Raw genomic sequence first — 72,089 nt, forward strand, 5'->3', positions numbered from 1 at the left:
CAGCCAAGTCCAAATCATGAGTCGGGTAGTTCTCCTCATGAGGCTTCAACTGCCTCGAAGCATAGGCAATCACCATGCCCAACTGCATCAACATACACCCAAGTCCCTTCTCGGAGGCGTCGGTGTAAAGCTCAATTTGCTCAGAAGGATCAACACAGGTGCGGTAGTCAATCTCTCCTTCAACTCCTGAAACCATTCCTCACACTCGTGAGTCCACACAAACGGAGTCTCCTTCCGAGTTAGGCGAGTCAATGGCAGAACCATGGTGGAGAATCCCTTAATGAACCTCTGGTAGTAACCTGCCAAACCCAAGAAACTCCTCACTTCAGTAACTGTCTTGGGCCTCTCCCAATCTAGCACGACCTCGATCTTGTTCGGATCCACTGCAACTCCTTCTACAGAAATGACATGCCCCAGAAACTTCACAGACTTGAGCCAAAACTCACATTTAGAAGGTTTAGCATAAAGCTTTTTCTCCTTCAGCACTTGCAAAACAATCCTCAGATGCTCCACATGCTCCTCCTCCGTCTTGGAGTAAATCAAAATATTGTCAATGAAGACGATCACAAACTAATCCAGGCACGACTGGAAAATCATGTTCATGTAATCCATGAACACCGCAGGTGCTTTGATGAGTCCAAACAAAATCACCAAATACTCAAAATGACCGTATCTCGAACGAAACGCGGTCTTAGGGACATCCTCCGGCTTTACCCGAATTTGATGGTATCCAGACCAGAGATCAATCTTCGAATACACGCATGCACCCCTGAGTTGATCCAACAGATCATCAATACGAGGAAGGGGATACTTGTTCTTGATCGTCACCTTGTTCAGCTGCCTGTAATCGGTGCACAATCGCATTGTCCCATCTTTCTTCTTCACAAAGATGACTGGTGCTCCCCATGGAGACACACTCGGTCGGATGAAATTCGCAGAAAGATCCTCAATGTGCTTCTTCAGCTTCGCTAACTCCGGTGGCGACTTCCGGTATGGAGCTAATGAAATAGGCCCCACACCAGGCAGCAAGTCAATGGTGAACTCTATCTCCCTTTGTGGCAGAAACTCAGGAATCTCCTCAGGAAACACCTCGAGGAACTCGCTCACCACAAGAATGCCAGTGATATACTCCTGTGTCCCACTCACCAAACCTCCCAACATGATATAACCGAAAGCCCCTGCTCTAAAGGCTCTCTTAGCCTGCAGCAATGAAATGTACGGTGAGGAACTCGATGCAGAATCACACGGAGATATCACAACTCTCTTGGCACAACAGTCAATCATCACACAATTTCTGGACAACCAATCTATGCCCAGAATAATCTCCGAGTTGGCTATCGGCAATCCTTTCAGATCTACCAAGAACTCACTGCCATCCCACTGAAACGCTACATCGCGGTGAACAGTGGTAGAATCACACTTTTCTCCGGTGGCGGTGGTCACCTGCAACAGTGGAGAAAGCACAGACATGGGCAAGTCAAGTCCCACAGCAATCGGAGTAGCAATAAAGGAATGCGTAGCCCCAGAGTCGAACAATACATCAACAGATGATGCACCAATGGTAACAGTACCTCTCACAAGATCCAGAGCTCTATCCGACCGCTGACGATCCAGAGTATAGACTCGCCCAGTAGCGGGTGGCACTGCAGGTGCCCCTGTAGGTGGAAGGGGAACCATCTGCAATGGAACTACCAAGAAGTGGAACTACCAGCTACTTTTGTCTCAGCCACCTTGGCCCTCTTGGCCTTACTCGAGTTACAGAAATCCTCGATGTCCCGACACTGCTGCATCAGTGTCCCGAAGTCTCTAGAAGCAGACCCTGCAAGGTAACCAGCAATATCTTCACTTAGTCCCCTGCGGAACTTAGTTGCCAAAAATATCGGAGTGGGTCTCTCCTTCCGGAAGTGTGCAAACTTCACCAGCTCATTGAACTTGGCCAGGTACTCGTCAACAAACAACGAGCCCTGAACCAACCTGACAAACTCTCATTTCTTCCGCTCCTGAGCATCATATGGGAAATATCTCCCAAGAAAGCAATCCTCAAAGAATGGCCATGTTATAACATGACCCTGCATCTCGAATGCATGAGAGGTGTTTATCCACCACTCATGGGCATCGCCCCCAACATGTAGGTAGCGAACATAAGCTTCTGCGGATCAGTACACTGCATGACCCGGAAGGTCTTATGCTTACGGAAAGCATTCAGCCGGCGATCAATCACATCTCTATCCTCCGCAAGCATCGAGAAGGCCTGCATCGCCCCAGTCAGGTGGCTGCTATCTCCCATATGGCTCTGACTGTCGTCCTGTAGACTGGTGGAGGTGGAGGCGGTGGTGGCGATGGGAACTAGCCAACAGCAGGATCAGCTCTCATCTCCTCCAACATGACCCTCATCATGGTTATGTTCGCCAAACGGTTCGCCTCAAGAGCATCCTCTGTGGCCTTCTAGCTTGCTTCCCTAACAGCGTCCATCATTGCCACGTTGGCCAACCTAGCGGCCTCCTGCATCTCAGCTAATGCAGTCAGGATTGGGTCGGGTTGACCCTCGGCAGTCTCGCGGGTCCTCTTGGAATTTACCATGACTCTGCACAAGTTACACAAATTATGAGTTGATCAGGCTCACGCAATGTGATCACATATGCATCATCATAATAAAATTCAACGGAGCAATCACGCAAGACAGACACACCCAAGCATCTTAATTATTACAATACATACAGGCTTTTCCCTAGAAAGTGCTCTGATACCATAAAATGTAACACCCCGTATATATCTGATTTGTTATCATGTCATCGTAGTAAGCCACGCTTAATTTAAAAATGCGGATTATCTTTTTATTTTAAATTATGACGTCATTATCAATTACCAGCTTGATTACTTAACTATTTTTCAAAACATCGCCTGTATGTAAATTGCAAATAGACAACTATCTACACTGAATAACCTCATAACATATATAGGTGAGTATCTAAGTCACGGATCTATAACACGTAGTCTGGACAATATCCTGATACGTTATTAATTACATCACCAAAACTGAAAGCGTAAAGTCAAGTCAATGTGGCATGGATAATCCCCATGCTCACCAAATAAACAGCATAGTCAACAGGGTCTCAACAAGGTAATCCATAAATGAAGCTAAATCATAAAGCAGTAAACAAGATCCAGCATCCAAGTATAACAGCAAAACAGCATAAGTAGATATCAAAAGTCAACTAAGCTCTGGCCTCCTGTCACTAGAGGTCTCAACCCCCGCATTAACTGAACCAGAAAATGGTACCCCAAACGTGGGGTGAGATCTCTAAAAAGAAATCTCAGTAAGACAAGGGGTCCTCAAGGATCTTCCACCCCAAGCTCACTTACATGTGCAATATAAGTTCAAAAGCCATTTAACAATATAAGTTCCAAAATAGTGCAATGCAACAGATAATCATGTCATGTGTGTTTATACTATTCTACTGATCAGAGAAGTGCAGGAATACGTCTATTACCCACACAGTATCAGCCCATGCTCTACCAGCTCATGTTGTATTCGCCCACAGGATCGCCACATGGCCTCCTGTGTAGGCGTCACACCACATACATATCATAAAGCATTTGCACTAAACAGCTCCATAGCATTTCAATAAAACAGTACATGAAAACACATCATGCGTATAAACCATCCCCCCATGGGACATGGTGGAACCAATAATGGCTAAACCGAGGACACGAAAGCTTACATTGCAGGCTAACAATCCAAGCCAAGAGTCCACACTAGCTCAAGGCCCAAACACAGTAGAATCACAATCTGTTATGGACCAATTATAACATCAATATTCATACTCTACAAGCATACAATAAAAGACAACGCCTTTCCTTTATGTTTTACGTCTTTAGGCTTCTCACAAAGCCATAAGCCCTTAATCACTTGATTCTGACTTACACTAATTATTACAGAAGTTCAACTCCATCAATCTAAGGTCCACTAACCCCCAATAGCCTTCTGTATGAATAGTGCAGCTACTGTTCTTCGAAAACCCAGAATATCCGGATATTTGTCGGGGGCATATTCGGATATCCCATATCCGGATATTTCGTGACAGAATGCAATTCTGTATTTCGCGAGATATCCATCCCAATGTTGGGTTTTTAATCCATTCCAACGTTAAAGCATGCATTTTTACTCTGTTTTAAGTCCACATACTAGTTGGTTACTTGTTTAACTCATTAAACATGGCAAGACTCCACTTTTACTCATTAAAATTCATGATCAAGGTTGGTGACACTTACCCATGCTCAAAACAGCAACCAAATGTGCTCTTGGAGCTCACAAGCCAGCCTCAAGGTTCTGACTTCAAGGGTGCACGAAAATACCACCCAAGCAAGGATCTTTCTTCACAAAGATTGCTCCTTGGAGCTCCAACAACCCAAGGGAAACACTCCCACACCAACCAACACAGAAACAACCCCTCTCCCTCACACACACAACCCTCACAACTTAGAAAAGGCACCCTTAGCACTCTCCAATGGTCACACTCAAGTGTTTACTTGATCAAGAAGAGAAATAATGATCAAAGGTGGTGTCTTTGGTGAGAAAATGGAGAAGGAAAGAGGTGGTAGGGTGGCTGATGAAGAGAACTCAGAAAACCTCACGTAGCAAGTCATAAAAATGACCTACGATCATGTGTCATGACCTTATATAGGCACTTAAGTTTTAATCGCACTGTATTAGCGCTAAATGCTACGCTTAGCATTTTAATCCCAAACTTAGAATTCTGAACCTACTCATTTTTCTAAGATTTTCCATATTTTTATTTTATTTTTCGCAGCACCTTTTCGGTACGCGCTTTTCCATAGCCAGTATCAGTTCTGGCACCAGTTCTCATTATTTTGACCTGAAACTTGTTTACTAGTCCTATTTAATATTCTAGGAATTATCATGCACTTATTATAATTTTCCGGGATACTTTTTCGGTACGCATTTATACCGAGTAGCAGAACCGGTATCTGCACTTTCGTCCGAAAAACGACTTTAAGCATTATTAACCACTTTCTATATTTATTTAAGCCTCATAATAATTATTAGGGTCAATTATGAAATTATTTTCTAATTTCACATAATTAATTAATTAACTTCTTTAATTATCGGTGCAGGTTCTTACAAGCCGGGACGAGCCGGGTTGGCCCGTTTTGCTAACCCTACATACTGGCAAGGAATCACTAGAAACAAAGTGCCTGTAGTCTTTGTAACACCCCGTAGTACTCCGGTTGTTAACATACATGATATTTGGCATACACAACGGAAGACTTTAATTTAGAAGAATAATAAAACATTTTACAAAAATACGAGTAAACCATTTCCAAAACCTTTTACGAAAACATTTCTAAAAACGTTCATGTGAGATACAGCGAAAGCGTAAATCTAAACATACATCTACTAATTAATTCCATGAGCCAGTAATAGTGGCCATTGACCATCAAGATATGACATCAAGTGTCATTCTTGATGGAGTCTCACGGACAGCATAACAGTTGTATTTCTTATAACTGGGAACATGGTCCCACGTATAAAGATAACCTAATTGATACAATAATTTAAACAAATAGCTTGCAAGTCCACTCGGACTGAAATATCCTCAATGGGTCAATACAAACGATAAGGCTCAATGCCCAAATTAACTGAATACATGCATCAAGTCTATATTAATTCAAAGTATAAAAGCATCAGTAATAATCCATGACTCTAAGGATACAATCATGAGTCTAAATAAATACATACAATAATCTCCATAAAATAAGTTAGCATGTTAACAAGTCTACATTCCAACATCAAGTCTAAAAATTAATATAAAATCATCAGCTGCATCATCAACTACTCCAATGCGGGGGCCTTGCCCCTAGAAGCATCACCACTGCTCTGGGTACCTGAAATGATGTCCCCAAACGGGGTGAGCTAACCACATCTCAGTAAGCTCAAGGATCATAGAGGATCCTCTAACCCCTAAGCCCACTTCCTGCATGATCAGTCAGATATAAAGCATATAATACATTATTAATACAAAATCACTTAATGATCCCCCATTACATTCTTACATGCCAATAATATGTCCATCACAAGTCTAAACCAATTATTACTTATTATTTATTTTTGTGCATTATTATAAGCCACCATATTCTTTAATTACTTACAAAACTTATAATCCTCTTCTAGGCTCTCTTAGGTAACTTAGATTATTTTCAACTCATCCAAGTCATATAATTAATTATTATAAGTTACTAAGGGTTCCCATAAGTCCACTTAGTTTAAATATCACTTTTACGGTTTTCCCATAATTGTACATGCTTCTGTTTTCCAGTCACTGAGCGCAACTCACTTGTTATAAAATTATCATCTTCTAGTATGTTAATCTAGACTCAATTAAATTTACAACAAGGTATCACATGCCTCATTTGTAGTTTCCTAGCTCCGGTTATCATCATTTGAAGTTGGACAAACAAAGCTGTTTGCCAACTCCGAACAGAGCCCTAAACATCCTTTACCATTTCTGCGATTCTGGAAAATCCACTAGACCAATTGCTCTCAAATTTTTATGCAGACAACTAGACACCTTTTGCTTTGATTAGAAATATTATGAGTGTAATTTGAGTAAGAATTGAGGGAGAAAAATTTGTGGAAGTTGCAGCCATGTACAGCGCCCCTGCACATGGCCTCCCTGTGCAGTCCTCACTCAAACGAACATACAGAATGGAATACATCTTCAATTGATACCAAATGTTGACACCACATAGCTAACATCTCAAGCTTCAATTTGATATAAGGTACATCCCTATATGACCTCTGTGGAGGGAGATATGCTCTCCCCAATTTCGCCTGAAAATGGGTTACTTAGCCTTAAATGTGTTTACTTAACAAACCTTAATTACTTTTGATTATAAATCCTAATTCACCTTAATTCTTGGATTCTTCTATTATTAAGTCACATTATGAAATCTCCTTAGTCCCATTATGTCATGATACTTAAATTTTACTAATTACTTAATTAGTGTACCTAAATCCTACTTTAGTCCCATTTTAGAGTTAAACCCTTAATTACTTTTGGTAATTAATCCTTACCCTTAATTAATCTCCTAATTCATCATCTCCTTAATTTTAACACAACTAAACCCTTAGGGCCTGTTTGGTGTGACGTATAAGGCATGATAGTATAAGCTTATACTATAAATATGACATTTTCAGTCGTTTTCCGTGACCATCATATAGTATAAGCTTATACAACATAATCCCTTAATACATCAAAGCGATGTATAACTTAATCCGGCCTAAGGGTGAGGCATAAGGCCTGATAAGAGATTGATGTATTAACATCGTTGACCAATGTAATTCTCAAAAATTAATATATTATTTTAATATTAATCTATTCAAATAAAAATTAATTTTTCAATATATTAATTTTTAAAATATTGAATATTTTTATTTTTATAAAAATTAAATTTATATTTTGGACACACTGATCAATAAATTTTTATAAAAATTAATATCATATAACATTTTTTAAAGAATTATATAAATTCTTTATTAAAGGATATTTTTATTAAAAATATTTATTTTTATCATATATAGTATTATACAGTGCATTACCAAATACTAGATGATATTATCTTATACAATATATTATTTTATACAATACCGTGCCAAACGCTGTATAATATTAAAATTCAATCAGGTCTTATACAATCAGACTTTATACTATCAGGTCTTATACTATCAGGCTTTATCCTATACTATGCACCAAACATGCCCTTATATACTTTATGGGGCAGATTTGATGAGCTATTTTAATTAAGGTTTTTAGCCATTATTAATCATGATTAGTGAGTTTTATTTAGAGTTAACCCACCTAGTTAATCTTTCTAATCATTTTTCCATACTTAACAACTTAATCACATTTTTTTGTCATCAAACCTTATTATTACATGACATGGCTGAAATCATCAAGGGTCCATATAGGGTTCATAGTCATTTTTTACATGAATATCACTCAAAGGTCCAAAGGTGGCACCTTTAGTCATCTAATCCATCATTCCATGTTCAAAACACATCCACCCTTAAGGATTATCATCAAACCATGGCATTAAAATTTTTTAAATAATATTTCTCTAATACATAACAAAACCGTGGCACACACACAAGAAAAAGATAGACTTTTTGGTTCATATTTCTCAAATGAAGGCTTCCATCTTCAAGCTTCCTCCTTTATCTCAAGGCTCCACCTTTTTCCACCAAGAACACATCTTTAGGCAAGCACACACCTTCATTAACATGCTCATGAGTTAGGCTCAAGAACACAAGAAGAAAAGATGAGATTTTTCATGAAACAATCAAGAACACTTACCCAAAAATCAAAAGAAACAAGCAAGCAAGTGTGGTTCTTCAAGAGAGCTCAAGAACACAACTCCATAGCCTTTGTTCTTCACAAAACCATGGCTGTTTGGGATGATAAGGGACACGAAATTTTTGATTCACACATGAAAATTGTATGGTTGTGAAGAGGAGAGTGAGAGGAACAACTTTGATGAAGGAGGTTTGGTGATTTGGTGAGGTTTTGGAGATTAAATCTTAGAGAGAAGTGAGAGCAAAGTTTGAAGTTTGAAATTTAGAGAGAGAAGGAGAAATGGGGGCTGCAAATCTGATCAGAAAAATGGGGGGAAGGTGCCCTAATCAAGGGTGCCATGTCACTATAGTGACACCTTGTCCTTTGGTGAGATCCGGTGTAATTTTTAACTGAATCGTTGTCAAATATTTACCCGGAAACTCCCAAGACTCTAACTTTAACTAATTAACATTAATTTTGTCTAATTATCATGTTCATAACTTAAAAATTCGATTAGTAGATCACAGATCCACTAACAGTTATTTAATTGCACTATATGCTTTACCAGTGTTCCTAACTGTACCTGGATTTCCTAATTTTATTAACTTTAACATTTTTTGTCTAATTATGACTTGTTAGGCATATATTGGTATTTATTTCTATTTTCTCATATTTTTCCAGATCCAGGATTCTATCGGCTGCTGCAGTACAAAATACCCGGCAGAAGTGACTTTTCAAAAATACCCCAATATGGGTATCAATCTTCATCAAATCATATCCTAACCTCATTCATGCTGTTTATATCATTGGATTAGCTCTCTAACTCATATTTGCAAGATTGGAGCTATTATACAGACTGTTACTGTGTCAGCAGTCCAAAACAACAATTGAAAACTCAACTGTTCAGAATACACCCAATATGGGTATCAAACTTCATCAAATCTTATGCTTACATCATTTATGATATTCATATCATTAGGATAGCTCTCGAACTTAAATTCACTGTACTGGAGCTATTCTACAGTCTATTACTGCGTCAGCAGTCAAAATTAACAGATAAAAATTCACCTGTGTAAAATACCCTCAATATGGGTATCAAAATTCTTAGAATTTCAATCTCATTTCATTTATGACCATAAGGTCCTCATCATAACTCTCATTACAAATTTAAAAGTCATATAATTAGGATTATTATAAACTTGAGATAGATTCATTCTTGGTTTTAATATTAAAAAAAAACACGATATACAATGCACTATTCATATTTTTAGCAGCATTTAACAATGACATGCATAGTGTTTAAATTATGTGTTTCAATATCACATATCAGTTATCAAATTATCTAACTAACCCTTCGTATGTACTCGAGTAAATGCTTTCAACAAAACTTTCAACAATTATACTTACTTGGACACTATTTAATTATTCATTAAGCCTATTATTAGTTCTGCACTTGTATAACTCATTTGATTCATTAAGCTTATCTTATTATATATAGTATACCCATAGCAATTTAATTTGTATGACTCAAACTTTGAGAGTGCATACATTGTCTTAAACACACTACATTTCAAATATTCGAATAGAAGTTCATTATTTTGGAGTTTGGAAGGTTTAAAAAGGTTTATAAACACCTTGAAGTGTGGAGGTTGTAAAAAGTTATCAAGGACTCGTAAAACTTGTAGGTTTTAGTGGTTTGATCAAACATCCACTAAAGTTTCATAAATAATGAAAAAACCTTAGGTAGTTTTGACTATACGTAATTAGACGGGGTGATGACCGAATCAGAATAAATAAAGTTTGAAATTTCTAATCCTTACTAATTATTTCTAACACTTTAATTACTACTTTGATATTTAATAATTGCCAATATAGATTGCATCATTATAATATATTATGTATGTATTATGGGTAATTGAATATATTATTGGTCATTTCTCATATTAAAATTTACATGAAATGATATTTTGGAATTAAGGAGACTTTAGCAAAATTTTTATAACACACAATGTATTCTCTCTCTAAAGTATAGAAGCCTCATTTCTAATAACATTAAAAATAATTTTTACAATGAAAATGAAAGATGAACAAAACAAAAAAATTAACAATGCAAATTAAATTTATTTTTTAAATAAAACAAAATGAAAAATAAATAAAAATTATAATATTTTACACCAAAAAAATTGCTAGAAATATTTTTTTTGTTATTTGTTGAAAATAAGTAACACTAAAAACATAGTTTTTAATTATCCCCAAATAAAAGTAGAAACAAATAAAAAAATTGACAAAATTAAGTTAGACAACTAAAAGACATGACATGATTAAGAGAGAAAACATACTAAATATATAATTTTGACTTCAAAGATTTAACTTAATATAAGTTAAGAAATGAATGTTTAGTTTATTATATATTTTATAAAATCGACAAAAAAAAAAGAAACAACATAAAGGTGAGTTAAGTGTGATAATGTAGTAAGCCAGCCCTAGTGTGCCCACTCCTCTTTTGAAAGTGGGTTAAAAATTTCAACGCATGTCATTTTATAGCAAATTGGAGGGTCAACTTGTCTATAATAAAAAAAAAGAGCCAAGCGATTAAGTGAGGATATTTTAGAAGAAAAGTGAAATATTTTACCTAAATTATCCAATTAAGCTTTAAAAAAACAAAGAAAAATGAAAGCCCAACCCGTCGAGTCAACTTGCCCCACGCTCCTAACCCATTTTAATCCATCTTTAAACAAGATAGGTTATGAAAGGCTGGCGGATTTGAAAATGTAACTCAACCAGCCAAATTAGGTGGGTTAGAAGGGCTGACTTGACTAATCCCCTTTGGCAATCTCTAAATTGAACAGTCATTATAACTTATAAGTATCAACAAAAAATTAATTATGGGAGGGTGATGGTACTGTTGAGTTGTGCATGGGTTGATGTTATGTTTATGGGATACTTGGTTGGCTGGCGAGATGCTTAGGTTGGTACTGATGCTTTGGAGTAGTTTGGAGTGACTGGGGGAGGTACCTGCAAGGTACTCTGCTGCTCAAGTCAGTAAGTGTTTAATGTATTCAAGTATTAATGGAAAGATGAACATACTGGGCTTAATTCCTCTACATTTATAATAGATAAGCTTTCTGCTTATGCCGTCTTAATATGGCATTGTTCATTTCCATTGGTGGAGAGTGCTAACCTTCAATAGATAATCTTTGGGTGAGATATCTATAGTCAAGGCAAGCCTTTGTAGATGTTGTGGTATAATGTAAGAACCTGCACTGTTAAATTAGGAATTTAAATAATTTAATTATGAAATTAAGAAATAATTCCATAATTAACTTTGGATAAATATAGAAAGATTGGAATAATTATCGAGAAGGTCAAATAACGCTTAAATCGCTTTTCTGATGAAAAGTGCGAATACTGGTTCTACTTCACAGTATAAATGTGTATCGGCGAAGTATTTCGAAAACTGTAATAAAAATACAAATATTTCTAGAAAAATATCTAGGTCAAGGATATCAAGTTTGGAGTAAAAATAATGAGCGAAGATATCCGAACTAATATCGGCTATGTATAAAACACATATCGGTAAAGTGTTGCAAAAATTATAAAAAAAATATGATAATTCCTAGAAAAATTTCTAAGTTCAGAATATTAAGTTTGGTAGAAAAATGATTAGTGGAGCTATTAGAACTAATACTGTTGATTAGTGGGCACACCGATATAAATAAAGTGGCACATTAACTTAGGCCAGAAATTTGCAATTCCTACGTAGCTCTTGGCTGCCACCTTCTACTCCATTGGAAAGATTGAGTTTTTCTTCACTTACACACCCAAGACTTCACCTTTCTTTTTGAATATCCTCTTTCATCATTGTGCATGCTTATTAGCAAGCATTGGAGGAGTGAGAAAAGTATTCTTGTGAGGTTATGGGTTCTTTTTTGGGGCATTAAAGGGCTGCCTCTATTGTTGTGGAAGTGGAAGCTTGTTTCACCTCCATTGAAGCTTCAAGAACTAACTTTTGTGAGGAAAGAACCTACCTTGGAGTAGAATTTTCGTGCACCACCAAGTCAGTGGCTTGGAGCACTTTCTAAGTCCTTAAAGCTTCCCCATTTTTCTAATTTCAAAGGTCCCTAGGTAACTACAAGTCATTTCCTTTGTAGTTTCTTGAAAATGAGTTAGTTTGTGAAGTAAAGTGCGGAAATATTAATGATGCATGTAAAATATGGTATAATGATGTTTAAGCATGTAAGTTGAATTGCTGTTTTGATAAAAATTGGACCTTGGACCCTTGGAAGCCATTGAACTCGTGGATTATGCAGAAAATTCTACAGTTTTAGTGTCTTGTCCGCGTGGTAATTGATTACCCTGTGCGTAGTAATCGATTACCATGTGGAGTAATTGATTACCCTGTTCATCGTAATCAGTTACAATGTGGAGTAATCGATTATCCCTTGTTTGGTAATCGATTACCCCCTGTCAGAATGACCAGAAACTAGTTCTGATGCGTGGGAAAGTACCAATTTGGGTATGACACCCTAGGTAGTCGGTGCTACTGATGGGAAACATTAATACCAATTATAGTGAGGATTAATATGCGGTAATTATGATTGAGAACGGATGTAAGTCACTAAACGAAAAAGAAAACGTTGCTCTATGGATAGGAAATTGGGATTTATGAATATTAATTATGTTTTCATACAAAACAAATTGCAATTATCGGGTTGTGTGACTGTTGGTGTGTCTGTGGATGCCGAGCCTTTGGATAGGGATTTTGGCACTATAAGTAAGCTTTTGTGTCCTCGATTTTACCCATTGATGGTTCCACCATACCTCATGGAGGGGTGATTTATATCCATGATGTGTTTTTCTAAAAATATGTGAAGATTATTGATATGTTGTTGAGTTGTTTTATGAGTGTGAATGCCATATGTTATGTATGTGGGGTGTTCAACCTAAACGGTAATTCCTGAGTATGTGGAAACATACAAGATGGTAACTCCATGAGTGAGGTACAAGATAGGAGCCTTGTACTGTGGGTTGTAGACGTACATAATTCCTACCTTTTATTCTCTGGCCAGTAGGATGTATACACACATGACATAGACATATGCTGCATTGCTTGGATATCGTCATTATACTGTTAATATCTTTTTAGAACTTATATTGCACATGTAAGTGAGCTTGGAGTGGAGAGATCCTTGAGGACCCCTTGTCTTACTGAGATTTCTTGTTAGTGATTTCACCGTGTGTGGGCACATTTTCAGGTACAGATACCTCTGAGGTTGAGACCTCTAGTGGCAGGAGGCCGGAATTGAGCTGATATTATGCATGCTTCTTTATTGCCATATTTTCATATGATTATGTCTGGTTATTATTATACGGCTATTGTACTTAAGACATGATCTTACTATGTTGTTATATTTGGTGAGCATGAGGGTTGTCCATGCCACATTGGTATAAGCTACGTTTATTTCAGACTTGAGTTGTACTATTGTATCAGGATTTGTCTGGACTGCGAATTGTAGTTCCATGACTTTATACTTATTTATCATATGAGGTTATTCAGCGTAGTTACTTATTGCAATATAAATACAAGCGGCTTTTTGAAAAAGAATATGTAAATCCACTTGGTTAATATGATAAGTTTCATAATTGGAAAATTTTAGCTTCCGCATTTATTTAGCTGCACTTATTACCATTATATGTTTAATACACCGGGTGCACACGGGGTGTTACACACACAGGTGCCTGTCCTCAAGCTATTGGTTCGTATGAGGGTCAGGGTGCCCTGAGCAGCTGATGTCATGTGGCCACAATGGACTGACCAGTTGGTCATGTGTGTCCAGTGATCTATGAAGCACTGACACTTCAAAGACCTTGACGTGTCGTGTCCGACACTTCCCGACACTCTCCGACACTCCAACACGCATTGTAGAAACTCAAAAAATGGTTCAAAGGTTGCATTGCGTTGCATTTTTAGTTCCAACTAATAGATTCGTTAGATTACGATTATAATTTTATTGAGTTTAATATAAATATTTGGGATATCTTATGTTTCTTTGCAAAATTGATGGGTATTATAAGTTTAACTTCATTTTTTGTTAAATTATTGAATATTAAATATAATATACACTACATAAATAAAAATTATTATTTAATATCACAACGTGTCCTAACGTGTCGAAATCTAACAGTTTTTAGAATTAACGTGTCGAAGTGTCGTATCGTGTCGTGTCACGTGTCGATATCGGTGCTACATAGCCAGTGATTGCAAGATTGTCATGATACACGAGATGACCATGTTTGCTTCCTTATTAAACAATAGTCTTTGGGTCAGTCTTTGGTTAGGCCTATAATCCGGCATGGATTAGGTCCAAATCAAAAGTATAAGGTGCAACTCGTTAGTTTGAAAATGGAGGGACCAACAACTCCTTGGTTTCAATGGATTTACAAATCGAGTGTTATTCTTACTTGGGACAAATTAAAGATAATAACGTGCCAACATTTTGGGGCAGAAAGATACATGGATTTGAGGGGCGTTCTATCCAAATTGTCTCAAACTGGGTCTCTTAATGACAATATCCACCAATTTGAAGCAATCATTAATCAATTCGGATGAGGTATTAGCCACCTTTTTCATTTCAGGATTACAAGTTGATCTTCAGCAAGCAATCAAATTCCATAACCCGAATTCTTTTCATCAAGCAATGCAATTAGCAATAACTTATGAGACACGTCATAAGGAACTACGTTCATTCTTTTCATCATAACCTTATAAGCGTATGCTACAGAAACCATAGAATTGTTACTGATTACCAGCAATTACCCAGCTCCACTATATTGTTTTTTGATATCTGTGAAAAGTTACAACAACCATCTTTTATACACTTTGCAATAGCTTCCATGTAGCTAGCTAACGTAACAAACTAGTATACTTCCTAACATACCATTTGTGTACCTTACACATCATTCCTATAATTACACTTTACAGTACCCTTCACTTCATTACCAAACATACTAATAACTACTAAACATAGTCTACTACCCAATGTTACGCTTAAGAGCTCAAGGAGAACAACAAGCTGGGTAGTATACTATGTTCAATATTTAGTAGTATGTTTGGTAGTAAAGGGTACTACAAAGTGTAATTGCAGGAATGATGTGTAATGTAAGAACCCGCACCGTTAATTAAGGAAGTTAATTAATTAATTATGAAAAATAAGGAAATAATTCCATAATTGACCCTAATAATTATTATAAGGCTTAAATAATATTGGTAAGTGATTAATAATGCTGAAAGTCGCTTTTCTGACGAAAAGCGCAGGTATCGGTTCTGCTACTCGGTATAAATGCGTACCGGTGAAGTATCCCGAAAAATTATGAAAAGTGTGTGTATGTCACTAGAATATTATGGAGGACTAGTATGACAAGCTTCAAGTCAAAATAATAAGAACTGGTGCCAGAACTGATACTGGCTATGGAAAAGCGCGTACCTGAAAGGTGCTGCGAAAAATAAAATAAAAATATGATAAATCTTAGAAAAATGAGTAGGATCAGAATCCTAAGATGTGATTAAATTTCTAAGCATAGCAATTAGCGCTAATAGAGTGCGATTAAGACTTGAGTGACCTATAAATAGCCATGGCGCATGATCCTAGGTTTATTTTGTGCCTCCTTCGTGAGTTTGCTGAAGGGTCAGCTGCTGCCACCTTCTCCCTTGGCCACCTTGCTTGAAAACTTCCCAAGTCCTCACCATTTCTTCATCTAAACACTTGGTTGGGTGTGGGTTAGCTTTGTGAAGGAGAGGAGTACCCCATGGCTGTTCTCCAGCCACTATTTTGGTGAGGGGAGGGCTGAGTTTACTTGTCTTGAGTTGTTGGAGCCATTCCTTGGTTGTAGAAGCTCCAAGTGATTATTTTTGTGAAGAAAAACCAAGTCTTGTGTGCCATTTTCGTGCACCTTGTGAAGTCAGACTTGAGGAGCTCTTGGTGAGCTCCAAGAGCATCCTTTGCTCTGTTTTGAGCCTTGGGTAAGTTGTGCAACCTTTGATCATGAGTTTCTTTGAGTAAAAGTGGAGTCTTTGCATGTTTAATAAGTTAAACAAGTAACCAACCTGTATATGAACTTAAAAGAGAGTAAAAATGCATGCTTGGACGTAGTAATGGGTTAAAAACCCAACCTTGGAAGTGATATCTCGCGAAATGCAGAAACTGCATTCTGTCGCGAAATATCCGGATATTGATATCCTGAAATGGATATCTGGATATTGATATCAGGATATTGGTATCCGGATATGGGGTCTGTGATATCCGGATATGCATATCCGGATATTGATATTCGGATATGCCCCCGACATATATCCGGATATTCTGGGTTTTCGAAGAACAGTAGTGGCACTGTTCATACAGAATGCTTTTTGGGTTTGTGGACCCATGTTTAGTCAATGAGGACTTCTGTATTAATTAACTTAAGTCAGAATCTAAGTGATTAAGGGTTTATGGCTTTGTAAGGAGCCTAAAGACACGAAACGTAAAGGAAAGGCGTTGTCTTTGTGTCATATGCTTGTTGAGTATGATTATTGATATGATTGTTGGTCCAAAAAAGATTGTGATTCTGCTGTGTTTGGGCTTTGTGCTTGTGTGGACTCTTGGCTTGGATAGCTAGCTTGCAAGGTAAGCTTTCGTGTCCTCGGTTTAGCCATTGTTTGTTCCACCATGTCCAATGGGGGGATGGTTATATGCATGATGTGTTTCCATGTATTGCTTTATTGAAATGCTATTGAGTTGTTAAGTGCAAATGCCTTATGATATGTATGTGGTGTTCGCCTAGACGGGCTGTGATCTTGTGGGCAGGTACAACATGGGCCTGTACTGATGTGGGTAATAGACGTATTCCTGCATTTCTCTGATCAGTAGAATAGTTATAACAGACATGTCATGATTATCTGCTACATTGCACTGGTTTTGGAACTAATATTGAATTACTGCTTTTAGAACTTATATTGCACATGTAAGTGAGTTTGGGGTGGAAGATCCTTAAGGACCCCTTGTCTTATTGAGATTTCTGTTTAGAGATCTCATCCCACGTTTGGGGCACATATTTCAGGTTCAGGTAATGCGGGGGTTGAGACCTCTAGCGGCAGGAGGCCGGAGCTTAGCTGATTTATATGTTGTTTTGCTGCTTATGTTGGATATTGGATTTTGCTAGTTGCTATTGTACTTTAGTTTCATGTTATGTTATTGAGTTGAGACTGTTGTTGGGCCTTGCAGCCTTATTTGGTGAGCATGGGGATTGTCCATGCCACATTTGTTTATGTATCATTGCTTAGATTTGAGTTGTATAAACTATCAGGGTTGTCCGGCTTACGTGTTGTAATACCGTGACTAGAGACTCAGTTAATGATCTTATTTATGATATGAGGTTATTCAGTATAAATATTTGTCTTTGCATTTACATACAGGCAATGTTTTGGAAATGAATTAAGTAATTCAACTTGGTAATGATAATGACGTCATAATTGAAAAGAAAAAGATATTCCGCATTTTTAATTAAGCGTGGCTTAATACGATGGCATGTTAACAAACCGGGTATACATGGGGTGTTACATGTAAGGTACACGAATGGTATGTTAGGAAGTATACTGGTTTGTTAGGTTAGATAGCTGACGTGGAAGCTATTTCAAAGTGTATGAAAGAGGGTTGTTGTAACTTTTCACAAATATCGAATAACAAACTCAAATTTCAATCTCTTTCTTATTTCTCAGAGCCACAAGGCTCTATCAATGAACTAGGGGATGGTCCTAAACCATACGACTTTTAGCCCGTGTGAGTCTTTATTATTGTGATACATTTGACCTTATAGCCTTTTGGGTCCTAACTCACATTTAGGGGTGTTCATCAACCAATCCAAACCGATTCGAATCGCGGTGACCGAACCGAAAAATTGATAACCGAATAAACTGAAAACCAAAAAACCGAAAACCGAAAAAAAATCGCAAATTTTAATTGGATTGGATTGGATTTCGGATTGGTTGAAGAAAATCGATCCAATCCAAACCGATCCAATATATTAATTTCCCTCTATCTACTTAAATTTTTCTCCAATCATAACCCAAAAATTTCTAAACCTAAGACCTATTAACCCATCAACTAAACTCAAGAAAAAACTTAGTCACATTTTATCAACAAAATTTCATCTATGAAGAGCTTCATATCTCATTGTAAAAAAAAACTATATTATCGTTTCCTAATGCTTTTGCATTTCAAAAATAAAAATAAAAATTACAAAGCCAATATATACAAAAGATGTTATTTGCACAATAATCATGAATCAAATTTTAGGATTTTCAAAAAAATCGAAAACGATCCAATCCAAACCGAAAAAAATTGGATCAGATCGGATTGGATTTGAAAAATAATCCAAACCGAATGGATGATTACATGATCAAACTGAAGGGATTGAATCAGATGATTTTTGCTTCCAAAATCGATCCAATCCAGACCGCGGACACCCCTACTCACATTGACTAGGGGCCTAATAGGGTGGGGGAGTCATTTTATAGCTGTAACATGGACAAACAAAATAAATAAGAGACAATAATACATCGATTATTGCGTACTTCTATGTATGTCTTTCTTTTTCTCTCTTTTTTGTTGCGTTTCTTTCCCCTTCTAACAATATCCCCCCTTCTCCTTTGTGCATTTCCTCTCTTATCACCTTCTTAATTTCTCCCACCACATCTTTTGGTAGTGGTTTAAAACTCGACCCGGTCATCGACTCGGTCGAGATATTGGATCATTGGGTCATTGGTTCAACTGGTGGGTCACTGATTTAATCGATTTAATAAATTATATATTAAATTATATAATAAATATATTATAAAATGCATTTTGACCAATAATTGAGGGTAGCCTAGCACTTTTGTAAAAAAAATTGCTTGACCAGGTTAATCCGATCCGAATTTTAAAACACTGTCTTTTAGTTTCTTTATGTGTACATATATTTTATTTTCAGGTGCGTATTTTCGTTCTCACCCTTTTGCTTGATTTGGGTATTTGGCAACTTTAAATTATTCAATTTCCCTAAAATTATCTTCTCATATATCCTATACTTAGTAATTAGAACAAAATATAGAATAAGAATCAGACTTCTAAATAAAACATAATTTTTGAAATAATTTTTTTATAAAATAATCGAAATATATGTGTGTATGGCAAGATTCTTTGACACTGGTGTCAAGCTTTAAAATTTGACACCAAATCATAATCGTTAATTTCTGTCAATTAATGGTTATCATTTATTAGGAATCAAACTTATTAATTAATTATTAATTCTCAATAAATAACAATCGTTGATATATAGGGATAGGATTCTTTGACACTGATGTCCAACTTTGAAATTTGACACTAAATTCTAACCATTGATTTCCGTCAATCAACGATTATTATTTGTTGAGAATTAATAATTAATTAATAAGTTTGATTCCTAATAAATGATAATTGTTGATTGACGAAAATTAATGGTTAAAATTTGATGTCAAATTTTAAAATTTGACACCGATGTCAAATGATCCTGCTCCTATATATATATATATATATATATATATATGTATGTGTGGAGCATGTTATATGTAAACAAATGATCATATTTATATACAACGCTCACATATCTAATAAATCAGAATCGTTATATACAAAATAACATTAAAATTAAAAATATACCTGTGTAAAATCATCCTATCATTACCTTAATTGCTAATTTCGATTATTTGTGAAAGTTCTCAATTATGATTTTGAGTAGTCCAATTTTACTGGTATCATTAAGATTTAACAGAGGACATGAAAGCCTGGACGAGATAGTTCCCAAAACCAGTCATAGAATAGGAGCAAATCCCACCCACTCCTTTACCTCCCATTTACATCACCACCAATCAAAATATGCCACGTACTCTACTTCGTACGCACGTTAGAGATCCTCCAGTCTTGCGTTGCATCGACCTAGACATGTGGACCCTAATGTCCTCTGCGTTATCGACCATTTGCTTCCACTGTAAAAAAGACAAAAACCAAATTCCTCATAACGTCTTCTCTTCCCACGCGAAACATTTTCCGTCCAAAGTAACGCCTCACACTCACGCCGTCAACCCCTCACCCTCCATATAAATACGGCAACCTCAGTCCTTGCCTTCCCTCTCCTCAAATCTTACGAATTTTCGGACACGCACCCGTTACATCGTACCCGATTTCCCCCCCGGTTTTTTCGTCAAAATATCGGCGCCGATTTATTGCCGGCATTCGCTCATTGTCCCCTTCTACCAGTGATTCGACTTCAAAGTTCAAAGCTGAGCTCAATCACGTTGACGAAGGTACTTGTGCGGTTTTCGATCGTGAATGCGATTTGTTTGGTCTGTGATAATACTGCTATGTTTGGAGATGGAAAAATGAAAAGCTAAAACAAAGATCGAAAAAAAAAAAAAAAATAGAGTGAAAATCCGTCGTTGTTTGATTTGTTTTCTGTTTGGGTCGTTTCACTCAGGAGGAGGAGTTCATATATAAGGTAAGTCTTTGAATCTTTGTCTTGTTTTGTTTTTTTATGTTTTATTCTGTTTTTTTTTTATATTATTCTTTTAGCTTTGTCCCAAGACAAATTGCTGTATTAGCTGTAATTTTTACCATTTTGGTTTGATTGGGATTAAAATACGATTCGGATCCCAAAACGTTCCGCATTTACTTTTATTTGATATTATAGCAAACGCATTTTACTTAACCCCACACGCATTTGAAAACGATGACCAGACATCAACGTGTGCTTGTGTTGTAGACTTGTACATGATGATGAGGTTAACACATCGCTGAGTTTTTTGTTTTGTTTTTTATTTTTTTATTTATTTTTTTATTTTTTGTGTGTTTGTGTTGGGTGTTGGGTGTTGGGCGTGATAGTGTTAAGTGGTGAGAGGGCTCAGAGAGACAAAAGAAGGAGAAGCAGTTGAGGTTTGCTTGGTAAGTCGTTTTCGAATAGTAATGTCTCTTTAATTCTACTTTACAGTAAAGCTAAATTATATATCAATCAATGCACAATTCCCTGTTTTTTCTTCTTCTTCCTTTCCTTGATTCTCTTTCATTCTTACATACCATGTCTCTTTGCCCCTCCTCGCACCCCTTTCACCTTCCGACAAATATTTATTCCTCATTCAAAATCAAACCCATATGGTCTTTTTATTTTTTATTATTTTTATTTTCTCTCAATCCCAAAAACACTTACCCCATAACTAAGCACAGTTTCTCTCTCCATGTCAGTGAGTCGCCTTTGGTTTTCGGGTGTATCTTGGAGAACGGGGATTGATGTGATTTGCCCAAAAGATAAAGAGAGAGAATTGGTGGAATATATCAGGATTTTTTAATTGGCTTTGTTTTTTGTATTTTTGGGGTTAATATAAAGAAAGGATGGTGTCTGAAACTTCGGCTTGGACACGCTTTGGTTCCTTTTATTTTTCGAATTTGTGTACGCTAAAGCAAAGCAAATAGTACTTGTTTCCTTACCCCATTTTGTTTCTTTCTCTGCTTTTAATTGCTGACCCATTTTTTTCTTCCTTCTTTTGAGATGCTTTCCATCTTGCTCTGATCCCGAGTCTCGTTCAAGATTGCTTTTCCTTTATCTCTTTTGGTCCTTAGGGCCAACCATTTTGTTTCCCCACGAAAGATATTATTATTAGACTAGCAAAACTAGAAATTCCATTTCTTTTGTTATTTTTTTTTTTAAAAATTTGCATTATGACTTGTTGGTGCATTTGGGTGTTATTTTAATTTGGTTCTTTCCTTGCAACCTAACTATTGGTATCTTGTTAGCTGTTGCATTGCTTGACACAAATAGTCATTCCTTCTCTCACTGTTTCATCCAATGAAAGTGATTACCAATTTTGTCCTTGACTGCTTTTTCTTTTATTTTCTCACCTATTACCAATGCCATGTCATATCCCACGTGGATCTTCATTCCAAGAGCTCAATTTAAAAATATTATTTTTAAAACTTTCTTTCTTTCGCTGAAATTTATTTATCCATAAGTGTATGCTTGATTTGTTTTGTTGTTGTGCAGGAACAAAAAAGGTACACGGAATAAAGAAAAGATGTTTACTTGCATAGCGTGTACGAAGCAAACAGAGGACGAGAGGGACGAAGATGAACGAGCCCGTGAGAGTGGCACGCCGAGTACAAAAGAAGCCGTCAAAAGCCTGACCACGCAGGTTCTTAATCCCACTCTCTTTCTTCACCTACAATCTTTGCTTGTCCAGCTTCTTTTTCCACCTCGGTTGAAAATACAAAATCTTAACCTTATTTGGGCACACTGATATGATGGGGGACCACCCTTGAAATAATATATATATATATATACATATACATACAGCCAGAGGTTATAGTTAAACTTTTTTTTTTACAATATCTTACCATCATAAATCATAACCGGTGATTTCCGTCAATCAATGGTTATGATTTTCGCAAATTAAATTCATTAATTAATTATTAATTCATAATAAATGACAACCGTTGATTGGCGGAAATCAACGGTTATGATATATGATTGTAAGAGATTGAAAAAAAAAAAGATTGTAAGTATAACTTTCTTTATTTATATATATATGTATATATATTGCGGAGTTATTTGGTTTTGGAGAATTTCATTTTCATTTTAATGTGTCTATAAACATTATTACTATTCAATTAATTTTTATATAAACTTTTTAAACTAATAGTTTGATTAATAAAGAGTAAAGAGAATATTTTAAATAAAAATTGAACTTAGTGGTAATAGACACTTGCTTAATTTTGGATGACGCAGACTTGTTTTGTTTTGTTCTGTTCTGCTTTGGACCCTTTTAGTGTTGGCGCGTAGTGGTATGCTCCCTAGCATATAGTATGTATCGGTCAATTTACTTTTTTATTTAAGACCACGTGGTGGTGCCATTTTGCTGACTTGAGGTCACCATAATGGTTCGTGATCAACCAATCAAGTCTTTTCTAGTGGCTTAGTATCTGTAGAGTTATGGAGCCAACTTGGTCGAGTAGTGGTTCCCTTTAGCCACTTATAACCGGACATGAGCAGAGCAAGGTGCTCTGATTCAGAATTTATAAACATGCAAATATCAACAAAATTCACACAATTCATTTGATGTTTCGTTACTTTCTATAGTCTAACATGCTAGATTTTAGCAATTAACAAATAAATCTTTTAGATTAGTGTGTTTACAGTTTTTCTTTTTATTTTAGAAATATAATAAAGAATTATGCAAAACTCCTAAGATATTTCTTCCAAAAAAAAAATTGATTAATAGTGAATAGTATTGATTATTTATTCACTAATTATCCAACATCTTAACTTGGTTTCCCTGTATTTTTATTTTGAAAAAGAAAAGGTAAACCTCTTGGTCAAATATTCTAATGCGTAATGAGAACAGCAGCAGTGGGAACATGTTCCATATTTGTGCAGTTGAGTTGATGTTGAGAAAAGATTCCTATAATAGAAGGGTCTGCCATATGCTTATCCTTATTGTGGCCCATCCTTGAATTCTTGTCGATCCAATGTTTTTCAAAAGTTTCCTATTATTAACAATGCAAATAAAAAAGCGAAAATTTAAATAAATGATGGCCTGCCCTGGGTTGTTTTAATGGCAGTAAAACATATTGACATTTCTTAATATTTACTTTTTGACCACTAGACATGACTCTATTACTCTATATGCTTCATTTTCATGCTCTTCATTCTTCCGTTTAAGTCAATGTTACGTGCAATTTTAAGATGGGAATCTTGCTTAAATTAACAGAATATAGACTTGTATGCTAGTCACTTTTCATGCCTATCCTAACTAATTTAAACCAATTGTCTCTATTAAGTAAATTTTTTTTTTATAAAAAACAACTGGTTAGAAATCAACGGGATTTTCTCCAATTAGAAAATGCTTTCCGTTAAAGGTAACAGAGTTGATAGTAGCATATATGTAAGGTACATATAATGGTCTTCCACATTCACAGATTATGTCATCCACTTGTATCCTCAAACCAAACACATTTTCCACCAGTCCAGCTGTAAAGATTCTTCTTCGAAAATGATCTAATCCTGAAACCTTAGACTCAATGTTCAGTGTCATCCAAATTTACATTTTAATTTATAGTTCAGAACTTACAGACCTGGTTTCCCCGACTCCTTCCTCGTGTGCCATTTGACAAGCACACCTCTGCTGTTACGGTCTGTCAATATTCGATGTGGATATCTAAATTATTCAAAATATTTAACTTGTGGTGGGTATTTACCAAATATACGGTACACCTTTTTTAGAAATAAAATTTAAGATATAGTTCTAAATTTCTATTAGAATTTCTGATTGATTGCTCGTGTCACGCCTAAATTTTTTGTTGTTGGGGTCTTACGATAAAAAGAACTTACTAATTCACGTGTTCAACTGAGAGTGTTGAATATAAATAGATAAGATTTGTTTTTAAATTAATAATTATTCTAGTTGTCATGGAGTAGTTTTATTGCAGTTATTTCTATTACAACTTTCTGATTGCTCATGTGTCTTGCGATAAAAGAACTTATTAGTTGACGTGTGAGAAAGATCTTTTTAATTAATAATTAAAGCTCATTTATTTTTTCTGTGCTTTAAAATTAAAATTAAATTATTAAAGCTTCCATTATTCTTTATATGCAGATAAAGGATATGGCACTGAAGTTTTCAGGTGCTTACAAGCAATGCAAACCCTGCACAGGGTCCAGTAGCTACAAGAAAGGACATAGACCATATCCAGATTTTGATACCATCTCAGAAGGGGTTCCCTACCCTTATATTGGAGGTGCAAGCTCAAGTTCAACCCCTGCATGGGACTTCACAACCTCTAACTACCCTGGTGGTAGATCTGACCCAAGATTCACTGGTGACCGCACCCCTAGAGGACGTGACTCAGCATCAGTCTGTGATGTAGTGTTAGAGGATGAGGATGAGCCTAAGGAGTGGATGGCACAGGTAGAGCCAGGGGTTCACATTACCTTCGTGTCTCTTCCTAATGGGGGAAATGATCTCAAAAGAATTCGCTTCAGGTATATTACAACTAATAATTGACCTCTGATTTTTGTTACTACTTTAATGCTAAAATGTTTTCCTAAAGTGTAGATTTTTATTAGGGGTGTGCACGTGGTTTGGCTCGGGCAAACCAAACCGATTTTTAAAAGTGGTTTGGTTCTTGAATCGGTTTAGAGAAAATATGATGCCATTCGATTTGGTTTGTCATTTAGTACAATTTATTTGGTTTTTTCATATTCCTAAGGGTGGGTGTGGTTTAGATTTCACCCCAAATTTAACCGAATAGTTAAAATGGTACGGTTTAAAAACCAAACCGAGTTTACCAATCTTGAACAAACTGTTTGGTTCTTTAACCAGTTTGAATTCTTGAATTGTTTCAAAAAAATATAGTTCGGTTGGTGCGGTTTAGATCAGTTCACAATTTAGTTTAGTTCATTTGAATTTTTTTTTTTTTTAACCCAAAATTTTTATGATGATCAACCTAATAATAAACCTACCGAGACTAAATTGGTCCTTAATCACTGGCCTAACTGTGCTTCGCTTGCTTGGCCCTGCACTTCTTGTATCCGAAGTTATTAGCTGAAATATTAAGTTATGAAAGAATGTGTGCCATAGGCCTTAATATTACACAAAATATATGGGATTTTTAGTTGTTGAAAACTTAATTATCCTGTAGGAGCAAAGACTGACAATACTTAGCATTTGAATTTGAAGCCGAGAGATGTTCAATAAATGGCAAGCTCAACGATGGTGGGGTGAGAATTACGACAGAATCATGGAACTTTATAACGTCCAGAGATTTAATCGACAAGCTCTTAACACTCCTTCAAGATCTGAGGATGAGGTAATCATCTACACTTTTGCCACCAATGTTTGTGTTTTCCAAATCTCCGTAGTTACTATGTATAAATATATTATCTAATATATGGTAAGAACACAACTCTTTTGTTTTTTATTCACAAAACTATGTTGGATTCAAGATTCATCTGTCTACACTATATTGTTTGAACAGCAAAGAGATTCTTCTTACTCAAGATTGACATCTGCACAAGAAAGCCCCATGGCCTCAAACAAGGATTGGACACCGAGGAGTCACTATAAACCTTCTGTGAACAGAGGATACAACCCATCTGAAACGTTGGATCATGGTGGTGGCCACAACTTCCATGCAGGGCCGTCCATGGAACCATCAAGGGCAACCACCTCTTCTAGAGATGAGCCTTCTATTAGCAATGCAAGTGAAATGGAAACAGAATGGGTAGAGCAAGATGAGCCTGGAGTTTACATTACAATCAGGCAGTTAGCTGATGGGACCAGGGAGCTTCGACGTGTCAGATTCAGGTACGTACTATAATGCATCTCCAAAAACATGTTCCTTATTGATTTTCCCTCACATAGATATTGATCCAAGGAACATGTATTTAAGGGTGTACTAAAGAGTAAAAATTTTAATTTATTTTTAAGATTTTAGAATGGTTTTGTTTTAACACTTTCTCAACTCATGTCTGCAGCCGGGAAAGATTTGGGGAGGTAAATGCAAAAACTTGGTGGGAAGAGAACAGAGAGAGAATACAAGCTCAATACCTTTGAGGTCTATTCTTATCAAAAAGTGGATGTCCTTAGGTAGTGGAATCCCCAATTTTGTTTACTAGAGATTGTACGGTATGACTCCAGATTATGGAGTGGAGTCCTATCCAGAAAACTGCACTTCCCACCATCGGTTATGGTCTCTGGTGTTACATTTGACACTGTCACACGATAGTGCAAAGCAGGGATTTATTTTTGTGGTGACTCCAGTTTTGCCAAGGATCAGTCGCCATTGGATTGGGAGGTCTAATCTTTTATTATATATCGTATATTATTTATTTCTATTTTCCTCATTTTCCTATCTTTTCTTTTTAAGGGATATTCTTTGTTGCTGTTACGTTAATTTATTACCATTTGTTTATTTTTTATCCCAAAGTGGAACTATGCTGTATTGTAGGTGCTTGTGTTTGGCCCGCTAAAGACCAAATAGTTTTGTCGTTTTCTAACGTGAGGTATCAAAGTAACAATCAGAAACGCACTTTGACATTTGTTAATGCTTGATTCTTGACTCATTGACCTAAGTTTTCTAGAAAGAGGATAGAAATCAGAATTTTTGCAACTACAACTACAAGGAAAGTGATATTATGCGACCACCGCATCTGTCACATCAGCCCGAACGTAACTATGATTGCAATCGCGATCGCAATTTAAAATCCTGTTAGCATAATTCAGATATAATCTGTGTTGTACAATCTTAAAAAAGAATTCAAAGATTGTGTCGTTAGTTTTAATTGTTAGATTCTATATTATTTTTTTATTAAATTTAATATAAATATTTTTGATATTTTATATTTTTTTATAAAATTAATGGTAGTATAAATTTAGTTTTATTTTTTCTTAAATTATTGAATATTAAATATAATATATTTTTATATAAATTAAAAATATTATTTAATATTAAAATGTGTTTTAACATATTAAAATCTAATATTTTTTAAAAATATATTAAAGTGTTATATCATATCCCGTATTAATGTCTAATAAGCCCTGTTCGCCATGATGCAGTTATAATATATTGCACCGAGTTTCATTTGGTTCGAGAACTATCATGATGGAGTAGTTTAGTATTTCTTTTAAAACCAACAACAATTGCTTCAATGAACAAGGATGACAAAAATCCGAAAATACTCGAACCAAATTAATTTGATTTGGATTAAAAAAATATTTTAATCTTTTAGCAAAAGTTTGAGAGGTAAGGCTGTCTTTATCCAATGTTAGTGGTACATGTTCTTTGCGACCCCCACCACAATTTAAAACTACGTTTACCATTTTCAAGATATTTGCAATTGAATAGTGAATGTAGTCATACTGATTAATGAATTCCATTGAGTTTCATTTGAATACAATGATGGAGCAGTTTAGTATTCCACTTTACAAATAAGAAATGATGGAGCAGTTTAGTATTCCACTTTACAAATAAGAAATTATATTCTTTTTCATCTGATCTTGAGTTTGAGTTTTAAATATGCAATTATGTTAAATATTAGGAAGGAGATGTTGAGTTTGAGTTCTAAATATGCAATTATGTTAAATATTAGGTAGGAGAAATTTTGTTCTTCTTGTGATCCTGCTCTACTTGAACTGAATCAATTAAATAATTGATGAAGAAATAATAAAAAAGGTTTATGAGATGAAGTTTCCCTGATGTAATATCCCGACACATGTCTTAGCGAGATCTTAAAATTGTACATAAAAGTGTTTTGTATGATGGTAAGTCTCAATATATATATTGGAGACATGATATCGTGAGGCAATTATTCTTTAGTGATATTATTACTGATCCATTAACTAAAAAAGTGTAACTAGAGAGTTAATGAATAATTTGTCGAAAGAAATGGATTTAAGGCCATTAAAATATTGATCATTGCAGGCATTCTACCTAGAAGAGTGGAGATCCCACGACTAGATTCGAAGAGAAAACCAAGTGATGATTGACAGACATGCACTGTGAAATTTTTCAAAACTCATACTCATTCCTAGACAAGGCAGTGCATAAGTAAAGGGTAAGCATGTGGGCTTTTAATGATGTCTGATTTTGATATGTTCAGACGATGTATGTTGAGATGCACAACTAGAAATCACCTATGTAGGTGTGAAGTGATGGCCGCTTCTATGAGAATATTACAAGGTCGTATTTTCTATCTCACTAGCAGAACCAATGGGTGTCAGCGGCCAAAATGGACACAAATAGAGGACCAACCATGTTCAAGGAACAATTGTGTGTTTCTTATTGTCTTGGTTTACACACAAGATCGACAGTTACGAGGCATCGCATCCACCGAATGCCTGAGTAAATCTGATAAGTCTCACTAGGGTCGTTTACAAGTCATTGCGTCCACCGAACCCCCGATGCAGTTGTTCCTTATTGGTTAATCGCACATTGCTTTTGAGTCTCATATGCATTTAGTCACGATGAGTGAACTTCTTATTCATGCGGGGGATTGTTGGAATTCTTATAGAATTCAAATATTATGAATAAAAAATTGGGTGTGAAGAGATTTGTCTTTTTACTGTCAAACAGACATGACTTTTCACGGGCGAGCAAACATAACTTTTCACTGCTGAACAAGCACAACTCTTCATCGCCAATAGGCACCATTCATCATGACTAGTCATGGTTTATAAATAAGGAAAGGAATCAGAATAAATAGAAACTTTCTGATTTCTCTCCTATACCGAAACTCTGTTAAAAAAAAATTGTTGGAACTAATTTTAAATTAATTATGTTTATAAATAAGAAGTTTGATTTGAAAAGTTGTGTCTTTTCGTCATCGAAAGAATGTGTTGTTTCGTCGACGAATATGTGCCTTTTGAATCGTGACCTTACGTTTTATATATATATATATATATATATATATATATATATATATATATATATATATAGAGAGAGAGAGAGAGAGAGAGAGAATCAGGATTTTTAAAGAGTTTTTGCATTGCATTTGCATTCTTCTACTGTATTGCGATTGATCAGGCATAAATTGAGTTCAATGAGACTATTCAATGTAGAAATGCCCCCACAAGAATAGAGGTAATTCATTTTATCATAGGAGACAATTGTCTATGAATGGGCATTATAGAGAGGGCAATATTGTCTTAAGAACATAATGTTTAACACTAAACTCAAATTTTTTTTTGTTGCATTCATATATTTTTGTATGATACATTTTAACTCTGTATTATTGCATGTTTTGATTTCTTGTGTTTATTTCATGGAAGTGTAAATATTATTGAAATTATTTCTCTAATACAAATTATCATCTCTTAATGATTTTAACATTATATTGGATAACAATATTAAGACAATATTATGTGAATATTAATTTGTGACTGTAGAAATCTACTCTTTAGAAAATCTATTTTTTTAAACGAAAAATGATTTCATGTGAAAATCGATTTTGTCTTGTCTGTCATGGAAGACTTCTCTCTTGTTACATGACTTTCATTCATGTGAAACTTTTGACCAATTGATGTGTGGAATTGCGTGCATAAAGTTTGAAAAATGGAAGTATTATTGATGCAACTACGGTGTGCGACTTTTCATATTGCAACATTTTGCATTTGTACTGTGCGTGATGTTGTAATGATAACTTGATTTTGGCATTGCATTTGACGTTCTTGAATTGAAGCATCATTATAATGCATCCAAGACCGTACTTTATGATTTCATACCATGGCTTCATTGTTTGATGATTGATTCAAGTTTTTTTTTTAATAAACTATATATATATAAAAGAGGGAGATTATATTTATTATTTTTTTCTTACTACCTCTTCTTATTAAATTTTAATCGTTGATTTATATCAATCTAACAGTAATAATTTATTGATCACACTTATAAATTAATTATTAATTTCCAATAAAATATAACTGTTAGATTGACGAAAATCAACCGTTAAGATTTGAAAAAAAAAATTAGTAAGTATAACTTTTTTCATAAAAAATAAAAAATTGACCGTTTGTGTATTTCCGTTGAATTGGTTAATTTTTGTTTTTTCCTTTTGAAAAATAAAACAAAATCCTTTGAACTGACTTCTTCATGGACGAACCAAATTGTTGCATCGATTCAAATGGAAAATTTAGAATTCTGAATCGATTCCTTTATACATATGGCTTCCCTGAATAAATGAATAGATAAGTTTTGAAGCCTCTTAATTGTTCAATTGCTTTTAGTTTTGTTATTGACGGTTGGAATTTCACAGTTGCATTGTCAATTCTTTGAAACATTGCAGTGTTTACATTTGAATAAGTAACCACAAGTGAATCAAAGGTTTATTTGGTTTTATGGCTGAAGTGCGGTTTCATGTTGCCATAGTCGTATCCCGTCATGTGCAGTGAATTAATTTTGTCATTTAAATCGAGTTTTTAAGTTAAATTATGGATGGAAACTGCCATGCGTGGCCCGACGGTGAGTGTGTAAATGGATAATACACTTTGAGACTTGGGTTTAATTCGCATATTGATTGTGTCTATAAAATAATAAGAGATGATAGAAATATTGAAATAAATTTGTATATTGAATTGATTCAGGAGAGTACAATATATAAAGAAATACTAATTGACTTAACTCAGACCTAACCTAAATCCTAATGAAATAAAGAAATAGATCTTTACAAATAATAAAGATATCCTAAAGATATTTTTCCAACACTCCCCCTCAAGCTGGAGTGCATAGATCATAAGCAACAAGCTTGAACAAGAAAGATTAAGAAACATAACATCAAAATAAACGAGTGGAGGTTATAATAACTCTACAACTCACTCTAAAGAAAAATAACAGACATAATAAACTAAAGAAAAATAACATACAAAATAAACGTGTGGGGGTTATAACAACTCTACAACTCACTCTAAAGAAAAATAACAAACACAATAAACTAAAATAAAATATTATCTATATCTCGAATACTCCCCCCTCAAGATGGAGGGACAATTTATCTTGGGAAGAAAAAAAAACTAAAATGAAGCTTCACGGAATAAAAGTCAGAGAAATCGACAAAAAATCAACTGGAATGACCATCAGCAAAGGAAGAAAAAGACATCAGATAAGGAAGGGCTGGGAAAAGACAATGTTGCAACTGAAATACAAGCCAACGAAGCCAGTGTAACTAGAATAATCAGTGGACTAGACAACAACGTAGATAAATGCTCCCCCTTAATGGGAGGCCAAAATAAAGCCAAACAATGACAAAAATAAATCAAATACAAGCCAAATCAGACTTGAATAACACCACAAACATATTCGAGAATAAAATAAAATTGGCCAAATACAAGCTATAAAAGAAAATAAAATAAAAAACAATAAATCAATGAAGAAGAAGAAAAGATAGCCGGAAGAAACAAGATTTGGCCGGAGAAGAAAAGATGATGCGGCCAGAGGAAAGAGACGCGGCCAGAATAATGACTTGATTTGACTATTGGAGAGAGAGAGAGAGAGAGCAGGTCTGAGCTTCGCCGGAAAACAAGAACAAATTCGATGAACACAGGTCGGTGAAGGCAAGTCAGATCGTGGACAGAAGAGGGAATCTGACAGTGGACCCCTCACCGTGCGCAACTAGACCGCGACTGCTCTTTCGGCTGCAGCAGGGGTCGATGGAGACGAAGACAAGGTGGACACAAATTCTTTATTATTTGTGTGTAACATCCCGTATAATTAAGAACTATATTAATTATAATTAAGAGTGTGAAACATGATTAAAATTCCAAATTGAATTTGTATAGAGTGGGATTAATTTAAATAGGAAAATTATTTTGTGTTATTATAAGCGAACATATGTGAATATTTTAAAAGATTCAGGACACTAGTAAGAAGGGGTAGAATTACAATTAATTATAATATAGGTAGGAATTTTAATTACTACCTAGTGGGAACATGAATGAATAATTAATATATATATATATATATATAATATATATATATATATATATATGGTAACAAGTGAACCTTCATGAATTAATAAGGGTATGTACATATTTCATGTGACACGTGAACTTAAGTAATCCCTCACAAAATCTATACACTTGCCATGGATTGGTCAAAAGGTGGCCACATGGCAATTCCTATCTATCTTCAATCCACCACCCTTTTGCACCAATGAGAAGGAAGAAATTCCCTTGCATGAAATCCTATTGGTCATTGAAAGCCCTCACCTCCCTAGCGCCCAATAAGGGCCAAAAGCTAACTTATTATTTTATTGTTTTGTTCCTTTCCTCCTTGCATCTTTGGATCAGATTTTGGCCAACACCTTTCCCCTTCATGCGCTAATTGGAAGAGCCATGAGCTGACCTTACCTCTATTTTATTAAGCTCAGCCATAATCCTTGTCCTCTAACTCCTCAAACGTACAGCAAAGAACTGCCCAAGGAAAACAGATTGGATACTCTTAACTAAAACCACCCGTAGCTTGTCCTTACCACATAGAAGGGATCACAAACATTACTGGTATTTCCTTCTAAATTATTTCTCCCAAAACCGTGAATCACCTTAGAGGTAAAAGACCATCCAAGTTCCTATCTTTCCCTCTGCATGTTTCGGCTGAATGGCAACAATAAAGGAAAGCACAACATACTTCCTTGTCGGTCAATTGTTAGATGCAAAGAGGGGTAGGAAGTTCTCTGTCTCTTGTCCATTTTAATTCTCTATTCTCTTGTTCGACCCTCGCTTCCGATTTGATGAGGAGAACCATTTGCATGCAGAACACTTCTTCCAATCCCTAATGAAAATGCCCTGCATGCAACGACCAAATAGATTTCTAACAAGAAAGACCCTCACCCTCGAATTCTGACTCATACTTCATCACACGCAAGTACATCGAGACTGGGAGGGTGCTGCACTTTTGGTTGATGCCCGTGGACGGAGTGGGGAGCAGGATGGAAACGTACAAGAAGGTACAAACAGAAATTAAGCCTTCTCTAACCCTTTTGTTCGGTTCTGCTGTGTGCTAAAGAGAAGACATATTTATATCATTTCTTTCTCTTTGTGGTTCGGTCATTCTATGTTCTAAGGGCTGTTTGGTTAAGTTAGCATGGTGTATATGTCTTGGTATGTATTAGTGTACAAGGACAACATGCTAATAATGTTATAATCATGCTTAAGTGACATAAGGAGTGTTAGGTTATAGAAAAATGGAATTTCTTGGAGTAATTGTCATAAAACCGAATCAGTATACCTTATGGACCTTGAGATGTTGTCAATTAAGAGTAATTGTTAGAAGTTGTCAATTAAGAGTAATTGTTAGAATAAATTAAGACAGAAAGCCTTTAACTTTGAAGCATAATGACTTGGTTAGAAAACTAGAAATTGAGAGATGATAAATCTGAGTTTAAGCACCTCTTTTCTCCCCTTTTGTTTCAGTCACCTATTTCATGAAGAGGGTATACGTAAATGGATGTAACTTCTTCCCTTGGTTTTACTTTGGAGCGCTGATTTGTATGATTAAGGAGCTGTACATTTTGGTCATTTACTTCCTCATGTTGTATAGTCGGTTAAACCTTGAACCTTGATACTGTCTTGTCTTAAGAAATTGTGCTTGGGATTTGGGGTATAGCCCATGAATGATGAGATTACTCCCTTAGACTAAAATTATGTACATAGCCCTGCATATGTTGGATGCATGTAGGCAGCATTCTTAAGTCTCATTAATGCTCTCTAAAATCATATAGGACATGCTAGGTGAAATGATTAAATTTATAAGCTCCATGCTAGAAAAATTAAGTGAGTCTTATATGTGTGACAAATTGTTGAAAACAGCATGCTCTTAGCTTATATAGCACACCCTTGATTCTTGTAAACAAGGTCATTTAAATAATAAATGGGTGGCACCTAAGTATTGGACAAGAAACCGAACCTACTTGCATGGAAGAGCTTGATTATGTCACTTATTATCTAGTGATGAAACAAACTCTAAGCCAAATAATTAAATTAGTGCAAGAAACTTGAAGCCAGATTTGATTCAAGTCTTGTAGGTGTTATAACTCTTAACGACAGCATGATAAATAATTTATTAGCCCTTGTACTAGTGATGAAGTTAATGCCTTGCTAAAGAGAAATCATAAGCATCTAAAGAGGATGGAAAACCGAGCATGCATGTGTGGTGTATATAGGGATTTGTCAACTAAGAACAATTAGGAAAGCTGAATCTAAGGCAGAAATTAATTAACACTCGAGGAATGATAAATCGATTGAAATCATGGGAGTTGAAAGCATAGAAATTAATTGTAAATTATGATAACCAACGTTAAAATTCTGTTTGGCTTTTCTTGCTTGATTAGGTGCACATGACCTTGAATGTGGGCTGAGTTACTACTGTTTGATGATATTTGGAAATGCGTGATTAAAAAGGTTAAAGACTCGAGGTATGTATAGGCGGTATTACCTAATGTGACTATTGGCTAGTGTATGGAATTGTGATGTGTTGCTCACATTTGTTCTATGTATGTTATGATGATGATGAGCCAATGGTAAGAATATGAAAGGATGATATGATATATGCATGCATTTTACATCATAATACATTTTTCTGTTGGGTGCGATTGCATAACATGGCATGTATACTTGATTCATGACATCTTGAATATATATATATTTGTATTGAGGACATGTGACTGAGCATGCATCATATAGGCATGCCTGGTACCAGGAGAGGGGACACTTGGCTTCAGTCCGCATAGGTTCCACAGTGGGATTCACCTTCATGGGAGCCATTAGGAATACCCATTGTGATGCTACGCGCACGACGGTGCTATGAGCGTAAAGGAAAAAGGGCGTTATATACGCGTTATGATATATGATGAAAAAGATTAAATGTTTGAAGTGACTATTTATGATTTTGTGCCTAGTTAATATTGTTGCATTATGGTTTTGTTGCCACACTACTGGGATTTTCTCTCACCCCTTTGGGGCTGCTATTTTTACAAAATGGCAGGAGGACGTAAAAGCTTTTGAGGACTTGGATATTTGTTGTTGGCTTCTACTGTTTTGGGCATGCTGCTATTGATGTGATATTTGTGGATGATTGTATGAAATTGAGAAGCTTTTATTACTGTGAACTATGATTTTATTATTCCATTACGATTTTATGACCAGCAAGTATTTTGGAAACAGATGTTGAAACGTTGCGAAAAGAATTTTGACATGATATCTAAATGCTGAGTTTTGAAAAGTCTTTGCGAGCACTTTGTAAGTTGTCGTACTGGGGCTACGGACCTCCGATTTTCTTATACTTTATATGCACGCGTAGCCCCAGGTGTCTAGTTTCATTATATATAAATCTTGCAAAGAAATTCTGAAAGCTCGATTTATTATGAATTTTACCAGCCAGGACGTTGTGATATTTTCTCTGTTTTATCTCTTATTTTGCGAGTTACGTTTCGAGTGGCAAACAAACTTCAAATTACTATTATTTTATATGAACGCGAAGCCCCGAATGTCTAGTTTCTATATTACAAAGAATATTTTTTTGAATCGTTGAAGTGAATTCTATTCGAATTTTTAAATACAGCAAGGTCTGCCAGGAAAGTTATATTTTTAGTAGTTGAGAAATTTTGCAAGTATACTCTGATTTTTGTGATGAACCCGATTTCAATATAAGTTTTTAATTGGCATTGTAAAAGTAATTTTTAGTCTCTAAAATATGATTAAAGAACTCTAATCCGCTTAGCAAACAACTCTCTTGGATGCATACAAGGGAGGGTGTTACACTAATTGTTTACATTTTCTACCATAACACAGATTCCCTAGGGTACTATACCCTAATAGGGGCTTCCCAACGAACAAGAGATGATTTTCTGTCCTTTTCTTACATAGGTAATTGATTACCATACAGAGGTAATCGATTAATCGATTACCACTTGTGCAGAAACGCAAAAATGCAGGTTTTTCTGCATAATTCGAGTTTCCATGGTTTCTTCAAGGTTCAAGGTCCAATTTTTCAGTAAACATAAGTTCATTGCTACTCAATATACTTAAATTAACAAACTTTAACTTGAATCATTAAAGTTTCCCTTTTTCACTTTACAAAATAAGCCATTTTCAAGAAAATACAAGGGAAAAAGGTGTGTGGTTACCTCGAAGCTCTTGAAACAGAAAAAAAGGGGACCTTGGAGACTTTAATGCTACCCTAAACCACTGACTTAGTGTAGCATAAAATTTGAGCATACACGGTGGGTGTTTTCTTCTCAAAGGTTAGTTCATGAAGCTTGAAAGTAGGTGGAAATGGCTCCAACTCCTCAAAACACACAAGGATACACTCCTCCCTCACCAAGGCAGCAACCATACTTTTTCAAGATGCTCTCTTTCTTCACTAACTTCACAAACTCAAGGTGTTTACATGGGTGGAATGATCAATGGTGAAGAAAAGAAGGAGTCTTGGTGATTTTTCTTGAAGAAAAGCTTTGTCTTGCATGTAGAACAAAGGGTGGCAGAAATGTGAGGATGAGAGGGTGTATATACGTGGGTGTTAGTGAAAAAAATTAGGGTTTTGTTCCATTTAGTTATTTATAAGTACATCCACTAAAACTAACAATATTAGTTTAATTAGTTTCACTCTTCGTTCATCTCAAAAATTTTAGAGTAAATACCCTTTTTGGTCCCTAACAAAAAATACGGTCCCCACTTTAGTCCCTTACAAAAATAAATTAGTCAGTTAGTCCCTAACAAATTCAAAGTGGACCCATTTAGTTGAAATCGTGGTCCCTCATAAATTCAAAAAAGACCCATATTAGTCCCTCAAAAAGACTAAAATGGGTCCACTTTAAATTTGTTAGGGACTAACTGACTAATTTATTTTTGTAAGGGACTAAAGTGGAGACCGTGTTTTTTGTTAGGGACCCAAAATTGTATTTACTCAAAATTTTATATTCTTAACCTAGACATTTTTCTAGGAACTATCATATTTTTATATTATGAAATAGCCGGTATTAGTTCTGACATCATTGCTTATTATTTTTATCCCAAATTTGATGTTCTTAACCTAGACATTTTTCTAGGAATATTCATATTTTTATTTCTATTTTTTGAGTTACTTCGCCGATATCCATTTATACCGTGAAATACCCGGTGTTTACATTTTCCTTCTAAAAAGTGGCTTAATATTAATTATTATGCTCTTTCCATATTTATCCAAAGTCATTATGGAATTATTTCATAAAATCATTATTAAACTATTTAAATTCCTAATTAGCGGTGCAAGTTCTTACAATGATGGCATGATTAAGGTCAATGTGATGACTTTGAATGTTGTAAATGACATGACAATTGTGTATCATTTTGTGGTGAAATTGGAGTTTATTATTTGATATATGTGTTATATTCAAAGAATGTTAAATCAAAAGATAAATGCAATAAGGAGCAATTGTAACGGAGATGAATGATGTCTTATGTGAGGAATTTTGTTTGAAGTTTGGTACTATACACCAAACGATTGCTCTTTATGTGTTGCAATTTAATACAACTACGTATAAAGAATCAGGCATTAAATAAAATGAAGTTGTTGATGTCTAGTTTACCTTAAAATTTGTGGGGGAAAGTCATTTTAATGACAAATTATATAATCAATATAGTATCTCACAAGAAAACAAAGAACATCCCCTACAAAATGTGGAAAGGTAGGAAGCCTACCTTGAATTATCTTTAAGTGTGGGGGGGTGTTTGACAAAAGTCGTGATTCTAAAACCAAAAAAGGTTAAGATCGGACAAAAGACAATGGACTATGTGTTTACTGGATGTGCACATAATCATGGTGCATATTGATTGTGATGCAAGTTAGATCTCTGAATTTAGTGACACCAAGTCCACAAGTGGGTATGTGTACACTTGGTGGGGGTGTTGTGTCTTGGAAATTATCCAAGAAAACATGTATTACAAGGTCGACCATGAAGTAGAGTTTTTTGCCTCAAGTAGAGTTAGTGGGGTGGCCAAGTGGCTGTGTAACTTCCTTGGGAATATTTCGAACTGGCTGAAGCTAGTGCCTGCAATGTTCATACACTATGATAGTCAAGCAATGATCGGAAGGGAAATGAATGTTATGTATGATGATAAGTCTCGAAATATATATATTAGAGACATGATATCGTGAAGCAGTTACTCTCTAGTGGTATTATTACCGACCCATTAACTAAAGGTGTAACTACAGAGTTGATGTATAATTTATCAAAAGAAATGGGTTTAAGGCCATTAAAATAGTGATAATTGCGGACACTCTACCTAGAAGAGAGGTGTAACACCCCGTGTGCACCCGGTGTATTAAACATATGAATGTTAATAACGCAACTCAATAAATGCGGAAGCTAAATTTTTCCAATTATGAAACTCATCATTTTAGCTAAGTGGATTTACTTATTCTTTTCCAAAATATTGCCTGTATGTAAATTGCAATAAATAACTACACTGAATAACCTCATAATATAAATAGTGTAACAAGTCATGGAACTACAACACACAGACCAGACCATATCCTGATACGATATTACAACTCAAGTCCGAAATAAACATAACTTATACAAATGTGGCATGGACAACCCTCATGTTCACCAAATAAAGCACATAATCAACTCATGTCTCCAATAAGATAGCCATATAATGATAATCAGGCATAATCATATGAGAATATGTCAAATAAGAAGCATGCATCATATCAACTCAACTCCGACCTCCTACCGCTAGAGGTCTCAACCTCAGAGGTACCTGTACCTGAAAATGTGCCCCACATGGGATGAGATCTCTAACAAGAAATCTCAATAAGACAAGGGGTCCTCAAGGATCTCTCCAACCTAAGCTCACTTGCATGTGCAATATAAGTTCAAAATGATAATAACAGTATAAATGTTAAATGTCCATGCAATGCAGCATATGTCTATGTCATGTGTGTACGTATTCTACTGACCAGAGAATAAAAGGTAGGAATCACGTACGTCTACAACCCACAGTACATGGCTCCTCTCTTGTACCTCACCCACGTAGTTACCATCTTGTATGCCTCTATATACTCAGGGATTACCATTTAGGTGGAACACCCCACATACATATCATATGGCATTTGCAATCATAAAAAAGCTCAACACCATATCAAATATTTTTCACATAATTTCAAAAAACATATCATGCATATAAACCACCTCTCCATGAGGTATGGTGGAACCATCAATGGATAAAACCAAGGACACGAAAGCTTACTTGACAAGCTAGTAATACTAACTAGAAGTCCACATAAGGTCCACGGGTCACCAAACAGCACAATCATAGTCTGTTTATACCAAAAATATAATTAATATTCATAGACTAGAAGTTCATTGCGTTACGACAACATTTCCTTTTTCGTTTAATGACCGTAGGCTTCTCTCAAAGCCACAAGCCTTCAATATTAGTGGTTCTGACTTAGTTAAATCATTATAGAGGTTTATACTAACCAATTAAGAATCCAGAGCCTAAGCCACGCTTTTGGGTAAAATGGCTCAAACTACGAATTACCCAGAATATCCGGATCTTCCTCGTGGGCATATCCGTATATTAATATCCGGATATTACAGGGTCAATATCTGGATATCCATATCCGGATATTACAGATCCAATATCCAGATATCATAACCGGATATCAATATCCGAATATTTCGCGACAGAATGCAGTTCTGCATTTCGCGAAGATATCCTTCCAAGGTTCCATCTTTAATACTTCAAGGCGTTCAAATATGTATTTTTAGACACCTTTAGGCCAGTGTTCATGTTAGTTATTTAATCACTTCATTTAACATGCCAAGACTTAATCTTTTACATGAAAATTCAATAACAAAGGTTGGAAATGTATACCAAGCTTCCAAAACAGAGGAAATAGATGATCTTGGAGCACTCCACACCACCCCACAGTTCTGCCACTACAAAGCCACAATTTTATCTCACAAGCTTGGTCCTTTACTCCACCAAATGGCCTCATGGATCATCAAATACAAAGGAAGTAGCTCCTACACCACCCAACCAAGATGAATAGTCCTAAAACCCCCCAAGACAGTAGCCAAAAACCCACCAAGACTAGTTCTTTCACAAGGAAGATAGAGGGTTTTGAGTATCCAATGTGTTTTGGTGAAAGAAAAATCAAGAAATGATAGAGTTTTGAAGAGTTTCTTGAAGAGAAGCTATATCCTTAGTGAAGGGAGTGTTCTGTAGCCAAGGGAGTCTCTACGTAGAAGTTGAATAATAGATTAGGGTTTTTAGGCGCATTAAATTAATCCATCGGTATTAGTTCTAATAGCTCTGCTAATCATTTTGCTCCCAAACTTAATATTCTGAACCTAGCCATTTTTCTATAAATTATCATATTTTTATTATAATTTTCGCAACACTTTGCCTGTACGCGTTTTACACGTAGCCGGTATTAGTTCTGACATCAAAGATCATTATTCTTACTCCAAACTTGATATCCTAGACCTAGATATTTTTTTAGGAATATTTATATTTTTTCTTATAATTTTTCGAGATACTTCACCGGTACGCATCTATACTGCGAAGCAGAACCGGTATCTGCACTTTTCGTCAGAAAAGCGAATTTAAGCATTATTCCACTTTCCAAATAATTATCTTATTTACTTATGCATAATCTTTATTAGATCCATGCTCCGGCATCGATAATCTTATTTAATTAATTATTTAGCAGTGCGGGTTCTTATAAGAGGAGACCCTACAGATTAGGTTCAAAGAGAAAACCAAGTGATGATTGATGGATAAGCACTGTGGAGTTTTTCAAAACTCATACTCATTCCTAAACAAGGCAGTACATAAGTAAAGGGTAAGCAAACAGACTATTATTGATTTCTGATTCTGATGTGTTCAGACGGTGTATGTTGAGATGCACTTCCAGAAGTCATCTATGTGGGTGTGAATTGAGGGTCGCTTCTATGAGAATATTACAAGACTGTATTCTCTAACTCACCCACAGAACTAGGGGGTGTCCACATCCAAAATGGACACATATAGAGGACCAACCATGTCTGAGGAACAATTGTGTGTTTCTTACTATCTTGGTTTACACACAAGGTTGACAGTTACTAGGCATTGCGTCCACCGATTGATCGAGTAAATCCGTTAGGTCTCACTAGGGCCAGTTACAAGGCATTGCTTCCATCGAACCCGATGCAGTTATTCTTTATTGATCAATCGCACATTGCATTTGAGTCTCATATGCATATGATCTTGATAGTTGAACTTCTTATTCATGTTATGGATTGTTGGAATTAATTTTAAATTAATTATATTTATAAATAAGAAGTTTGATTTGAAAAGATTTGTCTTTTCTTCGTCGAACGGATGTATCTTTTCTTGTCGAACAGATGCGTTGTTTCGTCGATGAATAGATGCCTCTTGAATCGTGACCTTACAATTTCTATAAATATATAGAGAATCAGGATTTTTAAAGAGTTTTCTCACTGCATTTGCATTCTTCTACTAATGTGCGATTAGTCAGGAATAAGTTGAGTTCAATAGGGCTATTCAATGTGGAAGTGCCTCCACAAAGAATATAGGTAATCCGTTCTATCCTGGGAGACAATTGTCCACGAATCTTGGGCACCATAGAGAGGACAATATTGTTTTAAGAATACAGTGTCTAACACTAAGCTCAGATTTTTCCTTGCTGCATTCATATATTTTTGTACGGTACGCTTTAAGTCTGTATTATTGTATGGTTTGATTTCTTGTGTATATTTCATGGAACTGTGAATATTATCGAAATGATTTATCTAACACAAATGATCCCCTGTTAATGGCTTTAACATCATATTGGATAACATAAAGATGATCTATGGAATAATAGCGTAATGTCATGTGTCGATCTGGTTCATTACTCTTTACAGCATCATAACAACGTAAATGTACAAGGAACGTAAAAGAGAATAAAATAAAATGAAACATACATATACATACTCAGATGTAGTGAATCTTGGCTCTTGGAGTGGAACATTCATAGCTAAAAGTAATTGGGGTAAAGAAATATAATACAAGAGGGTAATGCTTTCTCAATTAGTCTAGTAAGAATCACGATTTATAATTTTGACTGTAAACATAAATCAAGACAGAATTTTCCTAAAACCAAAGGCTATACGTGCTTGCCTAATTCATAAGAAATTTAAGATCTTCCTAAATGGTTCCTTCTCAGAAAAGAACATAACATAACCTTCTCTCTAAGTGATGGAAGGTATCAAAGGCAATAAGAAGCATAGGTAGCATTAACCACAAGAGGGCTTAATTAGCCTATGAAGTGAGATTATGGAGTTTTTTTATGGCTGCAAGAGAATCGAATCCACCCATCTCTTGGAGACATTTTGGCCTCGAGCAGTTTTACAAGTTCAAGGGAAAAAAACATTGTTTCACCATTTCCCCCTGAAATTCGATATATATCCGGATATGGGAAGGTTCATTATCTGGAGAGCACTTTCAGTATAACGGGAGTACTAATCATTGGATCTGATGGGAGATTTTACACTATATTTCCGAAAATACATAGTGTAAAGTATAAAAGTTGTTTTTTTTTCTCCCGGACAATAAAAGCTGATGTGACATACTCTCCATTGGTCTGTTGTACCTATTATGGGAGTACTATAAAATTTTTCCATTATTTGGATATTTGGAGTCAGGTTTTAATTATTACTAAAATGATTTATCCCTTGTACCAAAAAAAAAAATTGATTTATCCCTCGCCTTGACAATGGCACTAGACCACAAAAGTTACTGACGTTGGCTTGGAATCCAAGCTTAGATTTATAGGCAACAAGGGAATTAGTTGGATTATAAATTAAGGAGTACTCCATAACCCCATTCAATTCAGTTATACTCAATCACCAAGTTTCCAAATTATTGATTCATTTTAGTCTACATTATGCCTATTTACTCATCATGGCAGAGTGATTCTCCCTTCACATAAGGAGTATGCATACTTCCATTAGACTATCCCCATAATAAATCATATACATCACAACTTAAGCCTTTCCCAATTACTAAATAGTTGCTTAGGCCACATACAGGAGTTGAGTACATAAGTCTTTCAAAAAATCAGTATAGGCCAACTAAAATTGTAATATCCTGAACATTTCATTATATAGAGATCCAACTTAATCAAAATATCAAAATTCAGACTAAGACTCCCATGCCATTATTCCTTATCAATGGCTTGCACTATTGTCTTTCCTTTATCTTCTTGGTTACCTGCATTAGTAGCCCCAAAAGGGGTGAGTAGGAACTCAATAAACTATAAAATCCTTAAGTAATTTCCTTGTCCCATTCAGATTTCTTTCCCTGCACAGAATGTTAGCATGACACATGGAGTGGAAAATTTCACAATCTCATATAAAGATACACTAGTCATAAAAAAAAACAATTTTTCAAGAACTTATCCATACACCTCCATTAGCTTTCTTTGCGCAATGTAGGATGTGTCCTTAGGAGAAAAGTTAAGGTGGTCCTGGACACATAGTCGTTGTCCAAATGTGGAATTTTTTTTTCCACTCTACTCCTTTGTTTTCCTTATATTTCCATCCATGTCCCTATAAATTTTCCACAATTAGTAAAAGGTGCACCCAAAGGAGATGGTCCCAGTCCACCAAAAATCCTCTCGTCTCCTAAGAGGTGTTTATTACAATATATCACATTTTGTATTTTATATTCCTTCTTATCTGATTCTTTAGTTAGTTATCACGTCATTAGGATGGTTATAACAGAATTGTACATGTGAGGTCAGGTGGTATGTGTGCAGGTCCTGACCCCTTTTAATTCAGCATTCCTTTTTGTACAAAAACAGAATCTCAGAATGAAATACACACCGTTTTCTTTTTCTTCATTCTCTCTCTGGGAAATGCATGGTTGTTATTTCTAATATGGTATCAGATGTACACTAATGGCTCGCGGTAACAACCGACCACCGCCTTCTCTGGAACACTCCTCCGGTTCTGCTTTGTTTTCCATGGAAGATGCTTCCAGTCCATATTTTCTACAGGGTAGTGATCACCCTGGCCTTGTTCTCGTTACCCATATTCTGGATGGTGCTAATTACAGTACTTGGAGTCGTGCTATGACCCTCGCTCTTACTGTGAAGCACAAATCGTGTTTCGTCGATGGCTCAGTTCCTCGTCCTTCCAACACTGATCTCCTTTTTTCGGCATGGAATCGCTGCAATTCCATGGTCATATCCTGGATTCTCAACTCTGTTTCCAAGGCTATTGCTGATAGCTTGGTGTATTTCCCTAATGCTTCGAATGTTTCGGACGATTTACGGACTCGATTTCAGCAAGCAAATGGCCCACGCATTTTCCAGCTGAAACAAGAGATTTCTTGCCTTCATCAGGGTTCTCTTGATGTGAACTCATATTATACGAAGCTCAAGACTCTCTGTGATGAACTACAAGCTTACATACCCACACCACCATGCACTTGTGGTGGTCTCCGTCAACTTTCTCTTTCGCAGCACCAACACGATGCTCTCCAGTTTCTAATGGGTCTCAATGATTCGTTTTCTTCGATCCGAGCTCATATCCTTTTAATGGATCCTCTTCCCTCAATAGCTCGTGTTTTCTCCTTGGTTCTTCAAGAGGAACGACAAAGGCAAATCAATATTACCCTTCCCCAAACCCCTGACACACCCCTTCTTAATTCCATTTCCAAATTACCCACACCTATCTCCTCCACTGATTCACACTCCGGTCCTCCCTCAACGGCTGCCGTCTTCAATCGCCGTTCTCGACCTTTCTGTACCCACTGCAACAAAGAAGGTCATGTTCGTGAAAAATGTTTTCACCTACATGGGTTTCCTCCGGGCTATAAGCCGCGGTCCATTAGGCCCAATTTTGCCAACCACTCGGCCCAACCACCTTCAGCCCATGCTAATTTTTCATTGTCTTCCATGTCCCCACCTAATCCTTTGATCCTTCGTCCGTTTACCCCCAATCTTGCCCCAATCCCAAATGTTGGAATCACACAATCTCAGTATGCACATCTGGTTTCGCTTCTCCACCACGGCCATGCTGCTCCGGTCACTCCTTCTTCTTCTTCAGCTACTGAAGCTTCTCCTTCCATAGCAAGCTTTAGTGGTACGTCTTCACCCCTGTTTCCTGATTATTGTTGGATTCTTGACATTGGTGCGACCCACCATGTGTGCTATTCTCCTCGTTTATTTTCTGCCTCACCCATCTTACCTTCCTCTTCTGCATCTATCGTTTATTTTCCCAATGGTTCAACTGTGTCTGTCACTGGTTCCACATCCATTTCCCTTTCTCCTTCATTGATACTTAAACATGTTTTATTTGTTCCATCATTCACATTTAACCTTTTGTCCATTGGTGCTCTTACTCTCAATTCATCTATTGTTGCTACTTTTTCTGATTCCCGTTGTGTTATACAGGACCTTGCCACAGCCAAGACGATTGGGATTGCTAATCGATGTGGAGGTTTATATGTTCTTGATGTTCGTTTTTTATTTCCCCAAAATCATGTTTCCCCACCCCTATGTTTTACTGTCAATAGTTCTTCTACTGAGCTTTGGCATGCTTGTCTAGGACATCTCTCTTTTCCCATTTTACAATCAATGAAACATGTTTTACTTACTGCTGATAAATTGGATGTTTCTCATTTCTGTCCTGTATGTCCTTTAGCTAAGCAGAAAAGATTACCCTTCATTTTAAATCCCAAACTATCCTCCACTCCCTTCAACCTTCTTCATTGTGATATTTGGGGTCCATTTAATCCCCTGTCTGTTGAAGGTTCAAAATATTTTTTAACCATAGTTGATGATGCTTCTCGTTTTACCTGGACTTATTTTTTGAGATGCAAATCTGATTTTCGGGTTATTTTCTCCAGTTTTTATACTCTTATCTTAACTCAATACAATATTGCAATTAAAGCAATTCGTTGTGACAATGCTCCTGAATTTCTTATATCTGATTTTTATCTGTCTAAAGGTATAAAAATTTATCATTCTTGTGTTGATAGACCGCAACAAAATTCCGTGGTGGAGCGCAAACATCAGCACATTCTAAATGTTGCTCGCGCATTACATTTTCAATCAAATATTCGAATTGCATACTGGCAAGATTGTGTGTCAACAGTTGTTTATCTAATAAACAGGACCCCATCCCCTTTGCTTTCACATAAAACCCCTTTTGAAATTCTGTCTCACAAAGTTCCTGCCTATAACCATTTGAAAATTTTTGGCTGCCTTTGTTATGGGTCCACCATACCCAAATTCAGACATAAGTTTTCTTCTAGAGCCACCCCTGCTATTTTTTTGGGCTACCCACCTGGTTACAAAGGCTGCAAATTACTTGACCTTGCCTCCAACCGCATCTTTATTTCTAGAGATGTACATTTTATAGAATCTGTTTTCCCCTTTGTCAACTCTTCTTCTCCTATTCCTTCCCTACCTATATCTCTTCCCACTTTTACTTCCAGGCCTCCTACCACACGCCAAAATAGAACCAGAAAACCTCCTAGCCATTTGGATGATTACATCTGCTCATCATCTACTGCCCATCCTCTTTCCAACTTCCTTTCCTACACCAAACTTTCTCCTACTTATCTTGCCTTTTTCAATTCCCTCTTTGCCCATTTTGAACCTAAAACTTACTCAGAGGCTTCTCAATTGCCTGAATGGCAAACTGCCATGGCTGATGAATTACTAGCTTTGGAGAAAAACATAACCTGGACAATACTCTTCCTCTTGGTAAGCATTCAGTTGGCTGTAAATGGGTCTACAAGGTCAAGTATAACTCTGATGGTCCTTTGGAGAGGTACAAAGCTCGCCTAGTTGCTCAAGGGTTCACCCAACAAGAGGGTGTGGATTTTTCAGACACTTTTTCCCCTGTGGCTAAGTTGACTTCAGTGCGCGTTCTTCTTGCTCTTGCTACACTTAATAATTGGCATCTAATTGAATTAGATGTCAACAATGCTTTTTTACATGGAGAACTCCTTGAAGAGGTCTATATAAAGTTGCCACTCGGATATCATGGTAAGGGGGAGTCTCTCCCTAATGCTGTTTGCCACTTGCACAAATCACTATATGGGCTGAAACAATCTTCTCGACAATGGTTTGCAAAGTGCTCATCCACTATGATATCTCTTGGTTTCCAGCAATCACAAGCTGATCATTCTTTATTTGTCAAGACTTCTGCCTCTGTTTTTACAGCATTACTTACTTATGTGGATGATATTCTTTTGGTTTCTAATTCTTCTTCTGAGGTGCAGCATCTTACTTCATTATTGGACAGCAAATTCAAGCTAAAAAATCTTGGTCCTGCAAAATATTTCTTGGGCTTGGAAGTTGCTCGTTCTTCAAAGGGCATATCTCTTTGCCAACATCAATATGCTTTTAGCATTCTCACTGACTCAGGTTTTTTTGGCTGCAAGCCTAAAACAACTCCCATGGAGGTTAATTCCAAATTGTCATTACATGATGGGGATCCATTACCTGATCCTACTATTTTTCGAAGGCTGATTGGCAGACTTATTTACCTGACTATTACTCACCCGGATTTACTTTTGCAGTCAATCATCTTAGCTAATTCATGGCCAATCCTCAGGTTCCTCATCTTAATGTTGTTCATCGTGTTCTTGCATATGTGAAGGCTACTATTGGTCAAGGCTTATTTTTTCCAGTAACTTCTACTCCTCACTTGAAGGTTTTTTGTGATTCAGATTGGGCCTCTTGCCCTGATAGCAGGCGGTCCATTTCTGGTTATTTCTTATTTCTTGGTAATTCTCTGATTTCTTGGAAATCCAAGAAGCAGCAAACAGTTTCTCGTAGCTCTGTAGAGGCCGAGTATAGGTCCATGGCCAATGCTACTTGTGAGGTTCTCTGGTTACTTCCATTGCTCAAAGATCTGGGTATTTCTCATCCTCAAGCTGCTCACATGTTTGGTGATAATCAGTCAGCCCTTCACATAGCTTCCAATCCCGTTTTCCATGAGCGGACTAAGCACATAGAGATCGATTGTCACCTTGTTAGGGACTGTATTGCTCGAGGCACTTTGAAGACATTCCACATTTCTTCCTCTAATCAGCTTGCAGATCTCCTTACCAAGGCATTGCATCCTTCACATTTTTCTGAGCTTCTTTCGAAGATGGGGATCATTAACATTCACTCCCCATCTTGAGGGGGAGTATTACAATATATCACATTTTGTATTTTGTATTCTTTCTTATCTGATACTTTAGTTAGTTGCCACGTCATTAGGATGGTTATAACAGAATTGTACGTGTGAGGTCAGGTGGTATGTGTGTAGGTCCTGACCCCTTTTAATTCAGCATTTCTTTTTGTACAAAAACAGAATCTCAGAATGAAATACACACCGTTTTCTTTTTCTTCATTGTCTCTATGGGAAATGCATGGTTGTTATTTCTAATAGTGTTCCTTATCCATTCACCTGGCTAGGGATTTACATAAACTCCCAATGGAATTCTACATCCTTGGGTTTATCATTATCATCATAAACTTCGAATTGAACTCTACATCCTTTGGTTCATTATCATCAAATAAACTTCCAAAGGAATTCTACATCCTTGGGTCATCATCAACATCATAACATGATACATTCATACATATGGATAGTCATTATACATTCATAATTCATTTCTAATTTTTTTCATTGGTTTCGCGTCACATAATCTCGTGAGAAGGAAGACAGTTTCATAAGAACATTACTCTTTTCACATTACCATGCTTGCACAAACATTACAACACTATATATTGTCCATAAATTTCATTCGCACAAGGGAATCAAAACAACCAATGTAGGTGTGTAACATGGTGTATAGAAGCTGGACTTTTAATTTCATAATGTGTTTCACACATAAACATTCTTAAGTCCCCTTAATCACACCTCAATACATCTTCTTAATTCTATCTAAAACTCTTAATAAATAACATCAAGGCAGCCATCAATAAATATTCATAGGGGTCCTCTCTAAATATCCTGAAAATTTCATGAGTTTAAAATATATCGCACTTAGTGGCAGACCTATTTGGTTTCCTATGTGTGCAAGTGCACACATAAATTTGGTCATATATTTTTTTTAGTAAAAAAGAGTATATTTTTTAATTAATTATGAGTGTCACTTAAGGAGTAATTTTAGTGGCTGTATTACCAGAAATAAAGCACAGATATTAAGAAAGAAACACATCTTATTTACTGTTTATGTTTTAATGATTTTATATCATTAAGTTGATTACTATTTTTTTATGTTAAGTTCAAGTTTTCTTTTCTTTTGTTGTTTGAGGATTATATCCCTCATATTATATGAATGAAATTTTTTGTCAAGTTATATAATATTAAAGAAAGTTAGATGACACATAATTCAATGAATTGGTCTTATCTTTTTCTTAACATGACAAAAAATTTGATTCATGTAACATAAGAGATATAAATTTTTTTTATTCTTTTATTTTTAATGCATTTAAAACTTTGTTTAAATTTTTTTTCCGAAAGCATGCTCTCAAATCCCCTCTACTAAATATTCAGACTAAATATGCACACAAAAATAAAATTTTCTAGGTCCGCTACTGCTCGTACGGTATGTTTACACGAAAACAACCCGTACATTTTCACATCATCTTCACACATTGAGCTTAACATATAGAGTTACATAACAACACCTTAGCTAATGTCAAGGAAAATTTAAATACATCATAAAATAACAACAAACTTTACATTCAACATCACATAGTCTTATTATGAATGAAAGAGCATGAAGGCAGGATCATGGGCCATACAGCCTTGATCGAACAAGAGAAGGAAATGTAATAAGGATTTGATAGTTTACTTGGGTGTGGTTCGTAAACTAACACCCCACCTTTAATCTGACTTTTCTTACAAATTGGTTCTTGTTGCAACACAAGCTTGAACTTCCTTTTATTTTTATAACAATGATACAACGCTACAATTAAGGAGGAAGTGCAACCTATTGGTTCGCTTCACTTAGGCTCTGAAATTATGAAATACTAGGATAAAGGGAAGATTCTAAACACGTAGCAAACTTCTACTCTTTTAAACAAATTTTTTGGAGAACCGATCCAACTAGAAGTCTATTCCGATTAATTAGCGGTTGAACTTGGTTTTTAACCGGTTCATCGGTTTTAGGCTGGTTCAAATACATAACCGAGATTGGCCCAAACTGGTTAGTGATCAAGTTTCCGGCTTAACCTATCCGACCGTCGAGCTAGGCCGATTACCAATTCCAAATAGAGCAGTGGCAGAGCCACCCTGACTTCGGTCCAGACTAAATTTTAACAAATTGTACTTATCATGTATAATTATATAGTTAATTATAATTTGGCCCGCTCTAAAATTGTAATTTGACCCGAGTTAAAATTTATAATTTGGTCTTATCAAAAAATTAAAATATATTTGGTGAGAGATCTGGATAAGTTGTATTAAATTATGTGTTCCATTTTCACTTATATAAAAAAATTAAAATATATTTAATAAAATTATAACTCTTTTTGATGTTGTCTGCTCAGATATTTTGTATTTAATATAATTTAAAGAGTAAGGATATTGTAACAACCAATTAGTGTTACTACCAATGTTACTACCTATTAATTTTACCGTTAGATCGATTATGTTGATCCAATGGTTATATTTATTTTCTTATTTGTATGGTTATGATTCCTCATATTTAATATTTTATATTTATTTTCACCTTTGTATGGTTATGATTTTCCATATTTAATGCTTTCACATTAAATATGGGGAATCATAACCGTACAAAGATGAAAATAAATATAACCGTTGGATCAACATAATCGATCTAATGGTGAAATTGATTGGTAGTAACACTAATTGATTGTTACAATATCTTATCCCTAATTTAAATATATTATGATATGAACTAACTAAAATTAAAAAAAAAATAAAAACACATCTAATTTTTTGGCTCGGACTCCAATTGGAGCCTGGCTCGGCCACTGAAATAGAGCTTCACATGGGTTGAATATTTATATTGTTTTAAAATATTTTGAGAAGATATGAAAATTATCAAACATTCTAGCCAGATGAACCTAGGGATGAAAATCTAGAGATAAGTGCATATGGAACGATATGAACGTATATATGTGTACAAGGTAAAAGTGGTGATGAATGTTATCAAAAAAAAAGAAAAAGTGGTGATGAAATTATTCAAAATCTCATGGTTTAATATTGTCTTAGTTCTAGCATATTAATTTCTTCCTTAGTGAATATTACAGGAGATGACTAGTGAAAAAAGGATGTAAATGTTTAGTAATATCCCTAACTTTTGAAATGTGCTTACGATTTTGTGAATTGTGCCAACGTATAAATCATGATATAATTTGAGTTTGATTTTAAAAGACGTATATTTTTTAAATTGAGCACTTGATAGGCTTTGGAAATAGTGAGGCGTCCCTCATCACCGGTCATGAATATGCTATAATATCTTTCTCAAAGCCCTAAGTTATATAAACAAATTTGAGTTTACTCTCGATCCTTTTCACTATATGATTAGTTCATTTAAGAATTTCAAGGATATGTTATAATATCTTTCTCAAACCCCTAAGTTATATAACAGGGCCTTCATTTGATTTGTTTAAGCAAATCTGAAAGAAAATATACTTTTCTTAGTTCATATGTAAATTCCTTATCGTTCTTTTTAATTCTAAGTTTCACTTAAAAATGAAGGTGATAAAATTTTAAGAGTCACAATTCAATCCCCCTTCCAAAGATTCTTTGTCATCTATAACACTTTCATTATCATTATGCGCAGATTTGCGACTAGCTCCATAATAACCTTGTGGAACACTTTGATTCTTGGTCAAAAGAATGTTACATTAATTATACACAATTTAATGACTTACTCCATATTATCCTTATTAGAAACTTTCATTTTGTTCGACAAAATGTTGTATATTTTTTGCATCCACACACAATCAGCTGTCAATTGAATTGCATGCAGCAACGAAAGCAAAATAATAAACAACAGCAACGAACATAATTAAAATCTGAGGTTAAACCCGCTAATTAAAATAAATAAATAAATAAAGGCCAAAATTATATTTAAAAAAAACCTAACTTTTAAGGGACCTATGTATATACTCCCTTAAACAATGAAAACATCATTACTTGAAATTATAGACTTTATATTAAATATTATAAGGCTTTATATTTTTAAAATGAATGTAGATAAGTTATCTACATTCGCTGCTAAAACGATGTCGTTTTGAGTTGAAAAATTAAAAAATTATAGTGAAAAAGACTATTATAACTCTGAAATAAATTATAATTACAAAAATACCTTGATTTCCGCCTCAAAATAACGTCGTTTTGGGTTCAATGTAGATAAGTTATCTACATTGACGGTAGAAAAAACAAACCCTATTATAAACCGAGTAATCAAAATTACAATTTATGGAAATTACATACATAAACAAACTTAACTCATAAGAATCACAGATTATTCTTAACTTAAAACTTAAGGTTTTTTTATTCTTGAAAAGAATACGAAGAAATATCATTTAAAATAACAAAAATTTAAATTCTAAAATTTTTAAAGAGCACTTCACTTTTTCCGGAATATTTTGTAAAAGTCCTTATCGGAGCAAAATAAACCGAAAATAAATAAAAAAATCTAACAGTTTCTAACTCTTGTGATATTTTAATAAAAAATAATTACACTAATAATTTCAATATAAAAGTCTTTATTTTATTGTTGCTCAAAATTAGAATTCTAAATATACTGTACATAAAATTGGCAAAAGAAACCAGAAATTTCTCCACATACTTTAATCGTTTTAACTTTGCAAGGGTAGGAAAACTCAAATTTTGAACTAAACAAATCAGGGACCTTTACCTCGATTCGTAAAGACCTGAGCTTATATGTCTAAAAGTTTACATGTCTAAAATTAATTGTTGAAACCAGATTTAAACTTATATAAAAACTCGTTTAATAAAAAAGCATCCAACTTCAATTTAAAAGCTCTTTCTTAAAGCCTTTCAGGCTAACCTTATATGCTAATTTTTATTTTTATTTTATATTTTTTATACTATTCATAATAGTCATCTCTCGCTCCTCAATCCATTTCACCTCATTTCATTGATTAAACAGACTTTTTGAATAATTTTATTCTATATTATGCTTTTTGAACATACATTAAATTTATGAATCTTTGTGAAATTATTAGTGTTATGAATCATATATTTTATTTGAATAAATTTTTGTTTTATTTTTTGTAAATAAGTCAGGTCACATACCGATAATTATATTTATAACAGGTAATAGACTATGTCATGCTAACACATTTAAACACAGACTTAACCTTTTAAGACCAAAGCTAAGCCCGTTAACACCCCTAATCACAACCAGTTCAACATCGCACGTTATTGAAAATCTTTAATATAAAAGATTAAAAAGCATCAGCACAACTGCGAAGCCATACAGAATTAAACTCACGGTACGCCCACACAACACAAATATATCAAACACCTGATAGTAACAATGGCAGGACAAGTTTGCAAGTTAAGACATCACCAAAGTCATTAGGATAGGTGCAAACCCACATATCCCCATGGAAGATTTGTACTAGAACATTCAAAATAGTGATCAACAAAGAATCTACAAAGTCAGCAAACACTTCACATCTCATCCGGCAACTTTTCTAGTGAAAGTTCTTCCAGTTGGAATCTGTTGTACGGGCCTGAGAGAGAAGTTTCCAGACTCAGAAATCCAATTGACTCCAGCCATCATTGGAGGCGGGCGGCTTTGCCCCAAGGACTGTCTTTGAGAACCAATAGATATATTGGCCAACTTTTCAGCGGTTGCTGAAACCCCACGTGCAGTCCTCCCCTTGTTTACAGAAGCTGCAAACCAAACAAACATAGATCTTATTTCCAGATTATTGAAGCAACTACCTAATACACCTTCGACCATAGAAAATTACATAGCTGCTTCAGGGACTCGTGTTTAAAAAAGAAAAAGAAAAAAAAGTTTATTATGAATGAAAAAAAACCACTTGAAGTTATTGTGCTTAATAATTGGCTTAAATATCATAGTAACTATAGGATCACAATAAATAATTTTAGAGTTCCTTTTTTCGAATTCTCCCAGAAAATTTGGTTCCCAACAATAAAATTAACTGTTACAATGATAATTAACCAATAATATTAGACAAAAGTGCTTACTTGGGCTGTCTTTTCCTAGTGGTTGATATTTTGTTTGTTCAGTAGTCTTCGAGGACTTCTTGTTCTTAATTTCATTCTACAGGAGAATCAGAAAGAAATTATTACCGTGATAGAATTAGAGAAAAGAAACAGTTTACACATGAACATATCAATCCAGAAAAGTAATACCAAAAAAGAGCTACTCAACTAAGTTAATGCGGAGTACAAATTGTGAGACAGATCTTCAGTTTTTATTTTTTTATTTTTAATGCCATGCACCAAATATTCAATGAGTAAAAAGCTGTGTGGTGGCCAAGGCACTAGTCAGGAAGCAAGATGGGATAAGAACAGATTAGAAAGTATAGAGTAGAACAACTCACCTCATTTGCCATATCCAGTTTCCGTTGCACAGCTGTAATGTTCAGAAATAAATGAAAACCGTGTTATGAAAATACAAAAAAAGAAAAAGAAAATACAATATATGAAACAGAGTATGCCACTAACAAAAAGGACCTATTTATTGTACTTATACAGCCCAAACAAAAACAAGCTCAGCTATATTTTATATTCGTAACTTAGTTTGTATCATTGAGAAATATACAGTAGCAATGTAAACAATGTACTGATACAAGATGGAAATTTTCCAGCTTAAACACCAACACATATTTCTAATGTGATTGGAAAATGACTCATATCTACAGATGCCAGAATGAAAAGCATGCATGCATTTAACCTAGAAATGGTTGAAACCAATTAGATCACCTGACGCTAAAGGAGTATGTAATATCGGGGAAGAAAAATTATTGGTGAGCTTTGAATTAGGCAAAGCACCAGAATATCTCTTGACTCCTTGCCAATCGACTGCTCCCCTGGTTCCAGCTGCAACAAAAAAGATACTTAAGGTGTTTAGTATCCCCCTCATATTGAACCATAAGCAAGTCCTTAACAAACAATATAAATAAAATTACAAACCAGATGGGGGAGTTCTGGCTACTGCTCTAGTGCGAATGACCGGAGGGATGTTAAAGCAACTCTACAACAAATTTTAAAGAGAATGAATAAAAACATGCTTACTGAAAGCGAGATATAATTTTGTGTAGAAAAGACAGACAATTTAAAAAATCTGATCAAAGGTATAAATTAGTTAAAAGATAACCTGGAAGAAAGGATGTTGAAGGGCCTCTGCCGCTGTTGGTCTCTTGCAGGGATCCCATGAACAAAGTGACTGAAAAAATAGAAAACAAAGAACAGATAAAATACATAGCACTGTATAAGTCGAGAAATGGAGGCCAGGAGTAAAAGCAAAATTACTTACTGTGATAAGGCTGATTGCATCATCACTTCTGGATGGGATCAGTGCAGAGAGATGTACACTAGCAAGCTGTAGAATTTAAAAACAAGGCAGACAGTATTTAGCAAAAGTACCCATCTTAATATATAATATCAACAGACAACGTCCAATACCAAAATGAAAGGGGCCAGCACAACTAAACAGGGAGTCTGAAATTATCAAGGTCACAAGTCCAAACAAAACATAAAACACATCATTGGTAGAATGCATAAATTGCCTCACACGTCACACCTAGCACATTAATCAGCAACTAGCACCCCAAAGCTGACCACCAAAACCAGCAAGGCTTAAATTAAGGAAATCCAACCTGTGGAAACTGATAATTGATATCCCTGGCAAGTTCGAGTCCATCTGCCCAAGATTCAGTGGTTGGACTACCTATCACACTGCATATTTTGTAGATCTCATCTGCTTCACTGCATGTACAGCCATAACGGAACATGTTTATTTTCAATCCAGGGACTTAATAAGATGATTTAGACAAGGAATGCACTTATATAGATACGGTGCCATAAACTTGTGGCAATTTGCAACCAATAACAATTGAAAAAAAAAAAATTGCAGTCAAATATGTGAACATGGTAACTTATTCAGAGTAGACCCAGGGGCCACAGATTTGTGAATTCCCTAACAAAGTTTTGTTACCTTCATCAAAGTAAAAAACACCATCATTTGAGAAGTTGAAGAGAGAAGTTAATACCTGGTACCCGGAAATAGAGGACGGAGAGTGAACAACTCAAATATAATAGCACCCATTGCCCACATGTCTGGAAGATAAAACAAAATAAATAATTGTTTGTATGGAACTCATCATCATGACTACAAGTAATGCATTAGTCAAGACCATTTTTTTAGAAAATAAGTCCAGACCATATAAATGACATAATTACTCTATATCAGATGCTTACCAACTTTGGAGCTATACAGATTAGAATGAAGCAGGACTTCAGGAGCACGATACCTAATCAGAGAACATTATACATGTTATTAAGCAAATAACACTCAGCCCATTATACATCTATAATAATGCATTACAAGTTGAAGACACATACCACCGAGTGGAGACATACTCAGTGTAGGGTGGTTGTGAACTAATCTCTCGAGCTAGGCCAAAATCAGCAATTTTGATGATATCCCTGGTGACCAGCAAGTTTTCTGCAAAAAGAAGCATACCTTGTGTCAAAACATAAAAACTTTACAGCAAAGTAATAAGATATGAGCAATAGATCAGGCACCTAGTCTGTATTTTTCTCATGATATGCAATTCAATTAATTAGCAAACAGAAACTACATTTGAAAAAGATAAAAAAAAAAAAAAATTTGATATAGTAAACAGATAGGGAAAGTTAGCAATGAGGTAACAAAATGCTAACACTATATACATTCCATGCTATACAATATAAATGAACTCTTATTAACACTTTTATCATACCACATACTCTACCAAGACTACACAAAATCATGAACAAGTACCAGGCTTCAGATCACGATGAAAGTATCCACGCTGGTGCATGTAAGCAAGACCTTGGAAAACTTGAAAACACCAATTTCTAACTTCATCTTCAGAAAAAAGCTTTTTCCTGTTTTCCATAAGATGATAGAGGTTACATTCCTGCATCACCCATAATTGACTTAAAACAGTTAGTATTAGACTTCGCATCAGCCAACATTACGAAATAAAATCCAGTAGTCACTCACCAAGTACTCGAAAACAAAGAACAGGATGTCACTTTCTCGAATAACTTCCTTCAGCTTCACGATATTCGGGTGATTCATTTTTCGTAGAGACTGCCATAGGGGAAATTAGTGAATAAATATATGCAGAATAATAAACAATATGTGGAAAATAAGGCTTAGGAAAGATCAGAAAGATGTGACACCTTAACTTCTCTCAGGTTTACACACTCCTCCCAAGAGTGATATTTCTTCTTCATTTTCTTGATCGCAACCTGTAATTTTACTATGAATTAGAAAAAAGAAACACACAATCTGATTTCATATAGAGTGCCTTCATCATTCTATTTAAAGCAGCATACTTACAACTTCACCACTTTGCTTATTAATGGCACTCCAGACACTCCCAAATGTTCCATCACCAACTTCCGTAATTAACTTGTACCTGTGTTCGGGGGAGATTAAAAAAACAATTAAACAAAGATAAAAAAGAGTGGAAATAGCAATTTCTGCAACAAATATTTACCTCTCCATTGTTTCAGCAGAACCCAAATAAGCTCCTTTATTCAAAAAGTATAAGCAAACACACAAAAGATAGATGGCATATATCTCTAGCAGACAATGCTTAGAAAGAAGTATAAAATATTAACAGATATCAGCTGGTCCAGCAAAATCCACCATCAAATCTCTGTCATGGCAAAAACTGGCACAAAAGCAGAAACTTTCTGATGGAAGGGCTGCATAGCCTTATTGATTAATAGATCCATAGCTTTGTAATGCTAGCAGGACGCATGTGGCAGAAATGAACAAGTACTGGAGATTGTACTGCCACTTCTCAAGTCCAACCAAAATGATAGATGAAAGCAACAGAATTAATCTCTAGCTAAAATCCCGAGACTTGTAAGGACTTCGATAATAGCTACTTCATCTATTGTTCATAGGTGTTGTTTGGAACTTCCAGGTAAATGATGTTTTGTCGCCGCAAATAACCATCAGGAGCAACAATAAGACATCATTAATAACTACAGTCTGCATTGTTTCAATGCAATTGCATATCCAATACTCGAGATGCAAGCAGCATCCAAAATACAGACCAATTTATATAGTTCACCCCTACAGAAGAAAGAAAATGTAGAGCTAAATCCTTAGGAAATTAAAAAAGATGAAGAAGATATACAAATGCTCCATGATAGATTGCTTACCCCAAAGGTGGACTTTTCAGATGTTTTAACTGGATGTTAGGTCAGCAATGCACTATCAAAGGAACACATATCAAGAAACAACTTTTTTATAGGTTTTAGCCAAAGAAGAAGAATAAGCTCTTACTTGTACAAGTTCACTAAAGATGCAGGACCTGTCTCAGAAGAAACAAGCATTACGTAGGATAACAGGAAACTAAGTGCAATTAACAAAGGAAACCAGAAGAAAATCTCCAAGGATGAAGAATCGCCAGTCAAGCATTTCTTGGAATGAAAACAAATGATACTGGTAGCAACTTGACCAGAAACAAACACCCTCCATGTCTCAAGAAATAAATCAGAAATCTTAAGATTCAAACCTAGATCACCCTGCAATAAGAGAACAAGGGCCTCAGAGTACATTAAAAATTCTATAATGTATAGTACATGGGCAACAAAAATAGAAATCCCAACAAAAACCAGAATGACAGGGAAACAGGTAGATTCCAATGCTAAAAGAACATAAAAATTAAGAGTATGGAGGATCGATGCCCAATTAAATTTATTCTATTTACAATTTCTAATTCTAACTTGTTGATAACTGTTAAAATTTGAAATCATGTAGAAATTTTGAATCTAAGTGATAGAAAATCAAGTTACCAGGCAATGAACCCAGTGTATCAACAAAGACCTAAACTCATAGGCACAATAGCTCTAGAAGATAAAAAAAAAGTTACAAGGAATTAAATTAAGATGGTGAGAGTGAACATAATATAGTACATGAATTCGCATGCCCAAAATTTTTACTACCAGCACAGGCAGGATGTAAAGAGTATAACTAAAATCATTTAGAACCATTCCAATAAATCCACAATGCTTCCAGAAATCATCGCACGCCATTTCACCTACCAAACATTTTTCATGAAATTCCACAAAGGGCATCAAGGTTGAAAAATGTTTACATATGATGAGAACTAAGCTTCAGATTCAAAGGCGCAAAAACAAAAACATCTCCAAACTTTAACTAATACCTCAAAATAAAAATAAAATAAACAAAATAAGCATAACAAAGAGGAAGGACTCAATCCTATTAACATTTAAAATATATCATCAAAACTAAACTCATCATCGCCTATGAAATTCCACAACTAGCAACGAAGTCAAAAATCGTTCACAAATTAAGCTTCAGACTCAGTCAACGGCAGAAGATAAGCCAATTTCGAAACCCTAATTAAAACCCTGATTTAAAAAAAATAAAATCAAAGGATATCCCAGAACCTGAAAATTAACCCTTAAAATATATCACGAAAACCATATTCAACCTCCTTTGTCAAAATCTTAAAACAGCCAAATCAAACCCTACATCATGAAACCACAACCATTCCTTAAACGCGGAATTATACATATTTTTTACCAAAATTTCAAGGAATTTTCAACGATTTGAGATTCTGGGAACGAAGAAACATGGAATTGAAAGCAGGCATGATTGCCATAAAGAACCCGAACGATTCAAAGGAGATAAGATTGTAATTGAAACGCACGCAGTGATAACAATAAAGAGAAGAAGAATAGAGAGAAAACCTGAAGAGCAAGGAGCGCAAGCACCGTCTCGAAGGACGAGAAGAGGTAGAAGCTTCTTGTCTTTCTCTCTCTTTGCCACCAAACCCGGCCCAATAAAAAACCCACCTTTTTCTTTTCTCGTTGTTTCTCACAAAATTCCGAGTACGCCTGCCTCCTTAAATGTATGTAACAGAACAGGTAAGCGAATAAGCGCCGTTTAGATGCGATTTTGAAAAAAAAAAAAGACTTTTGATTAGTTATTTTTTTTAAAAGAATTTAAAAAAAAATTCAAAGTTATTTTATATTTAGATATTATATTTGAAAAGTGCTTTTAATTAAAAATGTTAAAATCAAAAACCCCTTTGCTTTTTGTGTATTTTGCATTTGCATTTACATTTACATTTACCTCTTGGATTTCACATTAGTAATTAGTTTCCACAGCCCAACGATAATAACGAACAACGGCGATAAGCAGCGGTAATTTGTCGAGGTAGTCAGCAAAGGAGTTGGGGTGAGCTGGACGTTGATACTTTGGCACGCGCATCAAAATGTACTGGCAGAAGCTCCAGCTGTCAAAATGGATTAGCCCGGCCTATTTAATCTTAGTCCATATGTGTTAAGGTCAAAAAATTCACAGGATAAAAAAGTTCACAATGATATTGGCTCACATGAGCCAAAAGCCCTATGGGTTAAGGTCAGCTCGTGGGTCTTCCAAAAATTTAATATTTATATTTTTTGTTAAATAAAAAAACTCATACTTGATTTTAATTAAATTATTTGTAATTTTTCAATCTCAAGAAACAACCTATATCAAGTTCCAACTTGGTTTTCCAACCAATTTGATTTTATTTAACCTAAAATCTTATAAAACAATCAGATACAAATGTTGGACAAAATGAAATAAATTTCCATAAAAATTTGGACAGAAACTACAGATTTTTTCCATGAATCAAATAGTTCAATGAAATAACTATAACACAACTTCATTTGAGTAAATAGATTGTATAACTAAGACAGATTTTTTCCATCACAGTGGCAGCCTATGATGCACGGACACGGACACGGAACACGACACGCCGACACGTTAATTCTAAAAAATGTCATATTTGGATACGTTGGGACACGTTTTGATATTAAATAAATTTTTAATATATATAATATAATTTATATTTAATACATATAAGAGTCCTTAATAAGTCATATAACCAATCAAATATTTAAATTTCATAACATTGATATAAAAAATAACAATTTTTCGTACTTTGTTAATTTTTCATGTCAAATTTCATAACAGAAAAAAATTAATTTATAAATTATTTCTTTTATATTTAGTTAACAAAATAAAATTAAGATTTAAAAAAAAAAACGTGTCCAAGCGTTGACTGTGTGTCAAAAAAACGTGTCGGAACGGGTCCGAGAGTTGACCGCGTGTCCCCAAATATTGACCGCGTGTCGGACGCGTGTCCGAGTGTAACATCCCGCAAAATTAGAAAATCTCATAACTTGCAATTAGGGGTGTGTAGCATGCTTGAAATTCGAATTTCAATTATGTTTAGAGTGGAATTAATTCATTTAGGGAAATTATTCTAATGGAAATTATAAGTGAATACTTATGTATTTTAAGAATTCAAAACACCAGTTAAAAAAGGATAGAATTACAATTAATTATAATTTAGGTAGGAACTTTAATCATTAACTGGTGGGTATATGAAATTACATACATCAATATCTATATATAATTAATATGTATATATGTCATGTGATAAGTGAACCTTTAGACATCTCTCACATAAATCTGCATGCATGTAAGTTGATTAGTCAAGAAATGACCACATGGTAAATCCCTATCTATCTTATCTCACCACCTCTTGCACCCAATAAGAAGAGAGAAATCTCTTTGCATGAAACTCTATTGGCCAAGGGCAGCCACATCACCTAGCGCCCAATGAGGGCAAAAGCTGCATTATTATTATTTTGTTCTTTTTCTTTTATTGCATCCTTGAATCAGAATTTTTGGTCAACACATCCCCTTTCTATGCGCTGATTGAAGGAGCAAAATATTGTCTCCTTCTTCCCATTTCCTTTGAACTACACTCAGTCTATGCATGCCTTCTCATGCTCAACTCGGTCATGCTTCCAAGCTTCTCAAACTCTTCAACGCCTAAACTCTAAGCCTCATTTCCCTCTAAGCCGAACACCACTTAAAGGAAGACCACAAATAAAAATCTTGCATCTCCTTCCCCATCACAATTTTCATAAACCGTGAGTTCCATACAGAGACGGCAAAACATCAAGCACTCTCGTCCCCTCCCTGCCTAACTCATTGAGTACCACTAGACAAGAGATTGTGATTTGAGCTCAACATCTATTCCTTCTTCTCTTGTGCACACCGCCAGCCTCAAGTAGGAGAAGGTGAGATTTTCGCTGCTGTCTTCTTGCTCCCTTCCTACTTGGACCGATTCTGACTAAGTTTCCCTCTGGTTGCTGGAACATGGTTCTGATTTGGTTGAATCACTTCCCCATTGCATGCAGCTGGAACGCAGTTTTTGGAGTAGGATGAAGAGGAAATCGTGTGTCTTTTGGTGGCTGTTCCTCTTTGGCAGAATGGGGAGATATGGGCACATGCATGAGGTATCAGTCAAACCCCAACATATTTTCCCCATTCTATTTCGGCCTATGCGTGTAACTTGGAAGGATCTTATTTTTAATTATTCACACCCCTTTGTTGCTGCTCGTTTGGACCACTTTGCACCTAGCACTTACTAGCATAAAGAATCGAATGTTGGGGATTGAAAAAAAAAATGGCTTCCTGGGCGTTGTTAAACCAGTCCTTAGGTTATAAAACTTGGTTAATCCTTTTCTTTTCCTTTTCTGTTCAGCATTGTAATTTTTGATCCTTTGGTGAATGCAGGCAATATCTGATGTTGGGAACTTGAAAGATAAATTTTATTGGGACTAGGGGCTGTTCATTGGGATAGTGTGATTGTAAGCCTTACATGTATATTTTTTATCCTATAGGCAGCTTACAAATCGATTCATTAACTCATGCCCAAATTTAGAAGGTAGGTCTTGTTAAAGGAAAAATAGGTATCTTGTCATTCTTTACTTATTGCTCTATTCGGCTGCTGCATTTAAATTCAGAGAACCATGTTTTGCTATTTTATTCCTTGGACTGCCTTTGGACTTAATGACTGTAAGCACAAAAAAAATAAAAATAAATCTGGTCTAGGAGCTCGAAAGATAGCTCCCATTAAATTGTTGAACTGCACCTGGAATTAGAAAAAATTCTTAAGCTTTGCATATGTTGAATTTGGGTAAGGCAGCTTGCTAAAATATATTTACTCAGGCCTAGGAATCGATCTTGGGGCATGGAAACTACTCTCACAAATTGTGGAACTGTTTTGGTTGAGTTAGAATGGTGTATATGCCTTGGTATGCACTAATTTACAAGGACAACATGCTAAAAAAGTTATGATCATGCTTAAGTGATATAAGAAGTGTTAAGTATAGAAAAGCAGAATTAATAGGAGTAATTGTCATAAATAAAAACGAATCTGTATGCTTATAGGACCCTTGGATGTTGTCACTTGATAACTATTTGGTAATACACCTTAAGTCTGAAAAACTTCTAGTTATGAGCCTTGGTATTTGATTATAAATCAAGTCCTAAGAAGAGTGGAAACACTATATAATGTGTAGAAGTAATAAAATAAATCGATTAGGTCCCTAGTAATGATTGAAAACCGAACTATGAGGAATTTCAGGTTTGGCACTGTGTAATTGAAAGTTGGGAGCCTTGTTAATAATTAAAGAACCGAACCCTCATACATGGGAAATCACGGTTAAATCACTTGCCATATACTTGTAAAATAAATTCTGCCAGAAAAAATTCACGTAGTAATTGAAACATGGAATTCGATTTGAAACCAAGGACCTAGGAGAATAGAAAAGCTATGCAACGTAGAGGAATGAATGTAATAAATTCTGATTTGGTGTATATGTTTTTTTAGGTGCGCAAGGTCCTAAATAAGTGGATTGTTTGATGATATTTGGAACGCTTGATTAAAAATCTAAAGTGGCAAGGTAAGTGTTTGGTGGTGAGACCTATTGTGATTATTAGCTAGCGTATGGAATTTTGAACTGATGCTCACATGTGCCTGATGATTTGTATTCTGTTATACGTTATATGTATTCTGCCTTTGGATGTGACCTGATGGAAATTCCGTTTTGGGGAATTATTTGTGATTCGGCAGCTTGGTATTAAAAGTACGAGAAATATATGCTATTATGATCTAGTCATGCATATGCACCTCATGATTCATCTGTTTCTGTTTGTGTGTGACAAACATGTCATAGCATCCAGCATTATGCATTCATTCTGGAAACCTAAGTATATAATAAAAGTAAGTATACGTTTGAGCACGCATCATATAGGCATCCCTCCGGTACCAGGGTATGAGACATTTGGCTTCAGTCCGCATAGGTCGCAGTTGGAACCCTCTTGAGGAGCCACTATGGGATCTCCACTGTGCTTGTTAGTACGTGCACTGCAGTGCTATGAACGTACATCTTTGGCGTTATATACGCATCTTGATTAGTATTTTGGCGTTATATACACAATATCATTAGTATTTTGGCGTTATATACGCACTTTGATTATATGTTAGCAGTTGTCGGAATTATATGTTGATGCAACTGATTTGCAATTTTGTACCTAGTCTAATATTGTGGCAATACTGGTTTTACTATCACACTACTGGGATTTTTCTCACCCCTTTTGGGGCTGCATTTTTAAATTGCAGGGAGCTGTAGAAGCATATGATGATTTGGTTACTTTGGAAAATTGTTGTTGACTGCTGCCATTTGGAGTTTCCGTTGTTATATGTTATGTTTGTTGGATGTTGGATAACGATGTTTTATTGATGTAAGGTTTTGGAAATATGGACTATTGTTTTAAAAGAGAATTTAATTGTTGTTTATAATATTTTTCTTATAGTCAGCTTGTAAATTGTGAGACTTAGATTATATTTTGCAAAGACAATTTTTGAACGTTTTAAACTCTGATTTGAAAAATAGATTTGACGAGCACCTTACGAGTTCTGTATCTGGGGCTACAGATTTCCGATTTACATATAATTTATATGAACACGAAGCCCCAGATGTCTAGTTTCAGATTATATAAACTTTACCATGAAATTTTGAAAGCTCGATTTATTGTGATTTTTGCAAGTCAGGTCGTTTTGGAACACTGCACTGATTTAACTTGTATTTTGCGAGTTCAGTTTCGGGAGCTAGACACCTCCGAATGAAATAATTTTTATATGCACGTAAAGCCCCGGATGTCTAGTTTTCTTGTGTCAAAGAAGTTTTTTTTAAGCTATTGAATCCGAATCGATATGAACTTTGCAATACAGCAAGGTCTTTTGGAAAACTACTATTTTCAGCAAGCAAAGTATTTATGAAGCCTCACACTATTTTTCATGTGAAATCAGATTTCATCATAAGATTTTATTTCATGACTAAAAAAAACACAGTTCAGTTTTTGATTAAATTCCGCTTCGACTCTAATCCGCTTAGCAGACAACTCCCTTGGACGCGTGCAGGGGAGGGTGTCCCACCGAACGTGTCGGAGCGTGTCCGTTTCGGACACGTGTCCGACACGCCATTTCTCAAAAAAATTGCGTGTCCGTGTAATAGAGGTGGCAGCAACACCAACTACAGGTTTTCCATAATTAGAAACCAAATTGATCTAGAAGTCAAAGATATCAGTGTCTATAACAGCAGAGACCACATCCTCTTTATGCAAAGTTCTCATTTTGCCTTGGATGACTATGATCCAAGACCTTCTTGTAATCTCCCCAATCTAGATAAAACTGCATGGTGACATGAATCTATGTATCAATTAGTAAAGGATTAATTTTCAACAAGAAATCTTATTTTTATTATGTCATCGTCCTTGTCTCCTTGACATGTAAACATAATGCAAAAAGCCTCCATTCATTCAAATATGGATTAAAATGAGGGAAATGCATTTGGTTAGCACAATGAATAAGTAACTTCTCAGACGAAGTAAGTAAGAAATAGAATGAAGGGAAAAATAAAAATAAAAGTAAAAGAATAAAAGGATGCACAAATTTAAACTTAGTAGGAAGCCAAACTTCTAATCTTTTAGGTTTGGTAACATGATCACCTCCTCTTGTTCTTGCTGCCGACCAACAAAGACAAGTAGAAGAGAAACCTGAATAAGAAACCCCAAGCCACTGTGATCCACAAATAGTTCCACTTGCTCAAATATGTGCAATTAACATAAACATATAAACTCAATTAACATAAATACCTCTCTAATCTTCAATTTAAACTTCTTGATGCACATTGGCTTCTGAGGTTGTTTCATGATCACTAGTATTAGATTCATCTTCATCTAAAATTCATAACCAATGGAAACAAAACTACTCAATTATACAATCAATCCCAACATAACTAAGCAATATTACATATGCTTATAAAATATTAAGCATAATAACTCAAAGCATTACCATTAGGATTCTCGAGAAAACCATGCAACCAATTCCTAGTGCAAATCAACATTTGGACATTTTCAGGAAGAGTGGAACTTCTATATTTGGTAAGAACACGCCCACCAATACTAAAAGCCGATTCTGATGCCACTGTAGTAATTGGAATACTTAGCACATCTCAGGCCATAATAGAGAGTGTGGGAAATCTATTCTCGTTGTGCTTCCAATAATTAAGCACGTCAAAATCCTCCCCATCACCATATTTAGCTTTTGGTTCATCCAAATAAAGATTTAATTCACTCTTACCACCAACAAACATACTTTCATTCTCAAACATTTCAAACTCCTGTAAAATTTGATATATAAATTATATAAACGAAATAACAATGAAAAAAATGACTAAATTAGCACGAAAGAAACTTACACTTATGTATAATTTTGTTTTTTTTTGGCCTATTGCTTCACCACTTGACTTGTGTAGGAGATTGGATTTGACGGATGAATGAGAATTAGAAGCACTTGATCCTTTGAGATTGCTCGCATATTCTTCATAAAGCTTCTCAAACTTTTCTCTTATATTTTTAACCTTATTTTGGGAGGTAAATGGATCAAGTTTTGTGTAGCAAAAGTCTAAGAAAACAAGCTTCAAACGCGGGTCAAGAATAGTTCCAAAAGCTAAAACTGTACTATATTCCTTCCAATATTTGTCAAACTTCTCATTCATCCTCATTGACATATCACTTAAAGTATAATCATCATTATACAAGTTTTCGTTTAGTATGAACTCAATCTTCCAAACTTGTACAAAGTATAAGTTAGAGGTTGGATAAGATGAACCTGAAATCATATTTGTAGTCTCGTAAAAGGGTTCTAGAAATTCACATATTTTATCTCCTCTTCTCCATTCTTCACATGACGAACAATATTTGTAATTCCTATCTATCACTTGGAGAATATCAAATGCCTTTTCATACTTAAGTGCACTTTCTAGCATCAAATATGTAGAATTTCACCTGGTTGACACATCTAATCTCAAACCAATGCTTGTGTTTATGCCTGCTTGTTCCATACAATCTTGAAACTTAATCATCCTCCAATCTGATCCTCTCACATACTTAACACTTTCTCTGATTTTATAAAGTGCTTTAGCAGCCACTTTCAAACCTTCCTGAACAATTAAATTAAGTATATGTGTAGAGCAACATATATGAAAATATGCACCATCACACAACAAAGTATTCTGCAAACGGAGATGGTTTATCAATATAAGTTGCATGTTATCATTTGCAGCAGCATTGTCCTAAGTAATAGAAAATACTTTCTTCTCAATTCCCCATTGCTTTAAGCAATCAAATATAACGGCTTCCAATTCAATCCCAATGTGTGGAGGTTTCAGTCGAGAAAAATTAAGAATCTTGCTAATTAATTTCCATTTTTCATCAACAAAATGGACAGTTAAATAGATGTAACTCTCACTGTTAGATGTTGTCCAAACGTTAGAAGTCAGACATACTCTATTAGGAAGGCTAGACAAGAGTTGCTTAAGTTTGTCATTTTCTTGGATGCATATTTTTTTAATATCAGACACAATTGTATTCCTAGAAGGCATCACAATATCAGTATTCACATAATCAATCCACTCTCTGATCTTTTTATATTCAACAAAAGTAAAAGCAAGATCATGTTTAATTATGACTTGTGCAAGCAATTCCCGATGGGTCATTTGATTAATCTTTCTCATGCTAGACTTTTTATGTTGGTCTTTTGATTCAGAGTTTGCCATACTCTTACAACCAGAAATATGACGACTCAAATGTGAAGTTCCATAACTAGTTTTGGTCTTAGGATTTTTACCAATTACGTATTCACGACCACAATAATTACATGCAGCGTTTTCAAAACTATAACAGCCCGTTGTACACTGGTATTGTTCACATTGATTATGATATTAAGCACAACTACAATCACAACAATTCATTTATAAAAATGCGAGTAAACTTTTTCCTTTTTATTACGCGAGCATTTAAAACAATAATAAAGCGTAATAAATAAAAGTTGTGACCGTAACTGTAAAATCTTTGCAGAATAATTATTTAAACTTTCTAAATATCATATAATACTCCTCTCAAGTAACTAAGGGGTTCCCATAAACCCACTTAGCTAAAATCTCACTTTTACGTTTTCTACCTATCCGAACATGGTTTGGTATATTAATTATTGCGGATAAACCGCATGCCGTGAACCTCTTATCTTTTAATATGTTATTCTAGACTTACCTTTCTAACAAGCTATCACACGAGTCATAAAATTCTCGTTTTCTCGAGATATCACCATTTGAAGTTGGACAAGCAAATCTGCCAGCCAACCTCAAACAGGGCCCCAAACAACCCTCACTCTCTCAATGATTCTGTAAAATTCACTATACCAATTGCTCTCAAATTTTTATACAGTAAATTAGACACCTCAAAATTCAATTTGACATATCATACACCTAATTTTACCAAGAAAATAAGCGGGAATAAATTTCCCAAAAACTGCGAGAAACAGCCCCATGTGCAGGGGCGTTCTGCACAGTCCACGTTCTTTGCCTCCTACAGGGCGGTATGGTTATCCTTTGGTACTCAAATTTTGACGCAAGGTAGTTGATATCTCAAGCTTTAAAATGGCGTATGGAACGTCCCTATTGGACTTTTTTGGAGGGAGATATGCTCTCCTAAAGTTCACCCAAATTCTGCCAATTTCTAGAAATTTCGCGAGAGTTTCCTATGTTTTTCCATTAAATTCCACCTTTGAAGGTGTGTTACCTAACCTCAATTTTGTACCTAATAATCATGGGTGACACTCAAGGACCAGCAATGCCTTGGTGCTCTTACAACCCTTCACAATTTATATCATCTAGCTTACTTTACAATTCATTGATTTCATTATAAATCCTTAAATCATTTCAATCACATTAATCCCTTTGCATGCAATTCTTTGACATAAAACATAAATCAAATCCTAGAATAGGCCTATTACCCTTTCATCATATAGCATGCTTCAATATTACATCAAGTCTCCATAATACAAATTATAAGTTTCTTTACAAATATTACAATAATTCTCCAAATATACATAATGAGTCACCAAAATAAATCATGCTAAATAAATGACTAAACTTAGGCAAAAAGGTGACATGAACAAAGGTGACAGATAATAATCCCAACTCAAAACAATGTTCATGTCCTAAGTCTAGCCTAGGCCCAACGGCCACAAAATGCAAAGTACACTATAAGTTCATGAGCTCATCCCACGGGCCTCTTGCCCGCCGCTCCAACACCACTGCCACTACCTGAAATAAAATCCTTAAAGCAGGGTGAGATATACGAATATATCTCAGTAACCCAGAGGATCTGGGGAATACTCTGCCCAATGGCTCACTTCGATGCATATCAATAACATAATACAACATTTAAAACGGGATAAAGTAAGGGATTTAGTGAAATAGGGAAGCATAGGGAACAAAATACGTTGAAGCTGGAATAGTGGATGCCAATACCACGCAACATTCGGCCTAGTGGCCTCGGCACATAGCCTAAGGGTTTCAAACCAAGGAGTGTTCCCAGAACATCAACCAAGACACCCTCTGTAAGAACTCGCACCGTTAATTAAGGAAGTTAATTAATTAATTATGTGAAATTAGGAAATAATTTCATAATTGACCCTAATAATTATTATGAGGCTTAAATAAATATAGAAAGTGGTTAATAATGCTGAAAGTTACTTTTCTGACAAAAAGTGCAGATACCGGTTTTGCTAGTCGGTATAAATGCATACCGATAAAGTATCCCGAAAAATTATAATAAGTGCATGAATATTACTAGAATAATATATAGGACTTGTAAAATGAGTTTCAAGTTAAAATAATGAGAACTGGTGCCAGAACTGATACTGGCTATAAGAAAAGCGCGTACCGGAAAGGTGCTCAGAAAAATAAAATAAAAATATGATAATTCTTGTAAAATTGAGTAGGTTAAGAATCTTGAGTTTGGGATTAAAATGCTAAGCGTAGCAATTAAAGTTAATACTGTGTGTTTTAGTGTTAAGTGACTATATATATGCTTGTTAGCACAAAACCCTAGGCATTCAGTTATTTCCTACGTGAAAGGGTGGCTGACCAGCTTCTCTAAACCTTGTCCATGGGTCATCTTCTCCATTTTTGAGACCAAGTTGCTATCTTTTCTTGATTTCTTCACACTTCCTCCTTGTAAACACTTGTGTGTAGCCTTGTGAGGGTGAGAGGCAGACTTTTCTGGATGGCCAGCTTCTGTGTGTGAGTTGTGAGGGCTGAAGGCTTGGGTTGGTTGAGAGCTCGTGCCTTGTTCTTGTTGGCATTTATTTGCTTCAAGAAGCAACCTTTGGAGAGAAAAGACCTTGTGCGTGCACCATTTTCGTGTCCTTGGGTGTGCTGTACTTTGGGAGCTTCAAGTGAGCTCCAAGAGCACCTTGTGTTTCTGTTTGAAGCTTGGGTAAGTTGTACCAACCATGATAATGAGTTTTAATGCTTAAAAATGGAACCTTGATGCATGTTATGATCTAAAGTTGATAACTTGGGGTTGGGTAATGTTAAACACACCTTAAATCGCATGTTTAAGCTTCTGTATGCATGAAATAAACCACCTTTGAGAAGGATATCTCG

General features: G+C 35.3%; 2 protein-coding genes across 2 annotated transcripts; one reads left to right on the plus strand and one right to left on the minus strand.

Moving 5' to 3' along the window:
* The first annotated feature begins 20,607 nt into the window (after window positions 1-20,607).
* On the plus strand, window positions 20,608-27,142 carry LOC133301272 (protein BREVIS RADIX-like). Its single transcript, XM_061500889.1, has 6 exons — window positions 20,608-20,709; window positions 22,437-22,584; window positions 25,045-25,430; window positions 26,128-26,257; window positions 26,426-26,754; window positions 26,925-27,142. The coding sequence occupies exons 2-6, from the start codon at window positions 22,468-22,470 to the stop codon at window positions 27,001-27,003; spliced, it is 1,041 nt and encodes a 346-aa protein (XP_061356873.1). The 5' UTR covers window positions 20,608-20,709; window positions 22,437-22,467; the 3' UTR covers window positions 27,004-27,142.
* A 27,223-nt stretch (window positions 27,143-54,365) lies between these two features.
* Window positions 54,366-61,053, minus strand: LOC133301267 (cyclin-dependent kinase F-4-like). The gene is made up of 19 exons (XM_061500884.1): window positions 60,915-61,053; window positions 59,482-59,723; window positions 59,358-59,409; window positions 58,682-59,268; window positions 58,522-58,600; window positions 58,362-58,430; window positions 58,180-58,269; window positions 57,955-58,093; window positions 57,534-57,636; window positions 57,390-57,442; window positions 57,182-57,248; window positions 56,789-56,897; window positions 56,446-56,511; window positions 56,287-56,355; window positions 56,103-56,163; window positions 55,893-56,009; window positions 55,511-55,542; window positions 55,152-55,227; window positions 54,366-54,830 (listed from the first exon to the last, which is right to left on the minus strand). Exons 4-19 carry the CDS (start codon window positions 58,687-58,689, stop codon window positions 54,613-54,615), a joined length of 1,356 nt encoding a protein of 451 aa, XP_061356868.1. The 5' UTR covers window positions 58,690-59,268; window positions 59,358-59,409; window positions 59,482-59,723; window positions 60,915-61,053; the 3' UTR covers window positions 54,366-54,612.
* Window positions 61,054-72,089: the final 11,036 nt, after the last annotated feature.

This window comes from Gastrolobium bilobum, unplaced genomic scaffold (genome assembly GCF_033153095.1).
Source record: "Gastrolobium bilobum isolate Gb01-03AN ecotype WA unplaced genomic scaffold, APGP_CSIRO_Gbil_v1 utg7893, whole genome shotgun sequence".
Taxonomy (NCBI): Eukaryota; Viridiplantae; Streptophyta; class Magnoliopsida; order Fabales; family Fabaceae; genus Gastrolobium; species Gastrolobium bilobum.

Excerpts from the sequence above, each read along its gene's own strand:
- LOC133301272 (XM_061500889.1), top strand. The coding sequence starts at position 22,468 with ATGTTTACTTGCATAGCGTGTACGAAGCAAACAGAGGACGAGAGGGAC. Across the intron at positions 25,431-26,127 it reads CTCAAAAGAATTCGCTTCAG|CCGAGAGATGTTCAATAAAT; the intron begins GTATATTACAAC and ends TTGAATTTGAAG. Across the intron at positions 26,258-26,425 it reads CTTCAAGATCTGAGGATGAG|CAAAGAGATTCTTCTTACTC; the intron begins GTAATCATCTAC and ends TTGTTTGAACAG.
- LOC133301267 (XM_061500884.1), bottom strand. Across the intron at positions 57,637-57,954 it reads TCATCGTGATCTGAAGCCTG|AAAACTTGCTGGTCACCAGG; the intron begins GTACTTGTTCAT and ends TTCTTTTTGCAG. Across the intron at positions 56,898-57,181 it reads CCTCTATTTCCGGGTACCAG|TGAAGCAGATGAGATCTACA; the intron begins GTATTAACTTCT and ends CTGTACATGCAG.